Source organism: Cyprinodon tularosa, unplaced genomic scaffold (genome assembly GCF_016077235.1).
Source record: "Cyprinodon tularosa strain WSP-4 unplaced genomic scaffold, ASM1607723v1 ctg785, whole genome shotgun sequence".
NCBI lineage: Eukaryota > Metazoa > Chordata > Actinopteri > Cyprinodontiformes > Cyprinodontidae > Cyprinodon > Cyprinodon tularosa.
Window position 1 is genome coordinate 241907 of NW_024039546.1, and position 61777 is coordinate 303683.

Here is a 61777-nt window from a genome sequence, read left to right on the forward strand (position 1 = left end):
TTCAGGAAAAAGGGTCGGCAGCTCAGACACAAGCAGGGAAAATTAGGATTCTACAATTATAACAATAATTTTTAAAATGCATTTTTTTGCATTTTGTACACTAGTCATTTGTGTGTGTTAAATCTTGAATTAATTTAAATGTTAGATCATTTATTATAATTAAACTTTTTCACTTGACTTCTTCTAAAATGCACATTTGAAAAAGGGCGTTCATTATTGACTTACTACACATGAATAACAACAAATATGAGCCCTTCTGGCCTGGGGCTCATAGTTTGCTTATGATTTGGGCCATCTCTGCTGTGCACACAATTATTTCAACATTCCCTGAATGGGTAAGTGCAATCAGAGCATTTTTAACAAGTGTTCATCTTGAATATAGACCATTATCCTTATCCTTGTTTTAGAAATATAAGAATTGTAATATTGAAAGTCTTTTGACATATCTTTTGCTTTCTGTTCTTCCTTTTGTGACCAGGATAAGAGAGAGGACTCTCTTTCATGGCTAGTGTTCTGCCACTTTATGTATGTGTGTGCGACAGTCACTCTACTGTCGTGTACATTAAGCTAAGTGCCCCGCACTGCTCCTGCAGAACTAAATGGAGTCTTATGGCTTGAGGCGGGGTTTGTTTCACAACAGAAATGATCAGAATAATAAAAAAGCAGCTGACTATTAAAAAGCAGCTGATTATTAAAAAGCAGCTGACACCAAGTCCCTACTTCCTGGTTCCTAATTCATCAAAAATACTGCTGCTTTTCTTTGTGACAATGCTTTTATGTTTCCCTGTCTACAGTGCTTCTTTTTTATCCAGTCTTTGATGTGAAAATGGTGCACAAGCAACCTCTCTCCCCATCTCTATGTTTGGACAGGAAGTAGCCTAACTAGATATACTATCGTTTGCATGGGGCAGTGCAGTGGAGTCTCTAGCTATGTTTGTGTAGCTTCTAGCTTTTAATGAATATGAGTACTGTGGAGCTGGATGTCCTGTTTCTTGCATCAGTCGGCTATTCCCCTCCCTCTGCTCTCTCCCTCTGCGTTTAAAACTCTTTTGTTAAAAAAGAAAAAACAACCAAAGAGGCATTAGGATCCAATATACAGAGAGTCACCATTTTATGCTTCAGCTAAAGAGTCAGATCATAAATTTAGAGTGTTATGGCGTTGTTTATGCAATATTTAAAAACAAAGAAGATAAGAAATTGGAATGGCATTATAAAAGCAAGTTTCATAAAGGTAGAACTGTATAATTTTATTTCTTATAATTTTTTTGTTAAATCTAAAAAATGTCTTATTGAATATCTTATTGTTGAGAAATAGAAAAACAAAAAGAACAAAAAAATAAATAAAAATTAAATTATAATAATACACACACACACACACACACACACACACACACACACACACACACACACACACACACACACACACACACACACATATATACATATGTATATATCGCTGTCGCTGTCCGTGGTGCTGTCCATGGTCAGCACCATGGACAGCGACAGAGTGAGCTCTTCATGAAATGGGCTGCTCTAGTTGCAGTTTACACATTTTAAAAATTATTTCCAACCTATGTTTACTGTAAAGCTTTGGACTGCAGTCTTATAAACGATAGAGCTCACTCCATACTCTGTCAACTCTGACAAGCTTTTCTGTCACGACTTTACTGAAGGAAAATCCTCACTGCATGACGCTGCCGGGATGCTGTGTTCGTTATGACGTGCAGTTCATTTTATTTTTAGCACGAAGCACAATTAAAAAGTTTAGCTTTTGGCTACAGAGTAAGAGTTTCCTATCATAATCCCCCAAATATCAGACATTAATTCAATATATAGTAGAGTTTTCGCTTCCAAGCTCCTGAAATAAGACTCTTCCTCTTCTGTTTTATTCTCAGCTTTTCACATCAGTCACCTAACTGGATTGTTCCATCAGACGGAATTACCCGCATCACTCAATGAAATACAATTATTGATTACCAAGCCGCCCCCCTCCCCTCCCCTCTCCTCTGACTCTCTCCTACAACCACAATCTCTTCTTTCTCCTGAAGTGCTGCATGCAGCCAGAGAGGACTGCATCGGAGGGGTAACAAAAAAAAAAAAAAAAAAAAAAAAAAAAAAGAAAAGAAAGAAACCTTGTCGTGCGCTACCAGTTTCCTCCGATCCGGCTTGAAATAAAAAAGAAAGAACAAAAGAAAACAAGAAACAACAACAAAAACCCAACCCAGAAAGATATTCAACATTTTCCAGGAGGCGAAAACAAAGTGTGCTGCAATGGGTTACTTGGCTCAGTCCACTATTCACGCCTTATGGACGGTAAGGAAATACTTTTGCTTTTAGAGGCATCCGAAAGAACTGGGGCGGACTGGTTTTCTATGCGTCTATGCTCGCTCTCTTATCAGATTTGTTTTAAAATATCGCGGATTATTATGTAGGAAAGAATTATCAGCAAGTATCAAGTTTTTTTCTTTTGATTTTAATTTATTTAAGGTTATTTTCCTCTGCTTTTAAAAGTCTAGAGCGAGGAATTCTGATAATAGTCAGAAACATTAAACTATAACGCCTTTTACAATGAATGCATTTCGTATTTTAGCGCTCTTATAATCCTTGTTTTTTTTCTTTTCTTGGGCATTATGAGGCAAAAAATCTGAACCCCGTTTTTACGTTAAACTAATGTCCGGGTTGTTTAGCTTTGGACTACAGCACACTATACTGAAAGTCTTCTTGGTTTGAGCGGAGCTGGCTGCGGATCGTTGATGCCTTTTGTGCCGGACAGCCACCTGCCCTGAGGCGGTTAAAGCACTCTGCTCTGCCGCCGAAAAGAGAAGAGGAAGTGGGAGCAGGCGACTGACTCATCCCTGAATTGCACCTCAAGAGGCAGAGAGCGACTGACAGGCGTACAGCCGGTGAACTGGAAATCTGTGGCAAAGTGCTTTGTTTGCATTGCCGTGGCTGTTGCAGCCCTGCTGGGTTAGCACTGATGGGAGCATTCAAAGAACAGAAACTTTGACTAAAGTGGCTGTAAACTGTGGAACGGTTTATGAATTGTATTATTATATTTATCAGTAATTTAAACTTCTTCTTTCTGTCTGCAAATATAAGTTAAAAACCCCTCAAGGATCCACATGGGTTTCCACCCAGGGTGTAATCCCTTTGGGGGATGCCAAGAGGGAGCAAAAAAAAACCCAGCTGAAAATATATCTTTCATCTGTAATTTGCTTAAAAAATTGAGCTACTATAGTACTGCCTTTTTACGTTGTGAGCTTGGAAACAAAAGATAGCCATATTCCTCAGATATTAATGCAGTTCAAGTTAATACCTGATTCACATCTTCTTACTTTATCTTAACATTTGTAAAAGTTACATCCTTAATTAATTAATTAATAATTAATAACTAGATCTAAACAAATTACATAAAGCTATAAAGGACATACATCCAAGTTTGATAAAACTTAACCTGAAAATGTTTTGGACTATATACAGTTAAAACGGTGTGTTAATAATTCAGAGTTAATCTATTTTACTCTAAATAGATTATTGAGAACTACACTGATTGTAAATCTGGTCAAGTGTTGGAGTTTATAGTCAGTGAAAAATTTGACAGCCTTGTGAGAGTATTTGGTCCCATGGAACTTTTCAAGTTTTTGGTACATTTTGGGCTTCATAAAGATTAAATTGTGTTTTTTTTTCTGAAGAATCAACAAGTGAGACAGAATCATGAAGTGGAACAAAATTTATTGGATATTTTGAACTTGAAACAACTTTACTTTCAGTGCAGCAAACGCTCCAGAATATCAGTGAGGATTCCTGAGGCTGTATCCAAACCCCTTAACCCCTAAATCCCTCAGTCACTATATAGAGCGAGGACTTTATGGTGGACCTTATAGTGAAGTCAGTTAACTGATCGGTTGGACAGATGATCAATGCTTTTTGCTAACCATTGGTTATGTAACTTTGTCTTCCCACATGGTGCATGTGCCATCTGTGTAATTTTTTGCTGCTCACACAACCCAATAGTGGGCCGCTGTGACAACTAATCCATTAAATGTGGATATCCCAGATCAGAATTTGTTAACTATGTGGTGGAATGGCATAATACTAACATTTCTCAGAAAGATAAATATAACCCAATACTGGAGCTCCACGCATAGTATATGACGTAATAATAGCTTGCAATCATCTGATCTTCTGAAGTCTCTTTTTACCTGGGGGATGTGTAGTGACACAGTTCCTATGAAACATGCAGTGCTAACATTTCTTTAATTTCCACAACAGCTATCCTCTCTTCTTCCTCTCCCCAGTCAGTAGTGGCATCAGTCTTTGACTGAATCACCTGACTGAAGATTTCCCAAGCTGCAGCCGCCTTCCAGATGAGGTCACAGGCTTTCCGGGTCAATGGGATCATGTGCAGCTTTAGCCACTTAGGGAATAGACCCTGTTCTTCTGACACTACGATTCAAAGGGGCAGGGTGCTGTTAGGTCAGATCTAACTTAAGTTTCAGGAATGTCTGCTTAAACAGGAACATTACCAAAAACAATTTAATATCCTGGTGATGACATGTTACGAAAATGGAGGACATCTTTATCTTTGAATTGGAATTAGTGGCAAGTTTGAATTAATAGGGCTCTTTTAAATGAAGGACTTGGCTTATAGAAAACCCTCACTGACTGATATATACAATGCTGACTTATGATATTTCTTTCTTTTTCCAGAATTTTTCATATATTGATTTTCATTAGCAAATAAAACCTCTTTACATAAAATATGATTTAGATTTTATTATATCTGGCTAAACCTCTACAAACAAACTCTTTCCAGCCTTCTTCATTTTTTTATAAAGAGACAATTCAGGACAATGTGATACTTGACCTACAGTTTGCTATTATTTCTATATTTATATTCTAAAAAGGGCCAATACAGAGCACAATGCAGAATTTGGTTATAATCTTGGCTAATGCTTTTTAAAAATGCAGCAGTAAGCGTACAACAACAGATAATTACAGATTAAACAAAGCTTATAGCTGGGTGATTAATTGAAAATAATGTTTTAAAATGTGAAGATTTGCATGTATATTGTCACTGGAAATGAACAAAGAGAAAAAGTGTTAAAAATCGGGAGCATTGGAATATAGTTCAAGCGAAGAGAAAATTAAAATACGGTTGCTTTGCTTGGCAGTGTTTGGGGCCACAGAGGTTGATTGTGATTGCTCAGGCTGTCTGACACCTCGGGGTCCCGTCAGTTGCCATCAGGTGAGGGTGGGTGGCCTGCGGGGCGTCCTCAGAGCCTCATCACGGCTGACAGCACGCCTCACCGTACACTCGGTTGATTCGCTGAAAGGCAGGGTTCACCGGAATCTGCTGCATGCTGTGTTTTTTGAGCAAAAAATTGTCCATCTTGCCTTAACCCTGAAACAACAGATCATTTCAGTTCAGTGACACCAACAAAGTTGGACTTAAACCATAAAAACAGCTCTGATGTCAGAGGAATAAAACCTTAAGCTGATTGATTTTTTTTACAACAAGCAGCATTTTAAGGAGGAGAGAAGAGTTTTGACACCTAAATCCTCCGACTAACCTATAAGGTATCAATCTACAAGAAAAAAATACCAAAATAGTTGTCATTTAGTTTTTTTAGGTGGGATATTGCTTTTTGGAGAAAGAAATTAGAAAGCAAAAAAGTGCTGCAAAGGCTAATATGGAAGGCCGGTACCTATACAGACATCATCAGCCTGAGCAAAGGCATCCAGTTGTAACTACAAACTGCTTCTCCATGAGCCAAAAGAGATTAGTAAAGTCACCTTGAATAAGCAATGTCATTTTGCTCAGTAAAATTGCATTATGGAAGCTGGAGACGGCCCTGTGATTTGTGTCCCCCTGACAGGGCTTCAGTGTTCATTAGAGGCTGTGGCGAGGAGCTCTCAGAGACACTAGGACCAGAGACACAAGGCAGCTCAGAGCTCCCTCACCCATCCTATCAATATGCCCTTATTTAGCATTTGTTTGTAAGTAAACTCTTAGTATAACTCTGAATATATCCCAGCCTTTGAAAAACAGACATTAAAAAATTAGGTTCCTTCTCATCGTTGGTCAGTAACCATGGGACGAGGTTTCCTAAGTGTGATGTTTCCTTGCCTTCACTTATCTCTAGTTCCAACAGAGACCTGAATAGATTGAGGCCTGAACCCTAAAAAGGGGAGCTCTGGTATCTTCACCCATAATAAGGAGATTATCCTACAGATTGAAACAAGTTGTTTCTGTACTTTTTTACATTTTTTTCAACTTTTAATAAGAAAGTATATGTTATTGATTGATTTATTTAGATAAGTTTAATACACGCCTTTTAAGCAAAACAAATACTTTGTGTTGTACGTAACACTCATAATTGTCAGTGAATATGTAGCTCTGTCAAACTAAAAAGAAGTCCATCTCCATCAGCTGCTTGTTTCAGAATTATTCTTAAACTCCTTCGGCATATGTCGCTCAGGCTGATTTTGGATCATTCTTGCCCATTTTATCTACAAAATCAATGGCTGCTGAGGGACTGATTCTAAAGGTTTTAGCTAAGAAAGACTTTAAAGAGGCTAGATTAGTGTCAGCTGAACCATGGGAAGATTTAGCTTTACGTTAATTATCCCTTTAAAATATCCAATGTTGTTAACTTTCCTGGGAGAGGGTTTCAGATTTGAGTTTTCCAGCTATTTCAAAGATTATATGATGATATTTAATGGAAAAGAAACATTATCATCATGATAGATCCTTCATTGTTATCTTCTTAAATTGAACTGAGAGTTCTTAGTATTGGAGTCTTTGCTTGGTTTTCTGATTAAATGGTCCTAAATTATAGTAGATTTTTTTTTCAAGATTATTTAGAGTTTATGCTAAATATGCAATAAATATAAAATATCAATGCATACTCATCTTCTCTATGTAAAATATTGATATATATATGTGCCTTTAGCGGTTAGCCATGTTCCATATCCAAGCATTTCACATTAACATCATGCAATCTCAATGAAAAGCTTACTTATGTGTGTCTGTGTTCCATTAATTGAATTTCGTACATAACTTTGTTAATTAGATTCCTTTTCACAGACCTTATAGTAAGTCAGCAGATTCAGTATTTCTATTAATAATCACCTCTTCAGCTCCCATGCCAGCTCATGAAATATACAAAAAGGAGACAAACTGTGGAAATTGAAATTTTTTTTGAATCTAAAGGGAGCTATTAGTAAAAAAAATTAAAGTAACTCTCCCTCGCATCAATCCGAGTGATTAAAGGGTCTGGAAGAAGACTGTGTGGATGATTAAAGAGGTTTTGCTGCATTAGTGGGAGGTTATCTTTTAAAGAAGGGTGATTATGGATGTAGTAATGGTATCTATTAAACACCTTATAAAATTTAAATTTATTTCACTTTGATTTTAATCTCGTCCCCTTTTTTAAACTTATTTGTCTGGTGTTTTTCTTTCTGCTGTCTTTTAGCCTGTCTGGTGATTGCTGGAGACTTTAAGGGTTATCTCCTGCGGTGACTCAAGAGTGCATCATTTCTAGATCCTCTGATAGCACCAACTCTCCATCCGCCTGTATTGAACTTTCCTTTCCTTCTCCCATCCTGCTTCCATCTCTATCTAACCAATAAAGGTTAACTTCTCAGAGCAATAATGGAGGACACCTACAATAACAGGACTTCTCTGGTTAAGGGAGCCAAGGACATAGTCAAGGAGGCCAAGCGGCACGCAGCTAAGAAGGTCAACAAGGCGGTTGATCGCGCTACAGATGAGTATTCCTCTCATCGCAACTACACGCGATTCCAGGATGAGGAGGATGAAGATGAGGATTTCTACCACAATCAAAAAGTGAATGAAGGAGAGGGCTACCGTGAAAATGAGGAAGGCTCCAGCGATGCCACTGAGGGCCATGACGACGAGGATGAGATCTACGAAGGGGAGTATCAGGGGATCCCATCCGCCGGAGACAAGAAACATAAGGAGGGCCAGGTGGTGAAGGGAACACTGGTGTCAGACGCCACAAGGGACCGCAGTGAGCTGGAGCAGGAGAGGGAGGCAGATGAAGAGGAGCTGGCTCAGCAGTACGAACTGATCATACAGGAGTGTGGGCATGGGAGGTTCCAGTGGCAGCTGTTCTTTGTACTGGGACTGGCGCTGATGTCAGATGGTGTGGAAGTGTTTGTGGTGGGATTTGTCCTGCCCAGCGCAGAGACGGACATGTGTGTCCCAAACTCCAGCTCTGGATGGCTAGGTAAGTTTCCTGTCTGTGTTAAATAGTGTCTTGGTGAACATGGATGCACCTGTGCTGGCAGGTAGGCGTACTCTATATTCAGCTGATACCGTCTTGGATCCGGGAAATTATCATTATCATATATACATACATTCTGTTGCCAGAGCTTACAAAGGATCCACTGTGCTTTTCAAAAGTATTCATACCATTTAATATGTTTCACATTTTGTCACATTGCTATAACAGTCTCTATGTATTTAACTTAATTTAACTCATTATAGCTGACAAGCATGAGTCTAAGCATCTAAGCATGAGTCTTTCTATTTGTGCTAAGAAACAAACACTGCACCTTGGCCTGAGGGATGTTTTTTTCTTTCCAACACAGACAGGGAAGCTGCTCAGAGTTGATTTCAGGATCAATAGAGCTAAATAGAGAGCCATTTAAAGCTAAAAACCTGCTGGTCGAACAAGCTAAAGCATACAGCCAGAACAGCAAGGGGCTGGTTAGAATAACGTGTTTAATTGGCCCAGTCAAAGTCAGGGCCTACATGTTATTGAAAGTTTGTGCTAAAATCAAAAATTAATAAGGCAGTCTGACTGAGCCTTAGTAATTTGGCAAAAAAAAAAACTGGATGAAAGCCTCGAGCTGCAGATATGTAAAGCTCTTACAAAGATAGACCAAAAAGTTGGTTCCAGGAAACACTGACTTCCACAATGTAAAACACTATGAAAACATGGTGATTTCCTTCCAAGTTTACATAGTTCTGCATTTATAAATGAAACAATTAAAATGCAATGCCAGCAGTCTATGGGCATAAGACAGGGTACACAATGGTCAGGTCGCCAGTCTGTCGCAGGGCAACAGAGCGCACACTCACACCTAGTGACCATTTGGAGTTGCCAATTAACTTTACAGTAATATTTTTGGACTGTAGAACCCAGAGTACCAGTAAAGGACCCATGCATGAGAAGAACATGTAAACTAAAGACCGTGAACAATTAAGTTCGTAAAAAAAAAAAAAAAAGCAGTTGGTAAAACAAGAACTACACAGGTTAAAGGCCAACACAGCTAATAGCTTGAATCCTCAGCATCATATTTCCAGTTTTATATGTTACCTATGTGTTGTTTCAGTCCACTGGTCTGTGTGTGTGTGTGTTGAGAGATAAAATGTATTCCCTGTGTGCTCTTTGAGTTTCAACAGTCCCTGTAGCTGCAGGTGTATAATCCATCACTGCAGAGCTGTGTACAGAGGTTGACTCTCTGTGTCAGAACCAGAGTGGAGAGGACATTAAATCAGACGTAGTGCCTTACTAACCACCACAGCAAGGCATGGCAATTCTCCAAGTCCTTAGAAACACCTGAGAAAAAGCAGAAGAAACGCTCCATTTATGAAAGATTTGCATAGCTGAAATTTTTGCATTTTGCATTCAAATATTTATTGATGTTGCAGTGGTAAAAAAACAACAACATACAAACACCCATAGTTGCTCTCTTCCAAACCTTCTGGGTCTTTTAAAGAACCAATTTAAAACCTTTCTTCTTTTATAGCCAAGATGAACCTTTCATAGGTATTCATACTCTCTGCAGTGATCCCCTTTGTTTGTACCTCCCTCCTTTATTCCCTGTCCTTTTCCTCTCATCCTCCATTCAATGTGCTTCTCTTTTCATCTCCTATTCTCCCCCATTCTTCTCATCTTTCTCCCTCTGATTGGCCCCAAGGCCCCTCCTCTGGTGATGATTACAGTAGGCGTGTGTGTGTCTGTGTGTACTTTCATGATTGCTTTGACCTTGTTGCTATCTATTTAACAATTACATTATAGTGTAACTAAAGTATAGTATAAAACATACTTCATTTACACTTTGGATGAGTTTAAACATTGAAATGAGTGTCTAGTTACCACCTAAATGTGGATGAATATGCAACAGGGTGCCATTTAATGAGATGCAGGTTGGGTTGATGTGGAAACAAAATAACCTGTCAAGTTTACCACAGTGCAGATTCTGACTGTTACAGAGTATGGTGCAATAACTGATGATCTTTTAAAAAAAAAAAAGATTATTTGGGCTTTAGTGGCCTTTTTTTAAAAATTATAATTAAAAGTAGGAAGACAGGAAATGGGATTAGAGAGAGGGGGAAGACATGCAGCAAAGGTCAACAGGCCAGGACTTGAACCTATGACATCACATCAGAGACAAATGCGTCTGTAAATTGGTTGCACGCTCAACCCCTGCATCACCGCCATGCCCCAATTGATTTAATCTGATTCTATTTTAAAAGGGACAATCCAAATGCCTTTTTCCATCCATAGATCAAAAACAAACAGAACACAAACATTCATACCTTCAAACATACAGATTAATTTATTCAATTTCCTTTTAGATTTAATAAAGTATTTTGGAACTGAATATGTGATAACAATGTATTTAAGTGGATTTATAAATAATAATAAAAAAATAGCTAGGGAATAAACAGGGGACATCACAGGATGAGAACAACATGGATCACACCAGAGTAACAGGAGAACCCAGCAATTAACAATGATGGTTGGTCTTTAAACGATGACTGGTACATATAACCTTTTGTGTTTTGCCTATAATGGAAAATAGAAAAATATGGAAGCCATGTGCAAAGAAGGTTACAGAAAAAACTGTATTATTAACTATATTATTATACTATTTTTCTTTCTAAAATTTTCTTTACTCCATTAATACTTTCACTTCATGACTTTCCATCTTCAGCATGATTAAGTGTAACTAAGTTGGAAGCATTGACTGTAAACACAAAAAAATGCAGTTTTTGCTGATATGGAGTGTTGTTAGCATGCAAACTACAGCTGATAAGTCAAATAAGATATTAAGGAAAATACATAATTCTACTAATTTGGTTAATTTGAATATTTTCATTCTATTGATTAGCTGTAAAACTGCAAAATTGGGGCTATATCTGCATACCAAGGGATTTCAACCCAAATTCTTGGGTATGAGGACGTGCAAAGCTGGGAGAAACAAACCCCAAAAAGTCTGGCAGCTGCTTTTGAAGCAACTGTTCCTTCATTATTGAATCAGAACAGCAAATCCCCACCATGGTTCTTAAATTTCATTTGCAATTAAAATCGAAAGCCAGATTGAAATATACCCATGTATGTTTAGTATTTCTATTTTTGCAAGGTACCAGAGATGTGGGATCTGGAGTCAACAAGTCATCTCTATGTCATGTATTTGTTTTGCCCAGCCAGTGAACCAGGCGAGTCCAATCTGCACAGGTTAAACCAGACTGCACTTACCTGGTTCAGCAGATGGGCAGAACAAATACATGAGATAGAGGTGACTTGTTGACTCCAGATCACCATCTCTGCAAGGTACTGAACCCATTTATTTAAAGTAAGCCTTCTGTGGTAAAAAGGCACAATTTCTGATGCCATAATTCTTTTGTTTCCCCCACTAGATACAGTAAGAATGTTTAAGAACTACAACAGTACACTCATACCAAATACTTTCAAATGTAATTTATTTACCCTGTCGAGCCTAATAATAGATACATTTCTCTGATATTAACTCTGCATCCTGAGTTTCTTGAGTAACTAGGCCTCATGTGCATTTATAACAATCACTGTGGCAGATGATAACAAGGAGAAAGGGAAGCCATGTGTTGGAGAATAGGAGCATGTCTGTGTGTAGGGTTAGCTGTAAAGGTAACTGACCCATGCAAGTTAACCGCAGGCAAAAGAGATTTCCCTCTATGTATGACATTGGAAATGCATTTTAAAGTAAATTAGTCAGTAAAAGTCAGAGCATCCTTTAATCTTCCTGGATAAGAGAATTAAAATACTCAAATATTTGGAGTTTATGTTTTGAAATGCTTTGGTTGATTCTAGCTAGTTTTATGTAAATCTCCTCCGTAAACCATTAAGCATCAATGCACACATTGACTCTGTTAAATGATAAGGATAATTCACAGCTATTTCTAATGTTTAATAGGTACATAAACATGTTTTTGTTGAATAAACCTGAAAATATGAACAAAAAGTAGGGAGGACAGAAGCAAAGGGACAGCCATGGAGACGTTACAAGTCAGAGAGGAGTAATGGGGTGGGAGGTGTAGGCGGACTGAAGCGATGAGGTGGAGACTGGTAGGATTGCACACAAACCCAACCAGGGAGAAGCTTAGCTATTATCTTAGACACAACAGACAAAGGGGTTGCATCACCCTATCATTACTTATTTCTTGATGTGAGCCGCCTTTACCTCCTGAAACGCCCCTCATCTTTTTTGTTTGATTCTCTTATATAAACACTTCTCATATCTCCTAATTTTCTTGTATGTCTGCTGACCTTCTTTTTGTCGTCTAACTTCTTTCTTTAGATTTATTACAGCAACCCTCATACCTACTTTCCATTTTCCATTCCTTTTGTCTCCTGTCAATGTAAAGCCAGCTGGTTGACTGTGTGGGGCTGTGTGGCCCTGGTGCAACTGAGCGTGGCTAAACTGCAGTGAGATCCCAGCGTCACTGCAGAGATTACTCAGCTTGAATAGTGCAGCTAACTCTAGGTTGGGTGGGAGTGAGTGTGGAGAGGGGGGTGGAAATATCTCAAAGAATTAGATTTTTCTCTGTGTTTTTTTTGTTATATTTTTGGTCTTGGGGGGTTTGAAAGGCTTGGCATAAAGAGGATGTTTCTGACAGGATTATATTAGGTTTTTCTCTGCATTTGTAGAAAAAAAATAAAATAAAAATGACTTGAGCACATTCATGCACAAATTGGGTGGCACTTCTCGCAAAGCATTCCAGGATATATCTACTCATCTAGTGACCATGGATTATCACTATTTTGGGTGATCTGCCTATTTAGGTGCATTGTGGGAAATTTCGAGTCTAATATTTTTTCATCCACTAAATGAAACAATGCTCCTCTATTGTGATTAGGTTGGACATTCAAACACAGCCAGTCACTATTTTTTTATAAGATACAAAAAAACCAAACTGTACCTCTTTAAGAAATATTTGAAAAATGCTTATAGAAAGAAAAAACAAATTTTTTGTGACAACACAACCCTCAGAATATTAATGCAGATACATTAAATCATATTTTTTTACTTTTTAAGTTTGCTTATTAAGTTTTCAACTGAACATTTGATTACTGGTGCTATTCTATGAGGCAGTTACGCTCAGCTTTTAGACAAACATGGACCTTGCAGACCTAGCGGACAACATTTGACCTCACAGTTTTGCCTTCTTTGCTGCAAATTGTTGTTTATATCCTTGTTACAAAAAAAATTGTAACCTGAAAGATAAAGGGTTACAGAAGAGGGCACCAAAGAGGTAGCCTGACGTAGTCCTACTCAATTCCAGTCAGAACATGAGTCTGATACTGCTCCATAGAGCTGTGATTAGGGGGCGTGTTTCGAACGAACCAGGAAAAAAAATGCCTCTGCACTCAATTGGATAGACCTACAACCAATAAGAGCAACGGAGTGCGTGACGAATGTTAAACTTCCCGACCTCAAACGTACAACGTTACCTACTATGTTTACAACATGGGATTAATATCACAACATTGCGAGTTATTTACTAAATCAGACAGTCAGATCATCTGTTACCATTTGTAAGTTAGATGAACTTCGTCCACGACGATACCCATAACATTGGCTTGAAAACATCGGAGCCTAGCATGTCCCTCCATTTGTTGTTCAGCAGCCAGGATTCCGGGCTTCCGAAAAGGAGCTGGCAACGACCGCTGGCTATATCTACCTTGTCGTTCACGCCGAGTTGCATCGCAGTTTGGTGACGTGGTTGATTACGTTACTGTTGATCATCTGTCCATCATCATATAAAGCCCGCCCTGACAATTTGATTGGCCCACCAGATATTGGGCAAGCATACTCGCGCTACTATTGAGCAATGCCAGACCGAACTTCCCGACCTCAAACGTTGTGGGCGGGACTAAGTTCGGAATGGCACCCAGGCTACCAAAGAGGTAGTTTCAGACACAAAAGAAAGATTGCAGCAAATGTTGAGTACATTTTTTAAATTTTACCCAGAACATGTAGACAGCTCTATAAGACTTTGATTTATTATACTGTTTATTAGTAAAAAAACAAAGCTAATTTTGGGGTGAGTTGTCCTTTAGGTAGAATGCCACTTAAGCCCTTCTCTTTTTCTTGAACATGTTTCCCCTCTTTCTTTAAAAATGGGCATTTCTGTTCATTAGGAGAGAGAAGACAAACTGTCACCTCCTTGATGTTGTTTCATGGATTTCTTTTGTGATCCCATTTTCAGCATTTTATTGTTGTTTTTATTTTCAAAACGGTCCTGTATTTAGTACATTTCTTGTATTCAGTACATTTCTCAGTTTATTTTTAACACTTAGATTTCTTTATATTTCATGTGTTTGTATTTAGTTTATTGTGGTATTCTTTCCTTCTATAGTGTTGCATGCATTTCTTTCTAGTTCTCTGTAAGAATGATACCTCTTATTTTGATGGTCTGTTTGTGTCCCGTTGTGTTTCACTTCTGTTAATTAGCCTCCCTTTCTTAGTCTCCCTTCCTCTACCCCAGCTGCTACACATGACCTCTGCATTCAATGCAGTTCTCCACCTCTCCCTTTGTGTTTAAGCTGTCCGTTGTCATCCCTGGATTCTCTTGTCAAACTGTCCGTTACCATGCCCATACTCTCCCTGGTTGGCTGTCTGTTGTTCTGCCCTTGCTCCATTAATATCTCTTGTTGTTTCTAGCTGCACATTTCTATCCTTTGTTATCATTAAAATCTTTCATTTTTTTGTGCTGCTCCTTGTTACCTATAAGTGTTTTGGTCCAGTTTCTTACCTATCAAACATCATAAACATCTTCAAGGGAAGAAATATAGTTTCTGTCTTCTTGAACCCCTTTGGATAGAATAAATGTATTCATTCTTATAGATATTGCTAGATTTTCAGGTTGAAATTATTATTATTATTTTAATAATATTCAACAAAATTTAGGTTATTTTTTTACATATCCTTATTATGGGTGCAAACAAATGTCTCAATCTCTGAAGCTCTAGCTCCTTTTTTTCATATTTGGATTTATAATCGGACCCTCTGCTCTTACTGGATGAACACTTCAGTATTGTGTTTTTGCAGAGGTGGCAGGAGGCAGAGGGATGAATCCTATCAAACTGGCACGATGTAGTACAAATATGATTACATGCTGCTGAGCATACAGGAGCTGTCGATGATGGAGAGGAGTTAAAATTAAAGCAAATGTTGTAAAGCATAAGGGAGATCAGAGAAGTGTAAACAGAAGAAATGACAAGAAAAAGAGACACCAAGCTGGGTGAATAAAAAAGCTGAAAAAATAGAACATAAGGCAGAAAGAGTGACTGATACAGGTATGAAGGTGAAGCCACAGGGGGCTACAGGTGAGCTGTTTTATGCATAAAACAGGATGGCTGTTTTGTGCGATGGCCAAACCGTTTCCTATGGGCGAAGAGCATCAAAGCATGAAATCAGAGGAGGTTGTGATGCAGTTTGTTGGTCTTGGGGGAATCATTGGTGACAGGGCAGAAAACAACAGAGGGCCATCATTATTCCTCTGTCCTACTACACTTGTACACTTTTTCCAGCCTTTTGGTCTTTAACACTTCATTTGTTTTAGACTAACAATTTATAAAGGAAAGCTCTGTGTTTATACCTTTAAGCTTTCTTTTCCTGATTCTTTCCTGAGAAGAGATCACTCGGAAAAAACACTTTAAATAACACTTCATAATGTATATGTATTAAATGACTATTTGACATGGATGCAGAAACTTTAATTTTACTCAGATCAGAGAAATGCCTCGTGTAACAGTTGGTAGTAATTCCCATCTTCAGAAAGTTCTGCCTGTTCTGTTCTGGTTCAAGGAAACTGAACTGAAACTGAACTGTCTGTGCTCTCAGTTCATTTCCAGTTCTTGTTCTAATTAGATAAACTGCTTGGGAAGACATGAGCCTTACCACGCAACAGGCAGGTATTATTAGGGTTTAACAAGCACATACATGAACCATAAAAATAATCCTAACACATAGATTTTATAATGTTTTCCATACACCCATTCTTAAAGATCGTACTTCTAGATTAAATTTCACTATCTAAGATACATTTTTCGATATCAGTACTCCTGGTAGTTATTTTTGTTATTGGAAAGTTTGTTTATTTTTGTAAAAATACTCTCTGAATTCTAAAAGCATTTTATCAAATTTGGCAGTGGTTGGGGTAGATAGCATAAACAGCTTATTAAAACAAAGAAATAATCAACAGCCTAAGAAATCTTGAGATACTAACAGACTGTTTGATATCCACCTTTAAAGTCTGATAGATCAAGATCATAGAAGCAGCTGCATCCATGCAAATTAATTAAAACATATTGTATTCAATATTTCATGCATACTTTATAAATAATACAAACTTGTCTCCTTGGAAAAAACATCTAATCAAACATGCAAGCCTTGACTCCCGGTTTCAGGCTGTCATCATTTGATATATTAGTTCTGGTCTTTTGTTTATTCATTTAGAATTAAACGGTTAAAAACCCTACCATTATTTGATGAAATTACCCTTTAGAGCTGTTTGAATTGCTTAATTTCTGACTATGTGCCTTCTTTTAAAAAAACAGCTTTTCACACAGTTTAGCTTCAAGCTTTGCAAAGATATTCCTTATATTACTGTATGAACCATTTTAAACATTTGATCCAAACTGTCTTCCTTAAATGAAAAGACGCTTCTTGGTGGTGTTTAGGGACAATCCAGAAACCAACATGGCTCAATCTGATTATAGTCTGGAAATTCCTGGAGCACCAGTGTCAACACAATGTAGTATAACATTCCCAAGGACTGGGGTGTAAACTATGAAGTTCAGCTCAACTTCTAATCAACAGCTTGATAACTTAAAGTTTGAAATTGTTGGTTATATTGAAGGATAATAACCCCAAACAACACAGATAAAGCAGGGCATTATTGGCCTTCTGATAAGGCTCTTAAATGAGCATTCAAAATGAACTCTATCTTTCCACTAAGAATTGTGATCAACACATGTGAATTATGCTCTCATAATTGTGTTCTAAAAATGATTCAAGCTCTATTTCTCTATTCTCTGTTCACCTCAGAAAATTAACAGTTCAAATAAATCCCAAAAACCACAAAAGATGAATCTTACTAATGTACAGCTGTTTTACAAATATGAGAAAGAGAAAAGGTGTTTTCAAATTCAATTATTATCCTAATATCAAGACAACTATATTGCCTCCAAATCATATAAAGACATGAGAGAAGATTAAGGGAAAGTGATGCAGAATATCTTTTGAGCAATCTAATCCCATATAAACTGTATTGTGTTAGATTTGGATTATGTTACACTACCAGTGCAGTAGTCTCCTCTTTGTTGGTGCCAGCACTGCTGACATCATGCTGAAAGATACTGTGGAGCAAGACTGGGACAGAACATCAATAAATTCATTACGCAATTGAGTGTCTTGTGAGCAATGTACTTACAGCTTAACTGTTCGGGGCCCTCTCAAGAGTCTTAAAGCGACAGAAAATAGATTTTATTTTCTTGGCTACCCTGTACCTCTCAGAAAGCTTTACTCAATGTGATGCTGACACAGAAGTGATGTTTAGGGTGATATCCTTTAAATAGATCAAATAGATACCAAAAGTTTTTTTGTTTGTTTTTTGCTAAACCTTGTATAAATATATTCTCTGTAATAAGGCAAAAATGGCGCATAAACTGAAGTTGCCCTTGAATGTTGAAATGAATTCCTGGGATCTAAACAGATCTTGCAGGTAGATTAGCCAAGACCCTTCACTAAATCTGTAAAACAGATTTCTGCTACGAGTAGCAAATAAACCTGAATTAATATGAACTGAAGGGCAAAACCTATTTCTCTTAAACCTTATTTAGTAGCACAAACTCTTTGTATCTAACTCAAATTAATTAATGAACATTTTTATGTTGAGTAAAAAATGATCTAAACTAGACATCTCACCAGGAAAATTGTTAAGCAATTCTGAAACTATTTGTTAAAGAAACTGAATTTTGAGTTGAGAAAGAGTAAAAAAAAAAAAAAAAAAAACAGCAGGTATTTCTATTAACAGGCAACACCACACAAAAATCTCACGTAATAGAAACTGCAGCAGTGTTTCTCTCATCAGGGTAATTTGTAACGATCAGTGATAGAAATCAATGCTGTTTTGTAAGAGCATTGATCTCATCGGTGATGATTAGGCTTAAAGGAGAGCAGAGGGCTTGTTTGTTAAATCAAACTGGATTACTGTTAACATTTGTCTCCTTATTGTTCAATGCCTGTTTTTTTTGTGCTCTCCACACTGTAGTTACTCATCGGTGTTACATAAGGAGGTGCTCACTGATACAAATACTGTTTTCCATTGGTTTCTGAAAAACGTGGCATTTCCTAAATGTTAATGAGCAGTGCATAGATGGGCTTGTGGTGGAAACAATCATGTAAATCAAACTACAGTGCCTTGCAAAACTTTTACCCATTAGACTCTGTTTCAGTCACGCACTGCTGTAGGGCTGAAACAATTAATCAGGTTAATCAGCGACCTACTAAGAGCAGTAATTATACCAAAACAAAAAAATATATCTATAAATACTTTACATTTAAAATAAAAATAAAAATTTTCGTCTGCCTACTTGATCTATCCAGAACTTACAATTGAAAAGTGTTAGTTTCACCTGGTTAAATTCTGTAAAAAAAATCTTCCCTAAGGAATCTTTTGCTATCTGATTATTTATCGACTCATTGAAAAAAATCATCTACAGATTAATCTTTTAGCAAAATAATCATTAGTTACAGCCCTACACTACTATTTGTAACGTTTTATAGGCCAGCCATATTTATAAATTAAGGTAAAATAAGAGTAACCAGAGAAGCACTCTGAGAGTACAGACCTATACCAAGCAGTGAATTTTGCCCCATATTGTGACTCACACATGATCTGGATCATTACCAAATTTTTATGAATTCCTCCGTGGCATGAGGTGCACTTTCATTAACAAATTCCTTAAAATCCTATTTTAGAGGTTTATAAATAAGTCCCAGTGTGTGTCTGCAGCCTCTAGAGTTTTATCTGCTCTTACCTTCTTCATTCACTCTGCTTTCTTGTTAGAACAGCAGATCAAAACTTCGAGCGAGGCATGGCTCACCTTTCCTGTTTTTTTGTCTTCAGTATAATATTTCTGGATTTTTTGAGTCCAATGCTAAATAATAAGATGGAATTGTCCACTCAAACATAGGAGAAAAGATAAGTCTTCCTTACCTTAATAAGGTGGTGAAGAAAAATCTATTGTTGAAAGAAAATAATTAGAAGGCATTTTTATCATTATCCTGCAGACATTTAATTTATCTTACATGTGGAACATCATGCTGTGGTCAGTTGGGACAAAACCTTTGCTTCATGCTCTGTTTGGTATAACTACACCACATGGTGGTGGCAGCATCATGCTGAGGGGATGCTTCTCTTTAGCAGAGGGAAATTAAAAGTTGTGGTTCACAGATGCTCTCAATCCAGTCTTACTAAACTGCAGCTATTTAGAAATACTCGTCTACAGATTTACTGCTGTAATTACTGCAAAACAACATTTGACAATGAATCTATTCAGGAAGGCTGAAAACAAATTCACAAAATGCTATTATGTAGGAAAAAAAAAGAAATATTAATACCTTTGCAAAATACTATATATATTTAATCTATTATCAGCTATAATATTTATTATAACATACCTCTCTAGCTGCATACATCTTAATATGTACAGGGAAACATAAAACCTATTTTATTTGTTCTTTTTTTCAGGCAGTGTCGTTTATCTGGGAATGATGGTTGGAGCTTTCTTCTGGGGAGGGATGTCTGACAAAGTTGGCCGCAGACAGTGCCTCCTCATTTGCATGTCCACCAATGGCTTCTTTGCCTTCTTGTCATCTTTTGTCCAGGGATACGGAGTGTTCCTTCTCTGCCGTATAGTTGCCGGCTTTGGGTAAGTCTTTTAAGGTAGAGGTCAAAATCTTAAAAAAAAAAATACTGGCAGCACGCTGTTCTTAGTCAGAGATTAGGATTCCTAATTTCTGTTTATTTTTAAATTCAGATTAAAATAACCAAAAAAAACAAAACCCTTGGAACTCTGCTTCCGTAATCATTTGTGTACGGTATAAAGTATTGTATTTTTTTATACTTTAAGAAATGCTTTCTTGTTTGAACCCTTTTGAACCGTTCAGAAAACAGCGTGTCCTCTACTTGCATCAGACACTTGACACAGACTGTGATTTATTATGTCGGCAATATTGCTGTTTGTGTAAGAGCTAATCCAGTAATTGCCCCTACGTTCTCCCCAGAGACACTCGGCAGTAATTGAAATGTTGACCAGAATTTGATGTGTTCCTCAATTCTGAAAAATCCTCTTTGTTTTTCTGTAATGTTTAATAAAAAATGTTGACTTGACGTATTTTAGAGATATGATAAAAAAAATAAATAACAAAAAAAGGAAAATGTTGTCCAACAAAAAGTCCTTGGTCTGGAATAAAATCTTCTCCTAAATGCATTGTGTGTAAAATAACCATTAGAAGGCAAATTTACCTCAAGTGTCTTCTGTAAAGGTCATTTAGTGGCAGCTTGAACTTTAACTGCTGAACTCTTAACTCTGACCTTAAGTCTCTGCTTAGATGGAGCCATTTCACCTTTTGTATTTCCATGTCATATCCCTTTCTTCTTTGATTCAGTTTACAGTGCTGATCAACACGTAAATTCACATGTTAGCTACCAAACCACAACAAGCAAGTGGAAATGCCTCACTTTTAGTCCCAGAATGTCTGTCTTTTGAATTTGGGAGTAATATATTTTTTGGGGTCATTTAAGCCTATTTTACTCATCCCCACAATACTTTACTCAGAAACTTTCACAGTTGATTCCAAGATTAGCAATTCAAGCATTTTATTATGCATCATTTTTAAAATAGAGCCTAGTGTCAGGGTTAGTGTATGTTGTTGAGGACCCAAATACAGAGTCAAGGACGCAGAGATAGTTCTTGCAGTTTTAATAGTGAAGTAAATGGTACAAAAACATAAATCCAAAAATAGAACTCAGGGACCAAAAACTAGAGAAGCTTGGGAGAAACTTACAAGAAGAAATGAAAAGAATCCAGCAGAGGTAGAGTATATATGGGAGACAGAACAAGGAGTGGATTAATCAGTTCAGTGGGAGCAGGATTGGAAAGGAGGAGCTAGAAAGGAGCTAATGGGAAAGAAAATGGGCACTAGGGGGCAACAGAGAGTAACCAAAGGAAACAGTGTTTAACTGTAACTAGAAAAGAACTTAAATAAGGCTAAAGGGGAATCAAACTAATGACTAGAAAATAAGGAATGACCAAGGGAAAAACTGGAGAATATGAGAAGGGAGTGGAGATAACTGAAGCTAGGAATACATAACCTGAGGATAAGAGAATTGCTAACTAACTAAAACCAAACTAAGGAATAAATAATAGCAAAAATGCTGAAACGAGATAACGAGGAAGACTAAAACTAAGAATTCAAAAATTATATAAATCTTGACAATACAGAATAACATAAGGTAAAGCTTTACCGAGAACCCAAAATGAAAACTTACACAGAACCAGAAATTCCAGAATGGCAGCTCATAATACCCAGTGCTTCAGAAAGTTAAGGAATGTGCTTTTTTCTTCACACAACTTTAGTATTTAGTCAAATTTAGTTTAATACAAGAACACAAAATCTACATTGCCATGTTTTGTCCTTTATTTGGTTATGCTTATCTTATATGTGGCAAAGACCAGATAGTCATTTTCTCATACTTAAGGGATGTAAAGCTTATCAACTTTCACTAATTGTGGTAATGTCAGCTTCTGTCATTGTAAATGTTCTTTTCTCTGGTTATTGCAGGATAGGAGGCGCTGTTCCCATAGTTTTTTCTTTTTTTGCTGAGGTTTTGTCCAGAGAGAAAAGAGGAGAACACCTCAGCTGGTTGTGTATGTTCTGGATGATTGGAGAGATCTATGCATCTGCCATGGCCTGGGCCATCATACCACATTATGGTGAGTTCACATCTTCACCCAGTGAAGCAGGTACTTTATTGTGTGGTACCTTAATAGCAGAAGGTATAGAGCCTTCATCAATTCGAATAAAGGCTAAATATGAAGTTGAAATTGGCTGCAAGTTATTTGGTGGAAAACAAGCAACGCTTCACAGAGCAAGTTAAGCAGCACCCAATTGAAATTTTTGAAAAATGTTTGACTACAGTTGCAAATCTTGTGCTGCTCTTTCCATAATCACAGCTTGCTTTCTCTGCCAATCGACACAATCCCTTAAAGCTCTAGGTGTCATCCCACTAGGAAAGGAGTGGCAACTGTTAAAACCTTAGCAGTATTTATCATATCTTATGACATGAATTAATAACAAAAAAAAAAAAATCAGGATATAAAGCTTAGAGATGTACAGATCCAATATCAATATGATATCAGTCTGATATTAGCCAAAAAAACTATCAGTCAACTTATAACTTCTCCAATATTGTAATAGTGATAGAAACATTCTTCTACTGTTGAAAGTTTCTGTAACCCATTGGTTAATATTTCATCGGCCAATTGTTCTCATAGCTTTTGTTGTTGACTGTTTCTCTCTGTTTTACTGTAGTAATATCACTTGATCAAGCCTATTCTAACATTCTACATTACAAAGGACGTAATAAAAGCCTGTATGATTCATGCTGATATCTTACATGGTCGATATCGATATGGGTCGATTCTTTAAGCTGCAGTATCGTTACTGCATCGTAAATGAAAAAAGTTGTATCAGAACACCCTACAGTAATAAAGATATAACCCAAACTTTATTGATTCATAACACCTTTCAGTTTGGGACTTTCTGTTTATTTATCTTTCAGTTCTGAAAAATAATGTTGTGTGTTCTGTTCGTCAGATAGACAATGAGTTTCTATGAACTGTGTTCAGTCTACAATCCTGAAAAATAAAACGACTTGTTGTTGAGTACTGCAGTAAAACCAGTCTATGCATTTTGTACATAAACGCCTGACTTTTGAAATGACTGGACATGTAGTTTACATGGTTGAGGTGTGAGGAGGAATGAACATGGATCCTTTTTATACAACTTCTAACTTATTGATGCTACTTGCAAAGGGGTAGAAGATAACCACACTGATAAAATTCCTGATGATATTAAAGGTTTGATAGATCCTAATTTTATTTTCAGATGATTTAGCCTTTAGAATCTATTCTGTCTTTTAGTTTATAAATTTTGGGACATACCATGTTGCTCAAGTGTAATCCTTGTTTAGGTTCTATATCACCTTGTCAGTGTTAGCAAAGAAAATTATTTTCAATCCCCTTCCCACCAGGATTGTGTTTATCTATTTCCAGGTTTTAAACCTGCTCTCCCTTCCTTTTACTGGATGCTATCTCCTTTTACTTTGTTCTCTCCACAGCCTCCCCGTCTAGCTCCGTCCTCCCCTTTATTACCTCCCCTCTTCGTCTCTGCAGAGTGTTCTTCTTGATCAAGCATAATTAGATTTTTCTCCTTGCTCTAATAGGACAAAGCTACATCTAGAAGTGATTTATGACCAGCCTATGGTTTAGCCAACCTGTGACGTCAGTAAGACAGAAGCGCAGTCTGTGAGTCTGTGTCTGCCTGTGTGCCTTTGTGAGTGCATGCACTGCTCTGTATTGCATGAATGAGATTTTATGAGTGTAGCAGACACACAGGTCTTCCTCTAGGAAAATTGAAAGAAATAAAATCTGACACTGGAAGAGGTCAGTCAAGTTAAACTACACACACACACACACACACACATATACACACACACCCTAACCCACAAAAAGGACCTCTAATGGAGTAGCTGAGAGTGAGTTATAATATGCGCCATTGCTTGAGCTTTGCTACAGATTCTTCCATAAGGACTAACAGAAGCCCACTGTTAGAGTTAGCATTAAAACCCTCTAAACCAGGAGTTCACAAGTCTTTTAGAAGTCCATATGCTTTCAGATCTGTTGTTGTCATGCCAAAGAGGCAGTGGATGCCTTACTGTGCTCTTAATCTTAAAGCTACAGTGTGTAATTTTCAGCGACATCTAACGTCCAGACTGCAGACTGCAGCAACATGAACGTCTCCCCCCCACCGCTTCTCCCCCCCCAACAGTACAGCGAGCGTTAGGGGACAAAATGTCTTCCACGACGTCGGAATCACCTACCTTCTCAAGTGATGAGGTTTGTTTACATAGATCATTTTACAGATAGTATTTCATTAGTCTGTGTAGGGTATAGATTTCATGTAGACTTTAGATAATAAATATACCCGTTATTTTTTCTACGTCGTTGTGACGTTTTGGTGAGCTGCTTTGCATGGTGATATAAACAGACGAAGTAATTGTAGTCATTAGTTTAACAGCGAGATTGTGTTCGCTGGAAGAATATATATTCCCCGTTTACAGAGTCCAAGTCTTGTTTGTTGCACGGGGGTTACAAGGCGAAGAAGAGGGAGAGAAAGAGGGCGAGGGCAGAGAGGCCGGGGTGGGCGTGCAGCTAGGGCCAGGCGAGGGAGGGGTGCCAGCGGGGTGAGAGCAGAGGAAGAAAGGCTTGAAGATCTCCAAAGGAGCCGGAGAGAAGTAACCGAGGTATATATCCAGAAAATAATTTTACAGAAAATTACTGAATCATTACCTGTGAAACGTCAGGGACATTGCTGAATAAGAATACTGGAGAGTAACAGCATCATCACGCAGCATGTTATTGTTTTAGACAGGTCTGAGCATCCTGTACTCCAAAAACTGCAGTGATATTAGACAATTGTGTGTGTAGGATTAATTACCTGTCCAAGAGAAAACTGGCAACTTGAGCGTCACTTTGAAAACCTTTTTCCTCCATCAGTGACTTCCATCGTGTAAATGCCGTGCCAATGTTGATCCGTGTTTTTTGTCGTTTCTTGTCACGCTTGCGTTTATTCTCGTCGTGTTTCCGCTTCTTAGATGACGGGGGTTCGGTGTCCGCCGCTTTTCGTTGTGATACAGAGTAGGCATGATCCTCCATTCGTCTGATGTTTGGCCACACAGTGCCAAACAGTTTGCAAAGTCACTCACGCCTGCCGCCTTGTTTACCTTTCTTGTTACTGAGGCGCAGTATACCTGCTTCTTCTTCTTCTTTGGTTTCAGGCAGACTAAACGCTTCTCAGGCATAGTACTGCCATCTACTGTTCAGTACCGTCTCAGTTAATCTCTCTCAACTTGCCGTAGTTATTTTCGAGCGTAATGGGAGATCTCGCAATCGCTAGTTTGTTGCCTCTGCGCTTGCCGTAGCGCAAAGATGTCAGCCTCCATAGCTGCGAGACCCGCTCCTATGTAATTATAAATAACGAATTCTAAGGCAACGCAAATATTATGGTTAAAAGGCTGAGCTCATAGGTGATGATAAATAACATAGTTATGTATAATATATTAAATTTCTGACTTTATATCCCTGTAATTATTACACACTGTAGCTTTAACTCCGTTACTGTGTTTTCCTGTTTTCTCAGAAGAAAACGGCATGTTTTGCAAACATACTTAAAATCTCATCTTGTTGTCACATCTCTGTTCATCTGTAGGCCATTTCGTGCAATTTTAGATCATTCGGTTCGTTGTTATTTAGAAGTATTCTTAGGGCTTTTTTTAAATGTTTAGCATTACGCCACAATGAGCTGCTGATCTTTGGTTCCATTTCACTGCACCTAATACAGATGATGAAAAATATTTGAATCGAGTATAAAAACGAATGCTACAAATAGTTTGAAACAGAGAATTAGTGCATATCAACGGAATCTCAAAAACTTGTTGTTTCTGTGCTGGAAGTAAAAGAGCTGCAGTCAATGCCACAAACTGAAGTAGGCGTCATCTAGTTTGTCTTTGTCAAAGTAGAAAAGCTTCTAAGATTAAAAAAGGGAAAGGAGATATGTTTTAAAACAATAGCATACAAAGAACTGTACAAAGCACTCAAAGCAATCTTAGGGATCCACCATGCTCACTTTATCATTATCGTTCTGCTCACTTTATTGTTATTTATATCATATATATAAGGCTGAAACAATTAATTGGATTAATCATGATTAATCAATTATTAAAATAATCATCAGCTAATTTAGTAATAGATTAATCATTAGCTAGAGTGTAGAGACTGTAAAATATGTCTTAGCCGACAGAGCGACCCACTTGTAGCAGTAATTACATCTATATATATATATTTATAATAATAATAAAAAAACTATATAAAAAAGTTTTAGTTTCACCTGGTCTAATTTTGTAAAAAAATCAACTTTAAGGAACCTTTTGCTATCCGATTATTAATCAAGTATAATCGACAGGTTAATCAACTTGCAAAATAATCGTTAGTTGCAGCCCTACATATATATTATATAGACAGCTTGTTGCAGATAAAATCAGCAACAAGCTGTCTAAGTGCCACTATCATGAAATCCAATTCGCCAGCTTAATTTATCTCTGTTTCCTTTTGCTATTTAATAAGCTATTTTGGGAAATGTGTTTAGACAAATTTGTTCTTAAAGTTTACAATGTTGGAATGTATTTAGCGGTAAATGCAACATCCATGGTGAAAAGCATCATTAAGTCTTAAAAACTACAATGTTGCAGTGATACTGAAAGGCTAGTAACATACACACAATATATATGATGCTTAGCAATAAATGATTTATCTTGCACAGGTTACAAAGGTAAACGAGTCATGCTTCATATTGAATCTCCTCTATCACAGTGGTTTTATTTGTTACTTAGTATCTTATAATCTTATGCAGGAGGGAAACTTTCTTCATGGATGGCTCTACTTGAAAAGATATGTTAGTTAATGCCATGAATTATTTAAATAGATTAGGATGAAACAGATACACACAGCAGGTTATGTACTAATTATTGTGTAAAATCTTCACCATTCTTAATGGGTTTTAAGTTGAATATTTATCTCATCTGTAATATTTGATCAATTTATCCATTTGTGGATAAAGAGAGATGCTTAACTTTGGAGTAAATTCAGTTTCAAAATTGTTCAGAGATCATCCATCACTAATATTATGGGAAAAAATTGCCTTCCCACTCACTTTTTTAGCCTGCATTATTTCATTATGGGATTTAATAACTGTTCATTTTGAAAAAAAAAAAAAAAATGTCTTCCCTGAGAACAAAACTCTAGAGAGTTTTGCAGCTTTTAGAGCAATGTTATATTCTCCTCTATCGATATTACATAGCCAACACAGCGCTGCTCAAGCTGCAAGTTCACATCACCTGCAGGGTAAGTTATCTAATGTGACTGCTATTGGCTCTACAAACATTTGGAGTTCATAGGTTTGCCTGATGCCTGCGCTTAGCCTCAGAGCACACAGGGTGGGTTTCTTGTTGTTTAAAATGGTTTGTGCAGCATACCCAACAGTTTGGTCTCAAACGCGAGACCAGAGAAAAACAACAAACTACGAAAAAGCCAAAGAGATGTGAGTGTGTGGGTCTCTCATTCTGTGTGATTCCACAAATACATCAAAAGAATGAAAAAGTCATAAAGTAATTCTGTAGAAAATGGAGGAACTATTATGCTTTTCTATACGATTATTGATTAATTGAAACTTCTGCAATGTTTACAAATATGGGAATCAAAATTCTGAAGAGCTCTGGAGGTGTCAGTCATAAGCATTGATTATAATGGCTCTATTATATGTAGAGTGGAAATAGAGCAAGTCTCTCCCAGAAAATGCCAACATCAGAATGAGACTACAATGAATAAATAGGTACAAAATCTTACATACCTTAGTCCACTATTAAAGTCAAAACCAGATTGAGATATTTACATTCTTAGGATGGTACACATAATGTTCAAAGCACTGAATGCATTTGGAGGATGTGCATGAAAATCTGCAGGAATTCTCCACTAGTAAAAGCTTTCAATCAGGCTTCCTGAAATTCAAGCCCTCGAGGTCCGTAGTCCTTCACCAGTTAAATGTCTCTGCTTACATACACCTGAATCAAATAGCTTAAATGCCTCCCTGGTATGCACACAGGTTATCTGAAATCCTGCTAGTTATTATTACTAATTACTACTGTTACTAATGATTATTACCTCAGCTGACAATGAGAGACAAATCTAAAAGGTGCAGGAATCGGACCTCAATGGCTAGAATTGAAGATTCCTGCTGTAAACTAAAAAATGCTCCTTCGATCCTGCAGTCACAGCAATATTAGATGAATACTTACACTGCAGGTGATCCTCAAGGGGATGCAAATATATAGTGAAAAGGGAGAATGATTCAGCAACTATGATGAAAAATAATAGGCACAATACTATAGGAAGGAAGGAAGGAAGGAAGGAAGGAAGGAAGGAAAGAAAGAAAGAAAGAAAGAAAGAAAGAAAGAAAGAAAGAAAGAAAGAAAGAAAGAAAGAAAGAAAACAAAACGAGACAAACGAACACAGCAGTAGTTGCCATTTCTCCAGACATGTAGCCTGACTTCCTGCCACTGAGGTTTAGTTCTTCACTCATACTTATGGAAATCTCATTATAGGAATTAAGCAGATGATTATCTAAGGATGCCTGAGTCAGCCATCTTAGGGTGACATGGAGAGATGAATTAAAGGTGAATGTTTGGATTGATGGATGCATCCATGTTTGATCCACAATTTAGGCTGCAAGCTGGCTAGGGGGTTTGTTATAAAATGATTTATCAATAGCAATGTATTTATTCCGTCTATCAACCTTTGCTTTCTGGACCTTTTACTAAAGGAAATCATTTTAATGTGTTAAGTGGGATGTTGAAACCTCACATTTGTATTCTTAGGGGCTGATCCTTAGAGATTCCAAATCAACAGTCAACACTTGTTTGTACGTGCAGAAAGTGCTGCAGGTGATCTACAGGCATTGCCCACGCAAATTTGAAGATGTTCACATTTCTTAAAAGTTGTAGTCTTACTGTTTTATTTATTTTTTTCTACGTGCTTTTATCATGCTGTTGTTGCATCATTCTAACCCTTGCACTGTTGTTTTTGTTATAAGATTTTTGGACAAGAAAGACTCTAAAAGTAATTTCATTTATCCAAAGGTTTACATAAATATTATCCAGACACAAGATTTAATGTGTTTTAAAAGGGAATCTTAAGAGCAAGGTAATAAGAAAAGTTTAGCATTCACTTCTTTCTGAGTCAATGTAGGATCACATTTCACTGGGAACATATAACGGTGTCTATCAGTTTAGCAAATGGTTTATACATTCCTAATCTGTTATCACCAATTTTCATGAATTGCAGCATAAATTAAATTGAAGTTGTTAGACTCTTAGGCTTTGCTTTGCTCTGCTTTGGGTGAACATAGAGTCTTCCTGCCATGATGGAAGCTGAACCTCTGGCTCAATTTCTAGTCTTCTTCAGCCTCTAACAGATTTTTTTCCAGGAGATTCCTGTATTTTGCTCTAATCCTCTTCATATAAAGTATAATTATATTTCCTCTAAAATCTGAAGAAAAGAAAAACTAAGAAAAACGGCATCCTCCATCTTGTACCATGGGGTTTGTGTATTCAGAGAACTATTCCCTGTTAATGGACTAATCCAAATCAAGCACCCTCTTGCATTATTGTTCTCTGCATAGCTTGCAGGAAACTGCAGATAACGTTTTTTAGTGTCCTTACTCAACGGTGACTTTCTCTTAGCTTCTCTTCTTTATATTTGTGATTATTGGACTGTACAATTAATGGTTTTTGTTGTCAACAGAGTCTTCCACCTGAGCTACAGCGCAGTAGTACAGTGTTTTTTTCTTAGCAGTTTCTCTGATTAATACTTACCTTGCCCAGCTTGTCAGGTTACAAACATTATGACTTGGTAGATTTGCTGTTGTTTCATAGTCAGTCAATGTGGATTTCTAATTTAACAAGAAGAACTAATACACTGAGATTTACCCACATAAGGTGGGCAAAGAGGTGTCAACACTTCTTGATTTCTCTTGTCTCTTTCAGACTGCCCCCCCCATCCCCTCTCTTTTATTTCACGTTGTGAGGGCTCAGATCAACCAGAGAAGTTCCTGCTGTGATGTATATTTAAAAAAAGAAACTGTGAAGAAAGAATTCAAATATGAATTTTTCAGCATATTTCTCCATAAAACTCTTTCCATGGACGACAATGGAAAGGAACTCAATGATGTTTGATGTGGGTCTTTTGGGATGAAGCAATATGAACACTAATGATTAAAATACCATGAATATAAGAACATTCTTTTGTCTTTCAAATGCTATATATATCAGAGCATTACACTACATGTAATATGTTAACATCTTCCTTTTTTTGATAACCATTTTGTCTTTACAATTTAAACAAAGTCTGTATGAGGATCTAGCATGGAACTTATTCCTGACACAGCTTTTGATAACAGTTGTTTTTAGCTGCTATCAGAGCTGGATTTTAACACGCTGTAGGATTAATCCTAACCAGCCGTTTTCTGGCAGAACCATTAGCATTAAACCACCCCCTCCCTACCCTGTGGCTCCCCTCCTACGCCTGTTGATGGATAATGGTGTCGTTTTCCCTTTGGAGCAGTATCTCCATGTGCCACGGTCTGTGGAGAGACGTGGGAGGTCACGATGAGCATGAGGGGCCCCCCAACTTTTCTGCATCCTGTTGAATTTTTTTTTTCTTTTTTCAAAAAAATTGAAGTCACGAAGAACACTTGCATAAGTTAGCGTATCACAGACTTCACATTGTCCATTCTGGGTGTTTTTAAACCTACCTTATATTTCTACGGTGGCCGGGAAGTGCAAACCAACAATACAAAATCTGAAACACTTTTACAAATGTTTTTAATGTTTGAAAAGTTCAACCAAAATGGTTTGACAAAACAGCAAATCTGCAGACGAAAAAAGGAATTCAATGATTGAATCTATTTGTTGAATTTTTAAAGCAACACATCGAGATAAAAATTGATAAAATGTAAATGTAAAATGTTCTGTAATTTTCTACTCTTTGTGGAATGGTTTTTACATTTAGAAATAAAAATAGGTGTCTTAAGCTCCAATAAAATGGAGAGAATGCAATGGATGACTTGCATAATTAATTATTTGTGTTTTTTGTAGGTGGGGAATTGACATGATGTTATGTTGTGTCAGTATAATTTGTCTGTGCTTTTATTCTGTCAGTGTGTATACCCACACATTTTTAATCGTGCCGTTGTGTGTATTTTTTCCCATTGCTTTTTGCAATGATTAATGACTCTCAAAGACTGCCTGTGGGATGAGATCAGGTGCAACAAGATTTAACTCAGCAGAAAACACTCAATTCTATTCCTACAAATTCAATTAAACAGTCCCTGTGGGGTTTTTTCTCCTTTTACTCTGCTTACCCTGCTGACTCATTCCTCTCTGAGTGTTCCCATCACTCGGCTCAGTCAGAGAGCTACCATACAAATGAATTTTTTTTCAAGCCTTTTGTTTTGCAGTTACTCTTAACTCCAAATCTATAGATTAATGCTTGGTATCAGCATACAGTATGTTTTCAGATTTGTTATGTACGTTTGTGCATTTAAATATTCAAACCCTTGGGAAAAGATATATGTTGAAGAATGGCCTGGAAAAAAATTATTTTATTGCAGTAGAACCAATTTACACTTAAAATTATGAATAATTCAATATTTTAAGGTTTATAAGTTGGTAAATAATACCATGTTCTTTTTTTTTGCCTGGATTAGTTAATTTCAGTTTAAATAGATACATAAAAAGTTGATCAGATTATCTAGATGTCTTCTTTTGATAAAATAATACCTTATATTCTGCTTTTCAAAATGGGAAACACAAGAAAAGGCAGAGGCACTCCAGGTAGTGACCAGAGTCATAAGTCAATGAGATTCCAGTTGGGGTAGGATAAGAACAGGACCAGGAATGGCAGGCGATGCAAACTGGCACTGGAACAAACCTTTTGCATGCAAGTAGTGGCGCCTCCAGAAATATTTTATAGGGGTGGCCAGATGGGGCCACTAAAACTAAAAGCCATAATTTCAGGATCTGAATCTACAATTGTATTAAACCTGCCTGTAGAAATCATAAAGACTTAAGTAAACACCTACTCATATCTTGGATTATTGTGTGATCTTAAATGTTATGTTGCTGACTGTGCATAATGGAATGAAATGCTAAACTGATGCTAATCCAATTTACACTGGCGAGTGGGGTGGCCACGGCCATCCTGTGCAATGCCCTGGCCACCTCCTGGTGGCACCACTGCATACATGGAGACAATCTGGTGAAGAATGACTTAGGGATTCAGGTGTAAATAGGCAGAACAACAGCTGGGATGGATGAGGACGATAAGGAGAGAGCGAGGTGGATCCTCTCAAAGTAGGGCCCAATAACAACCAAACATTTTATTTATTGAAGTAGATCCAAATACAAATTCCCTGGTTTATTTTGAACGTTTTTCATGGTCTTGCCCCATCCTATGTTAGACATTTATACAGTACACCCTCCTAATCTCAGATCAGTTGTTTAGCACCTCCTCAGTAACAAAGCAGAATCCATGAGGGGCTATACTTTGCCTGTAGCATACAACCTCTCTTTTAAATCTTGATTTTGACACCGTTGATGCTAAGATGATAATTTGAGCTTATTTCATATTCTGTTGATTGTCTTCCAGTTTATTTATGTACCACAAATACTTCTCAGTATTCTGCCTTTTTTTTTACTCTATTTTTTTCTTTTGTTACGTTTTCTTTTAATCTTCTGTTGAGCACTGTTGTCCTGTGCTGTACTTAAGGTGCACGGCCAATAAGAGTTCATCATACTTGATATAAATAAAACAAAATAATTTGTAATGTAACGGTTTTCTCCGAATTGCAGGTTGGAGCTTCAGCATGGGGTCAGCCTACCAATTTCACAGCTGGAGGGTTTTTGTCGTTGTTTGTGCCCTGCCATGTGTGTGTGCTGTGGTGGCTCTCACCTTTATGCCAGAAAGCCCCAGATACTACCTTGAGGTAATGAGTCATTTCTGAGTTTCTAACTAGCATTTAACCTAATATTGCTCTGCTATACATACTGTGTCAGTTATTTCTATAACTATGTTGTCCAAAGGTCATTAAGACGATAAAACAGTAACATAACAACAATTTAATTATGTATAGCGGTAGATATTTAGCCAGACTAAAACTGTGAGTCATGCAAAACTGTTAAAAAGGCTTTTCTGCTTGTTTGGGAAACACAACTATAAAGATGTGTGACAGTAGGTTGGCTGCAGGAGGATCAATATCCTTTGAAGAGAAGTGAGTCACCGCTGTCGTGACTCTCATCACTGAGATATCAAAGGACCGTATTCATGTACAGTAATTGCTGATGTCAAGTTGTTGCTGCGAGATGTGTTTCATCCTCCATGTCACCAGTTTTTGTTTTTTTCTTCTCTCCTGCCTGACAGGTTGGGAAGCACGACGAGGGCTGGATGATCCTCAAGCAGATCCACGACGCCAACATGAGGGCACGTGGGCTGCCAGAGAAAGTCTTTACTGTGAGTGTTTGTTACAGATGTTTCACAGACTCGGTTGGGCTTTCCTATACTTAAGGAAGCAAAGAGGCTTATTTTCTGCCACCACAGGGACAGGTTTGAATTCTTTCACCATACAGGATCATGTCTGAATTACGACAGGGTCTGAAAGCTGTTTCTTGTCATTCAGACTTATTTGGTGCCTGAGCTGCATTTAGGGAAAGCTGCTTAGTCAAGACAAGTTTCTTGAATTTATTCTGCACTACATATGCATGTTTTAGACTCTTCACTGATAATGAAAATGAATCCAAAACCCAAATGATCATAACAAAGAGAGGCCCAGCTAACTAGAGAAAAAATAAAGCTACCGTACTAAAAGGTCTTGGTTACAGATTTCCACAAGCAATATACTGAACCATATGTATATAGCCAACATGTGGAAAATGGTGTTCTGGTCAGATTGAACCAAGATGAAACATTTTGGTCGATGTGGAAAATAAACTATCTGTGAATATCACTCGGAGACACAACATTGTGTGTTTAGTGTTGTGTGTTTAGTTTAAGCAGCAGGGAAGCTGGTCAAAGTTCATGGGACCAGCACTAAAAACCAGAAGGGAAAGCTTTTAATTTGGTGACCTCTAAGCTCTGGAACAGCCTTCTTCTGAGAATCAATTAATCTAACTGCTGATCAATTCAAATCTCTGCTGAAAGCAAATTTCTTTTCAGTGGTTCCCAGGTCCTTTATAAAAGTACACATGTGTGGTTGTGATACTTTCATGCATTATTTGTGATTCGTTTATGTTGTTTTGCTTTTTATTTTATATTATGCAAATCTCTTTGGTCAGCTCTATCATCATAGCCGCACCTACTGGACACATTTTTATACATCCTTAGTCTTTATATTGAAGCTACTAAATGTATTTTTGCTGTTTACCAACTATTTCAGATATTCTAAGATATGGATGCATGTCACAAGAATAATTAATCAAACCTGAATTTCACAATGTTTCCATTCAATATTTATGATACTTTACCATGCTAAATTATCAGGTGAACAGGATAAAAATCCCAAGACAGTTGGATGAATTGGTTGAAATGGAAACAGGATCAGGGAACCCAGTTTCCAAAGGTTTCTTCAGGATAAAAGCTGAAATTCATGGGGTAAATATATCTGCTTTTCATCATCCCCTCTGTCATAATATCAATGAAAAACCCCATTATAGCGTTGCTTTTCATTTTCATTTTAGATATATCTAAACCTCATGAAGTGCTTCAACTACCCTATGAAGGAAAACATGATGCGCCTGGCAGTGGTTTGGTTCACGCTGTCCTTTGGGTGAGACGTCTTTCTGTTTAAAAAACAAGGGCTGCATCACAGCTCTGTCCTCTTTTCTCTCAGCCCTGCAAATGTTGAATGTAGAGATCAATTACAGATTATGGATCAATAAGGATTCACGGAGAGTCATAAAGAATGAAAAAAAGGAAATAGCTTTTTTCAAAATTTATGTCTGTTGGTCTTGTCTGTCTTTTTCTATGTTTTAAAAAGCAGTGTCTCTTTAATTACAGGTATTATGGTCTGTCTGTTTGGTTCCCTGACGTCATCAAACACCTTCAGGCAGATGAATATGCCTCTAAAGTGCAGATCCACAATAATGAACGCATTGAAGATTTCACCTTTAACTTCACCCTAGAGAACCAGATCCACAAAAACAGCATTTTTATTCAAGACCAGTAAGATATCACCTCAAAAACATTAGCAATCGTTGCCAAAATATTTCGATTGTAGTTACTTTTGAGTATGAATGCTGTATATTCATTATAAAGCATAAGTAATTAAGTTACTGCACCAATGCTTATTAACCTTTGGACATTTAAATGGTTCTTCTTTAGTTTCGTCAATATGAAGCTTAAGTCCGTCACCTTCATTGACTCCACGTTCAGAAACTGTTACTTCGAAGATGTGACGTCGGTGGGATCCTTGTTCAAGAACTGCACATTTATTGACACTTTCTTCTACAACACAGGTGGGAACCTGCCTTTACTTTTAAAATGAAGAGGATAGGTGAACATTGAATACTGGCAGAACATTGATGTGTTAGTTTTTTATACGGTGGCCCTGAAGTGCAAACCATATCAACAAATCTTTAAAATATGACTGCAAAGTAAAGAACCCAACAGAATTTTCAAACACGCAGCGACATATTGAGAAGCACAACATTTTCAAAAACACAACAGTATATTCAGAAACAAAATGACTTTTTCAAAAACTGTACATTTTCAAACACACATAAAAAAAAAAAAAAAAAAAAATGTCAGAATGGCTTCTGCTAGGTTAAGGTCACTGTCATTCTGAAAATGTGTTTCCGAAAAGGTGTTTTTAAAAAACATTGCTGGTGAAAAGATAACAGCCTCATTCTGAGCGTGGAGAAGATGAAGGAGATCATTGTCGTCTTCAGGAAGAACTGGCCTAACCACGCTCCACTGCTCATCAACAGCTCACGCAGCACCACATTCCTATAGTCCTCACCTGGACTATAAACACCTCCTCACTGGTCAAAAGGGCACAAAAGCACTTGTACTTCCTGTGGAGGATGAGGAGAGCCGACCTGCCCCCACCCATCCTCACCACCTTTTACAGAAGCACCATAGAGAGCATTCTGACCAGCTGTCTAACTGTGTGGTGTGGAGGTTGCAGCACCTCAGACTGGAAGAAAGTGAGGAGAGTGTTGAGAACAGCAGGGAGGATCATCAGGGCTCCCCTTCCCTCCTTTAAAGACATTTCATCCCAGTGCTGCGTGTCCTGAGCCCGTAACATCATCAATGACCCCTCACACCCCCAACATGGACTGTTCTCCCTGCTGCCCCCTGGGAAGAGGCTTTGCAGCATTAGATGCAGGTCCAGCAATTACTGCAACAGTTTCTTCCCCGCTGCCATCAGTCAGCTTAACTGTTGAAAAAAACTCTAAATCATGTCACAGACTGCATCACACTGATAACACCAAACCAAAAATACAGCATATTTGCACCATATATAATAATGACTTCCATATCAATGTGTTTTTTGCACCATGTTTTTCTCCCATACTGTTTACATTTGATCACTGCAGCACTTTATGAAACGGAAATGTTATTTTACTGTCTGAAAAGCTGTACTAAACAAAATTTCGTTTTGTATACACTCTGTTTATACAATATGACAATTTAAGTTGTCTTAGTCTAGGTCATTCTGAAAATGTTGTGTTTCCAAAAAAAGTGTTTTTAAATAATGCTGCTGCTTTTTTGAAAATGTTGCTTTTTTAAATTTCTCGTTGTGTTTTAAGATTTGTTGATGTGGTTTACACTTCAGAGCCACACTACCACACCCAACGAGATCAATTTTACAGAACTGTGACCAAAGCCGATTTTTCAACCGAAAGAAAATCAACGCTCATCCTGCACCTTTCTTCTCTCTACACTTAAATCTGAGAGTAAACTAATGGGTTATGCTGAAGGAAAGATTTGGAGACAGTACATTCTAGAGAGGCATATGCAGAATGAACAAAGATCCTTCTTTCTCTGAGTCCCATGTTTCTAAAATGTTACGGTTCATGATCTCTTTTCCCGACCCCAGGAGTGGACTTTGTTGCAAATATACATTCAGGACTTTTTTTGCAATTCCCTCTGTGTGTTTGGATTAGAAGAAACCACAATATGTAATTTGCCCATAACAATATTAAATATTAGGGGAAAATCTTTAAGTATTAAAATATCGAATCCACTTCACGAAATGTCTCAGCAAAATAAATCCAAAATGCTTTTTTCTTATTCATGACAAAACATGGAACCTTCTACATTTTCAATAACATGTCACTGGAATCAGTTTCTATAATCAACATACAAATTCTTACTCTAGCACAGAAACATGTTTGCCCTGTTGGAGCTGCAGTCTTCCAATTAATGATAAGATGACTGAACATTTTTGAATTAATATTTACACAAGGAAGGCCTTATGTTTTGTCATTACTGCTTTTCAGGTCACCAGATAACCATACGTTCTGCTTTGCTTTGTTCTCTCTGCAGATATTGATGATTCCAAGCTGGTAGAGGGTACAGAATTGATCAACAGCACTTTTACCCACAACAAGACTGGCTGCCAGATGACCTTTGATGATGACTACAGCGCCTACTGGGTTTACTTTATCAACTTTCTGGGAACACTGGCTGTTCTTCCTGGCAACATTGTGTCTGCACTTTTGATGGACAAAATTGGCCGTTTGTCCATGTTAGGTAGGATATATGGTTGAATAATAAAACATGCGTTCTTCTTTCACTCTCTGTTGTTTAATCAGCACAAGTTTTTATAGATGTCCTCAATAGTTAGAACAAAAACTATATGACTTGGATCGTTTGTCTTTGGTATCCTTCCACATTCTTCTCAAAGTAATTTCCTGGATATTTGCCCCATTTTTTCTGATGTCTATCAACACGTTTCCTGCCCTGCCTATAATATTTGACTGAGATCAGAGATTAATGATGTCCTGATGTAAGCTACATACTCTGTTGTCCGTTAATCACTTTATAACTAATTCAGCAGTATAAATGGGGTCCTTTTCCCTTTAGAAGACTGTAGCCCTCAGCTCCTAAGTCCTTTTAATTTGACGGGCCACGCCCTGTGCGACATCACCCCAACTCTATTTACCTGCGGAGTCAGAGTGCCACTCCCTCCTCCATTCCCCACCTGTGGCTGTCGCATGCTCTGTTGGCGTCTCGTTTCAAAAAAAGTTACTGGATCTTCCTAAAGATCTAATATTATAAGCTGTCTTTTGGACTCGCTTCTCTCTCACAACTTGGGCCAAACCGCTCATGTTGTCTTTCATTAATACCACTACACAGACGGAGATCAACTTGTCATCCCTGCAACGGTCAGGTTTTTTTTTTATGCCAGAAAAAGGACATCACCCTCACTACAATCTGGTTCACAACAACTTTTTCTTTTTCTAATTCAACTGAAGATGGCGAGCTAAGACCTCTACCTGTGCGGTAGGATACAGACTCTTCTTTCCTATAAGGATAAAAACTATTCTCTTCTCAACCCTGGATTACCATAGCGTATGGACTAATAATCTAACCTAACTGAACCTTGGGGACAATTAATCAAAAACTGTTTTGTTATTAATGTTTGTGTGTTTGTTGTTTTTTTTGTGTGTGTGTCTTGGCCACTTTAATACAAAACTAGTTAAACCTTATTTTTGTCTCTGTGATTATTCACACCTCGGGCTCCTCAACGAACCCTCTTCTGGTAACATCTTTCTACATCTATATAGTCAGTTCCTTTTCATTAGCCTTTAACAAGCGTTACATTTGGCGAGCTAGCCAGGAGTCTGATGTGTGAATATTCATTGTGAATTACTGAGATTGTTTTTTGTTTTTTGACTAAACTTGCATCAGAAGTGTCTGAAATGGATTTCATTGAAAAAACGGGGGTTGAGGTTTCCCATTGTGTTTATGCTAGCGGTGTGACTAACACTCAAGCAGATGATGAGTTGATTGATTATTTGCGTACTTATGGGGATTTAAAAATGGCATTTACTGTTACAGATTCTGACAGTTCTTTTTACAAAAACCTGATTGTTGAATATGATACATATGCAGCTTTGAATAAATTGAAGCCTCTTCTGCCATATAAATTTCAATCACAGAGCAAGTCTGGTTTACTCTGTGAAATAAAACTACTTGCGGATGAACTTTATGCCACAGCCACAGGGGGGAGTACTGCCATCATTCCTGCCCCCACTGTACCTTCCACTGATTACCTCCATGAGCTCAAACACATTGCTTACCGATGTGGAAAACCCTTTGAAGAAGTTATTAAAGAGGTAATGGATCAAATAAGTGGACATCTGGCAGAAGTCGGAGGAAATGATGATGATGATGAAGATGAGGAGAGACAAGAGACTACAATTGATGTACTGGAGACGGGGCAGACCATGTCAGGTTCAACCCTTGTGTCTCAGATGCAATCAACTTCTCAGTCGGTGGGTCGTTCTTCCACTGGCCAATCAGCAGACCCTCCTCTAGTCAATACAGCTGCCAATCCAGGACAGCGGATTTCTCTTTCTGGACACGACTTGAATCCCCCAGAAGTACAGAGGGTTGTCGTGGAGCACATTGTGAGAAAGGACGACATGAGCCTCCAATCCTTGTCCCCACTGCGCCTACGAACATTTTCTGGAAGGATTCCTAAACCAAGTAATGAGGCAGATTACGACTCATGGCGTTCCCATATTGAACTCTTGCGAGCTGACCCTACCTTGTCGCCACTGCACGTTACAAGGCGCATTCTAGAAAGCCTGCTCCCTCCAGCTGCCGACCTTGTTAAAAGCTTGGGGCCCAACTCTTTACCAATCATGTTCACCCAAGTGCTCGACTCAGCCTTTGCCACTGTCCAGGATGGAGAAGAGCTCTTCGCTCAGTTCCTAAACACTCTTCAGGACCACGGAGAGCGACCGTCTTCCTTCCTGCAAAGACTGCAACTGACACTGAGCACAGTTGTGAAGCGGGGCGGAATCCCAGCAAGAGACACTGACAAGCATCTATTGAAACAGTTCTGCAGAGGATGCTGGGACAATGTTGTCATTACAAAATTACAGCTTGAGCAAAAAAAAGACAATCCACCTACCTTCTCCGAGCTTTTGTTCCTGCTCCGGACCGAAGAGGACAGGCAGTTGGCCAAAGAGTCCTTAATGAAGAAACACATTACATCCTCGAAACATCGTGCCAACCTGCAGTCTCAGAGTGCATCCTCCTGTGTCTGTGGCCGCACGGACACCAGCGCCATTGATGAACTGAAACAACAAATGGTAAAACTGCAAAATCAGATGTCTGCTTTGCTGGTGAAGAAAATTCCCGCCTCTGCACCAGATTACCGGCAGAGTAAGTCAAAGCCAAAAGTCAATGTCTCCACCAGGCCCAAGCCTTGGTTTTGCTTCAAGTGCGGCGAAGATGGACATATTGTTCCTGCCTGCACAAATTTAGCCAACTCCAGCCTTGTTGAACAAAAGCGCCGACAGCTGAAACAGAAGCAGCAAGCATGGGACGCTAAGAACTCCAAACAGTTAAACTAAATGCAGATTCTTCGGAAGGACAGGTGGAAGCTGCTACTGAATTGTGTCCCCAAAATCAACGTTTTACACCACGAAACTCCTTTCCCAAAGGATTAATTGGAACAAAAAGTATAGGACAGGTCAAGATAAAAGGCTCAAACTTTCATTGCTTGTTTGACACAGGATCCCAGGTTACCACTGTCACTCACTCCTTCTATAACACATATTTGTCCGACCACGAGATCAAGCCCCTAAATAACCTGCTGGAGGTGGAAGGTGCAAACGGACAAGCTGTGCCCTACTTAGGATTTGTGGAGTTGGACATTACCTTTCCTGCTGAGTTCCTGGGACAGTCAGTGAATGTGAACACTCTGGCATTGGTGGTACCTGACTTCAGATCATCACAGCCCTCAGTCCTCATTGGTACCAGCACACTGGATGTGGTGTATGAGAAACACTCTGAGATCAAAGACTCCGAATTCCAACCAGTACCATATGGGTATGGAGCTGTGCTGAAGATCCTAGAGCTAAGACACAAGCTTGCCACTGATGATCACCATGGCATTTTAAAGCTACAGACCAACAGTCCACAGACCTTCGCAGCTGGAAAAACCATTGTCATGGATGCTATATCCATCGCTCCAGTGTTACAAGGTGAGAAGTCTGTCGTTATCCAGCATCCAACATCTTTCTCCCTGCCCGGCGGCCTGATGGTCCAGTCATGCCTGGTGGATCTTCCTTCAGTCCAACCGTGCCATCTCCCAGTTGTCATCACAAATGAGTCTGACCACGATGTCATCATTCCAGCCCGTGCTGCTATCGCAGAGCTGTGTGCCTTCCAGTCAGTCCTCCACAAGCAACAGAGTGTGTGCCAGCAAGAGAGCCTAAAGTCATCAGAGTCAAAGCTGAACTACAATTTTGCTGATTCACCCATCTCCCCAGAGTGGAAGCAATGTATTATTTCCAAGCTCAATAGCATTCCTGAAGTCTTTGCTCACCATGACCTTGATTTTGGTTGCACTGACAAAGTAAAGCACCAGATCAAACTTGCAGACCCAACACCTTTTAAGCAAAGACCCAGGCCCATCCACCCACAAGACCTGGATGCTGTCAAACAACATTTGCAAGAGCTGTTGGAGTCTGGCGTAATACGTGAATCGGACTCGCCATTTGCTTCCCCCATCGTTGTGGTGCGCAAAAAGAATGGCAGCGTAAGACTCTGCATAGACTACAGAAAGTTAAACACTCAAACCATCAAAGATGCATATCCTCTGCCAAAGCTAGAAGACACCTTTACGGCCCTGTCCGGATCAAAATGGTTTTCCGTCCTAGATTTGAAGTCCGGCTACTATCAAATCGAGATGGAGGAATCTGATAAATGCAAAACCGCCTTCGTCTGTCCTCTAGGCTTCTGGGAGTTTAACCGCATGCCGCAAGGAGTTACAAATGCGCCCTCCACTTTTCAGCGGTTGATGGAGAAGTGCATGAGCGATTTGAACCTCAAAGAAGCACTCGTCTTCATCGATGATTTAATCGTGTTCGCTCCGACGCTGGAAGAGCACGAAGAGCGGCTGATGAGGGTTTTGCTGCGGTTAAAGGAGTTTGGCCTGAAGTTGTCTTTGGAGAAGTGTGTCTTTTTCCAGCCATCTGTGCGGTATCTCGGACATGTGGTGTCGAGGAATGGAGTTGAGACAGACCCAGAGAAAATTGCCACCCTAACATCTTGGCCAGTCCCACAGAACCTCAAGGAACTTGGCTCATTCCTCGGATTTGCCGGTTATTACCGACGCTTTGTGAAAGACTACTCATCCATCGTCAAACCACTGAATGAGCTGACCTCAGGCTATCCACCAAACCAGAAAAAACGAAAACCGTTGATAAAATCCCAGACCTACCTGAACCCAAAAGAGCCTTTCGGTGGCCGCTGGTCCCCTGCATGTCAGACTGCCTTTGAGACCATCATTCAAAAGCTCACTTCAGCGCCTGTTCTCGCCTTTGCCGATCCTAGCAAGCCGTACACCCTGCATACAGATGCCAGCTGCACAGGACTTGGTGCTGTTTTATACCAAGAACACGACGGCAAGAACAGAGTGGTTGCTTATGCCAGCAGGGGCCTGTCTCGGAGTGAAGCCAGATACTCTGCACACAAGCTGGAATTTCTAGCATTGAAGTGGGCGGTGACCGAAAAGTTTAATGACTATTTGTACGGCACACCTTTTACAGTGGTCACAGACAGTAACCCTTTGACCTACCTCCTTACCTCTGCAAAGCTGGATGCAACGAGCTACAGGTGGCTCTCTGCCCTTTCCACCTACTCATTCAAGATTATTTACAGAGCAGGAAAGCAAAATGCTGACGCAGATGGTCTCTCTCGTCGACCGCATGAGGTGTTGCCAGATGACCACCTGACACAAAAAGAGCGTGAGAGAATTTTAAGGTTCACCCAACATCACCTACAAGATTCCTCACCTGTCTCCATAGACCAGCACACAGTCCATGCCATTTGTGACCGACAGCTTGTGTATGGTTCCACTGCTGAAGACCAAGTTCTTGCTCTGGTCCAGACACTCACCACTGATCCAGGAAGTCTGCCAGACAGTTTTGTTGATGACATACAGTTTGCCTCACCCGTCATACCTGCATTCTCTCCTGATGAAATTGCAGCCAAACAGCACACCGATCCCGTCATACAGCATGTTGTTGCACAGTTGGAAAGAGGAGAAAGTCCACCTACTTCTCTGAGGGACGAACTTCCAGACTTACCTTTACTCCTGCGAGAACTAACAAAATTGGAGCTCCACAACAATGTTCTTGTACGGAGAAGGCAGATTTGGAGTGAAACCACATACCAGCTTGTGCTACCTGAAGAATGTCGCTCTGAAGCATTATACCAGCTGCATGATCAGATGGGACACTTGGGCATTGAGAGAACGCTTGACCTTGCAAGATCCCGGTTTTACTGGCCTCGTATGTCTGCAGATGTCCACAACAAAATAAAGAACTGTGAAAGATGTGTCCGACGGAAAACACTGCCAGACAAAGCAGCTCCGCTGGTTAACATCAAAACGTCAAGACCTTTGGAACTGGTATGCATGGATTTCTTGTCATTGGAACCTGATCGGAGCAATACCAAAGACATACTCGTGATAACTGACCACTTCACAAAGTATGCAGTCGCTGTTCCCACGCCAAACCAAAAAGCGAAGACCGTAGCAAAGTGCTTATGGGACAACTTCCTGGTACATTACGGCATCCCTGAGAAGCTCCATAGTGACCAAGGACCTGATTTTGAGAGCCGTATTATCAAAGAACTCTGTGCAATGGCCGTACCACCCCATACCATCCTCGGGGTAATCCAGTAGAACGGTTTAATCGCACCCTTCTGGACATGCTGGGAACTTTGAATGATCACGACAAGACACACTGGAGAGATTTTGTAAAACCACTGGTGCATGCGTACAACTGTACCCGGAGCGATGTCACAGGATTCTCCCCTTATGAGCTTATGTTTGGACGTCAGCCACGCCTCCCAATAGATCTCGCTTTCGGACTGCCATTGGGAGAGAAAACGCACTCCTCTCACTCTCAGTACATTGAAAAGCTGAAAGCCCACCTCGAAGAAAGCTACCAAATTGCCATTGAGAACTCTGAGAAGCTGATGCTGAAAAACAAAACCCGTTTTGACAAGAACATCACTCCTTCAGAGTTGTCGGTGGGAGATCGTGTGCTGGTGAGAAATGTGAGAATAAGGGGAAAACACAAAATTGCTGATCGGTGGGAGCCAGATGTGTACACAGTCATCAAAAGAGCCAGTCCACTTCCAGTCTACACCGTGAAGCCAGAAAACAAGGACCGTCCTGTACGTACACTCCATCGAGACCTGCTATTACCCTGTGGTTTCCTCTCAGCCCCTGCCAAACAAATCAAACAGAAAGTGACACATTCCCTACCGTCAGAAAGCACACCTCTCAATCCTCCTGATGATGGTGGTGAAGATATCCTGTCGGAAGAAGAACTGATTCCTGTTAAACCTCTCTCCATCTCAGAACCAGTCAGATTCACATCCATAATCGAATTGCCCACTTCTGCTCATCCGGCTGAGTCAGCTGTGGTCCCGCCTGGCCAGCAACCACAGTCTGCCCGGACTGAAGAACCTCTGATGGAAGTGGGGCCTCGTGTGATTGAGAGTGAACCGGAATCTGAATCGTCACAAGAAACCATTGACCACTTAGCTGAACCTGTAAATACTTACTTAGACTTAAGACCTGCTGCTAACCTGGAGCCTGAAGAAAGCACTTCCTCTGATCCGGAAACTCCAGACCCCGTCAGCATTGTCTCTGAATCTGACTCACCCTCTGAGCTTGAATTGTCCAGTCCCGAGTCCGAATCACCAGGCCATCGACCTATCCGAACACGTCGTCCTCCTGAGCGGTTCCAATACTCCAGGCTGGGCCATCCACTGCTCCAAAGTATCCAATCTTTGTTCCATGGACTAAGCACCGCCTTTAATTATGTTGTTGAAATTGATGAGGTCCAACCTTCCCTTACCAGTAAACAAGCCGTCTGCCGTCAGCCCGCTGCATGTACAGGGCCGTACATGAGTTCAGGGGGGGAACGTGTAGCCCTCAGCTCCTAAGTCCTTTTAATTTGACGGGCCATGCCCTGTGCGACATCACCCCAACTCTATTTACCTGCGGAGTCAGAGTGCCACTCCCTCCTCCATTCCCCACCTGTGGCTGTCGCATGCTCTGTTGGCGTCTCGTTTCAAAAAAAGTTACTGGATCTTCCTAAAGATCTAATATTATAAGCTGTCTTTTGGACTCGCTTCTCTCTCACAACTTGGGCCAAACCGCTCATGTTGTCTTTCATTAATACCACTACACAGACGGAGATCAACTTGTCATCCCTTCAACGGTCAGGTTTTTTTTTTATGCCAGAAAAAGGACATCACCCTCACTACAATCTGGTTCACAACAACTTTTTCTTTTTCTAATTCAACTGAAGATGGCGAGCTAAGACCTCTACCTGTGCGGTAGGATACAGACTCTTCTTTCCTATAAGGATAAAAACTATTCTCTTCTCAACCCTGGATTACCATAGCGTATGGACTAATAATCTAACCTAACTGAACCTTGGGGACAATTAATCAAAAACTGTTTTGTTATTAATGTTTGTGTGTTTGTTGTTTTTTTTTTGTGTGTGTCTTGGCCACTTTAATACAAAACTAGTTAAACCTTATTTTTGTCTCTGTGATTATTCACACCTCGGGCTCCTCAACGAACCCTCTTCTGGTAACATCTTTCTACATCTATATAGTCAGTTCCTTTTCATTAGCCTTTAACAAGCGTTACAAGACTCTAACTTAATATATGATGTCTTGAGATATTGCTGTTTTTTCTCTCCACATAATGTACTTTTGATGATGCTGCCACTAACTTTATGTACAGTTATCCCAAAGTAGCTATTTTCAAACTTTGTTGTCCAAATGTACCATAAGTTATTATTTTTCAAACATTTATTTCGCTCAATCAGACCACAGGACATGTTTATAAAGACTAAGGTCTGTTTGCAAACTAAAATCTGGCTTTTCATGATGTTTACAGCGTGATATCTTTTTAAACTTTAAAACCTTTAAAACTTTCAGTCCTAAACAGGAGCAACATTATTTTTCTACCCTGTTAATTTTAACTACTACTAGCTTAGGCCAGTTTTCGTGATATTGTTAGTTGTTGTTTTGTGTTTAATAATCACCTTTTTCTTTCTGAAATTAGGACATCCCCATATGGTTTCTATTTAGGTCCATAAGTATTTAGACAGGTGAATGTGACACCTGTACATTTCACATAGGGATGAACCAGATTTGTGGAGATTCAATTTTCTCCTCTTGATATTTTGGCAAACCTTTTTCTTGATTATAAATAGGTGCTTTAATTCAAGCTAAGCGTTGTAAATAATTTTTTTCCAGAGCATCTCAATTTAAACTTTTCCAAATTGTTCTTAATGTTATAATATAAAAGAAACAGTCTAATAATCATAAGAGATAAAAATAAGGAAAAGTTTAGTTTGATAAAATTGCTGCAAATACTGGAAATTATCTTGACCTTAGATGTAGAAATTAACTGTTAACTATTAAATTATTCACTGTTTTTAATAATTTGATCACTGGTTTTATCTCTGCACGTCTGTCAGGTGGCTCCATGATCCTGTCAGGCATCAGCTGTTTCTTCTTGTGGTTTGGCACCAGTGAGTCTATGATGATTTTCATGTTGTGCCTTTACAACGGTCTGAGCATTTCTGCCTGGAACTCCCTGGATGTAGTCACTACAGAGTCTTTCCCCACTGTCAGGAGGTGGGTAGTAAGATTTATTTATTGATGCACAGAAAAAGAAACCCAGACATTTTTAACTTATTGAACGGCTGTTTTATTTATTCTCTGTTTGTCTCTGCAGAGGAACAGGCTTTGGTTTCTGTAACGCCCTGTGTAAGCTCGCTGCTGTTCTGGGGAACCTGATCTTTGGATCACTTGTTGGCATCACCAAGGCTGTCCCTATCCTCATGGCATCTTCGGTGCTTGTTGGAGGAGGGCTGGTTGGACTGCGACTGCCTGATACTCGGGCAAATGTCCTTATGTAATGCTGTCTTGAAGCCAACTTTGATAAATCCTGTGAGTTCTAAAGAAGGCCAATGTAGTTTTCCATAGGGAGTGCAAGTGGCTTGGTTAGTCCTCAGTGTGTTAGTATTACTAATATTTGATGAATAATGCCTTGAAAATGTATTTACAATATTTTTTTTTCACATTAAGACAAATCATGACAACTTTTAATTAATCTATTACACCAACGATACAGCGATACACCAACACAAGTGGAATATGTTAGTGAATTGGAGGAAAAGGGATGCATGAAATTATATTTACTCCAAAAATCTAAAATCATGAAATAGCTTTACAGTTCTAGAGACTACAGTTGTTGCTAGTTATCATTTCCAAAACAGCTCCCACTCAGTCAGATTAGATGAGGAATCTACAGGTGCTGGTCATAAAATTAGAATATCATGAAAAAGTAGATTGATTTCAGTAATTCCATTTAAAAAGTGAAACTTGTATATTATATTCATACATTACATACAAACTCATATATTTCAGATGTTTATTTTGTTTAATTTTGATGATTACAAATGACAACAAATGAAAATCTCAAATTCATCATATCAGAAAATTAGAATATTACTGAAGACCAATAAAAACAAAGGATTTATAGAAATGTTGGCCAACTGAAAAGTATGAACATGAAAAGTATGAGCATGTACAGCACTCAGTATTTAGTTGGGCCTCCTTTGGCCTGTATTACTGCAGCAATGCGGCGTGGCATGGAGTCGATCAGTCTGTGGCACTGCTCAGGTGTTATGATAGCCCAGGTTGCTCTAATAGTGGCTTTTAGCTCTTCTGAATTGTTGGGTCTGGTGTATTGCATCTTCTTCTTCACAATACCCCATAGATTTTCTATGGGGTTAAGGTCAGGAGAGTTTGCTGGCCAATTAAGAACAGGTATACCATGGTCCTTCAACCAGGTACTGGTAGCTTTGGCACTGTGTGCAGGTGCCAAGTCCTGTTGGAAAATGAAATCTGCATCTCCAAAAAGTTGGTCAGCTGCAGGAAGCATGAAGTGCTCTAAAACTTCCTGGTATGTGGCTGCGTTGACCCTGGACCTCAGAAAACACAATGGACCAACACCAGCAGATGACATGGCACCCCAAACCATCACTGACTGTGGAAACTTTACACTGGACTTCAAGCAACGTGGATGAAGTGCCTCTCTTCTTTTCCTCCAGACTCTGGGACCTTGATTTCCAAAGGAAATGCAAAATTTACTTTCATCAGAGAACATGACTTTGGACCACTCACCAGCAGTCCAGTCCTGTTTCTCTTTAGCCCAGGCAAGACGCTTCTGACGCTGTCTGTGGTTCAAGAGTGGCTTGACACAAGGAATGCGACAGCCGAAACCCATGTCTTTCATACGTCTGTGTGTGGTGGTTCTTGAAGCACTCACTCCAGCTGCAGTCCACTCTTTGTGAATCTCCCCCACATTTTTGAATGGGTTTTGTTTCACAATCCTCTCCAGGGTGCGGTTATCTCTCTTGCTTGTACACTTTTTTCGACCACATCTTTTCCTTCCCTTCGCCTCTCTATTAATGTGCTTGGACACTGAGCTCTGTGAACAGCCAGCCTCTTTAGCGATGACCTTTTGTGTCTTGCCCTCCTTGTGCAAGGTGTCGATGGTCGTCTTTTGGACAACTGTCAAGTCAGCAGTCTTCCCCATGATTGTGTAGCCTATAGAACTAGACTGAAAGACCATTTAAAGGCTTTTGCAGGTGGTTTGAGTTAATTAGCTGATTAGAGTGTGGCACCAGGGGCCATCAATTTTGAACCTTTTCACAATATTCTAATTTTCTGATATGATGAATTTGAGATTTTCATTTGTTGTCATTTGTAATCATCAAAATTAAACAAAATAAACATCTGAAATATATGAGTTTGTATGTAATGTATGAATATAATATACAAGTTTCACTTTTTAAATGGAATTACTGAAATCAATCTACTTTTTCATGATATTCTAATTTTATGACCAGCACCTGTATAATAAATAAACGTTTTGTTGTAGTCTTTACTTTATGTTAATGTCACTGGAAGTCTTTGGCAGCTTCGAAACTTATCTAACCTGATTCTCTTCTTTTTTGTATTCCCTGCATGTCCACTCGCAAAGTGCTAAAAATACTTTTGTCTTTCCTTCACTAATAGCTTTCTGCTTCTTTAATCTTAGGATTTTGATTTGGAAGTTTGCTTTAAACTTGCTGATGAAGATTCTCAGTCATCCAGGTCATAGTCATTCCGTAAAAGTAAAAAACAAAACAAAAATCCACTGGACTTGGTTTCCAAGATTTGAAGACGTTTCGCTACCTCTCCAGGAAGCTTTCTCAATTCAAATATCTGGATCCGCAGTACGTTTCAGTCTTTATATAGTCAAGGCCTTGTATTGCTTGGAAACATGCAAATGGAAACCGAAGAGTGGGTCGTTTGATACCATTGTTAGCCTGTAAAATCTGAAACCTGTCTATGATTCTGAACTTTTACGGAATGCTTTAAACTTCTACCAAACTTTCCACCTGAAATATCTGCCATGTTCTTTGGTCTCCATGATGCTGTTTGTTCACTAATGTGCTCTAAAAAAAAGCTTATAGTCCACAACAGAACAGTTGCATTTATGCAGGGATTAAATTACATTTGGATGCACTTTCCTTACCAGTAGCTGTGTTTTAATGAAGGGGCAACAGATCAAACGCTGTCAGAACTAATGCTATTCTATACCTTTAAAAGTTCAACATGTTTTTGTTTTTTTTTAACTAGCAATTTATTATTTTATATTTTATTTCCATATATCACACAAAACCCGCCAAAATGTCTTGAAGCACCATTCATAAATATAGCGCTCCAAATTGGTTTGCCATGTGAAGGCAGACACAAAGTAAACACAGTCATAAAAACAGAGCTGATCTTTTCATATCTTAATAGTACTAAATAAAAGAAAAAACATTTTGAAAGAGAGTTGATGAGAAGATATAAATCCAAATTTAAATTCAGGTTTATTTTTGACTTTTGGAATGAACATTTCAGCAATAAAGGTGTTTTCAGTTCTGATTTAAAAGAGCCAACAGTTTCTGTGCATTTCTGGTTTTAATTGAGCTCATTCCTGATCCATGGAGAACAAAAACTATTAAGTTCTGTTCATAGAATGTTGTAATATGACAACATTTGAAACATCACTTGAACATCAAGAGGTTAGGACACTTTTGCAGTGTTCTATAAGAGCCATTCCATATTATCTTTTGGAGGGTTCACAAGAAGATAATTTTTTAAGGTTGGTATTTGCTGAGATTTTTATTTTTGACTGATTGCAACCTGCATCTCCAGTCAACACCTTGCAAAGAAACACCTTATGATCGAAGCTTGAGGCTTTTAATATTGATGGAGTCCTATTAAGACAGGCCAGATGGGGAGAAAAGTGAAAAACAAGCTGTAATGAGCACAGCCAAGCTGCTGTGTGACAACAGTGGGAGTTCATGATCAGAAAGAGTGGACTCATTGACAGGTGGCTTACTCACAGGACTTCCATACCGAGTTCAGTGTTATATAAACAAGCATCTCACATATTCACACTTTCTCATTAATTACACAACCTGCATAACTTAATATCAAATTATATTGTATTTGCTCAGACTTTTGAGAGTGGATAATTTATCTTGGGAACCAAGCCATTTGTAACACCGCAGCCTTGAACTGAAAAGGCAATAGCATAGGATATATTTTCTTGTCCCATTAAATGTATTTAATGTTAAATATGAGGATGACACTTTTATTTCCTGTTGGATGACTGTGAAAGTTGTAAAGATAAATAGCTGTTTTGCTCCAGATATTGAAGATATTTGCATTTCTTATTCAGTCGCCTGTGTAGCTGTAGAAAAATGATTTTGGTTTTGTGTTGAATCCTGTTGTCCTTGTGACCTTTCCTGCCATATCCTTTTTAAAAAACACTGACTGGCCTTTTTAAGATGTGCCTCTCCTTGACAGGAGCAGTCTTCCCTTAGTCCTGCACTGTCCAAAGGTCAGACGAGAGAGGAGGAAGAAAGAAACTGGGAGTAAATGGTCCACTAATTCTCAAGCGGTTTTCCATACTTATACTTACATATTTCTGGACCACAGTTTAAAATTAGTTTATAATTTAAATCTTGTTGTTTTTATATTAATAGTTACATTCATTTATTTATTTATTCATTCAATTTGGCTGTTGTCAATCTCAGACAGTCTTAAATTACTCTAATTACAATGAATTGCAAAATATATTATGCATGACTGTGAAATGGAAAGAACGTTCCTTACCTTCTTTTTCATTCTAAGAAATGTTAAAAAGTGTGGTATTCATATGTGTTTGAGCAATTCCTTGCAGCTGCAAATCATTCAGAGTATATCTGTTCCACCTTTACACATCTAGTCTTTCACAGGATCGCCCTCCTGTCAGCTCTATCCATCTTCCTATCTACTCTGACTGGCTTTCATAGTCCTGTTGAAGGAGAGCAGATTGTTTATTTAATCAGTTTTTTTGTTTTCTGCCACAGTTTTTCTCATATATTTCAAGAGGTTATGTCATAAATATGATCTGACCAGCAAAACCTTTTTTATATATTTTTTGTGTCCCCATCATGGCTATGAGAAAAAGGTATTTACACTCTCGCTTCAGTGGCCCTATTCTTATCTGTAGAAAAAATTTGGAATTCTGACTTCAATCTCTTAATCTGAGAAAAAGTCAGTATTCCAAGATTAAAGTCAGAATTTTTCAGAAAAAAGTCAGAATTTTGAATATTTAACCATGTTAAACACAAAGAAAAAAAAAAAAATCTGTTGTTTTTGTTTTGTTTTTCCAGTGGCCCCAATCCTCTTATGTATACAGTAAGTACATTAATTTAACTGTGTGTAATTAAAGTAAAAGCTTTAAAAATACACACGCATACCCCCCTTTTTTAGTATTTTATTTCCTAAAAGGTTTGGAAAACCATTTGCTATTTTTTCCCCCACTTTGTTTTACTTTATCACTTAAGATCTTGACAAAATTTGTTGAGGTTTGTGGTTGTATGGATGTAACAAAATGTAAAAAAACAAACAAAAAACTGAAAAGATTAATATTTTTGAAAGGCACTGTATGTTTGATGTGTATGTTTGCAATTTTAAAAGCGGAGCTGTTGGTTTATTTCATGTAGGTTGTTGTTGTAACAGTTTTTGATTGTGTCATTTAAAAAAAAGTAACAAACCTGTAAGAACGATGTTACATTATCTTGTCCTGTTTTTTATTTATTTATTTATTTTTCCAATCCTGAGACCTACAAAGATAGATTTTAAGAAGGGGGAAATAGTGGAAATAAATAAAACAACATTAAGGTCATGTTGCTGTTTTTGTATTTTCCTCTTGTTTTTATTTTTTTGCAGGATGTGTGTGTGTGGGTGTGGGTGTGTACATTTTGGTGGGTAGTAAATTTCCCCCTTCCCTCTCAATGTTGTTAATTTGAACTATTTTTTTTCCCCCCAGCATCCATTTGTCTGAGTGGCATCTGTGCTTAAGATGTCAGCATTCTTTCACTGAAAACATGCTCTTTTAGTGTGAAAGTGAAACTTTAACATTTTCTGTTTTGTAAGATGGATTAAACATACATAATGAAGTGCAGTGCTGCTGCTAAGCCAATATGACCCCTTGTTTTAAGTGTTATTGATCCGAGCATAAAGCAGATGATAAAAATCTAGATAAAATGCAATCATTACTGCCCAGCACTGCTGACTGCAATATGTAGCATAAAAATTACACAGAGTTTTGCTTTGCCTGGGTGTGGCAGAACAAAATGACTTATTAAGAAGAACAATATATAAGCTGTCAAAACTGAGGTAATTGCTATAAAAACTATATGTACTGTATCTGTGTGTATGTACATGAATGAGACTATTATAAGAAAGAAACTGTGTGTGTTTTTCTCCACATGGATGAATGAATTTAAATATTCTGTACATATGGAAGCTAATATATGTGAACTTCTGAGTTAAATGTTTGCAAGCTTCCTGTTTCATCCGTCTCCTGGTGATAGTCCCTTTGTTGTCCCGTATCTCTGTTGTACATCTGTCTGGGTGTGCAAACTTGCATGTTTATATGACCGCCTCCAAGGTTCATCGGTTTTTACTTTTGTGGCATTGCTGTAAAATTTCCCGGCAGAAAGGGATGGCAGCATTTAAAGTTTGAGGATAAATGTGAATGTATCTCTCTTGTAGGTTTTGTTGATTCACTTCATGCAGGCAGTCCAAAGTATTTGGAGAATATAGTTGTTCTTATTGCAAAAGTGTTCAGATGATAGAGCTGTGTGTTCAGAGGTTCAAACGTGTGAATAATATATATAAAAAAAATGTGAATAAGTACTTGCCAAAAGAATTTCTGTGTAAGACATGAGAAACTGGAAATACAGGGACCGCAGTCTGTGCTGCTTTTCAATATATGCAGTATAATAAAAGCTCTCTTCCAAATAACCCCGTGCTTTCATTTCACCACCTCAATTCTCTGAATTTTATGGGAATTATTAATCTCTTACTGTCTTACTGAACTTGGACACATACTGTAGAGTTTAGCCAATATTAAGGATTCAGTGTAAGTTATAAAAACCTCCTAAACAATTTAGAAAAATTAGGTAGTTCCTTCTATACGTGCATAGACAGTACAAAAATTACATTGAGTATGTGGGCTAAAATGACTCAAATGTATAAAAAAAATAGAGATGCGTTTACTCCAGAGCTTCCTCATATATACCTTGATTTTTATATAAACAAGGTCAAAGGTCCAACATAATTGTTTTTTTTTTTAATTCTACATTAGTTTTAAGAAATAATAAAAACTGCTTGATGTGAGAAGAAAAAATGCAAGTCCAATATTTTCTTTGGCGTGTTAATAATGTTGAATTTGCTGCCACCTACTGGACAACGATCGAGAACTAACAGATGCCTATTGCTACACTAGACAGAAATGTACACCTTCAGAAGCCTGGAAAGGGGCCACAGGAAAATTGCCAAGCAGCTTGGTGAAAAAAGGTCCACTATTGGAGCAATCATTAGAAAATGGAAGAAGCTAAACATGACGGTCAATCTCCCTCAGAGTGGGGCTCTATGCAAGGTCTCACCTCGTAGCATTGCAGCCTTCTGTTCCAACAAAAAGAAAATACAATGTTAAGAAAATACTTAACAATAACAAAGGCCATGGGTGGTAACAGGTTTTTGTTTTCGCACGCACTTCCAGCTTGAATTATTGTAAAAGCAAAGAAAAAAAAAATTGTAAAAATGTCTTGGAACTTAGTAAAAACGACATTTAATGTTTTAAGCTCCCCAAAAAAGTGGTAAAAAAAAATAAATATTCTTTTGAAAACCTCGCGTCCACACCAGACATTTACCACACTATCCTCCAACACCTGGTTTGCTCTTAATCATTCAAATTAATGGGAGGGTCTAACAATTAACAACTTACTCCAAACACTTCCAAATATAAAAAAGAAATAACACATTTTGGTTCTAAATTAACTTAAATATATTTAACATACCAAAACACAAAAACTAAATTGGTACAAATAAGAAATTACAAAAATTTAGCATAAATGGCCACAACAGGGGCCACAGGGAATTTGCCAAGCAGCTTGGTGAAAAAGGGTCCACTGTTGCAGCAATCATTAGAAAATGGAAGAAGCTAAACATGACTGTCAATCTCCCTCAGAATGGGGCTCCATGCAAGGTCTCACCTTGTGGGGTCCCAATGGTCCTAAGAAAGTTGAGAAATCAGCCCAGAACTACATGTGAGGAGCTGGTCAATAACCTGAGAAGAGCTGCAATCACAGTCTCCAAGTTTGCTGATGGTAATAAACTAAGACGTCATGGTTTGAAATCATGCATGGCACGGCTTAAACCAGCACATGTTAAGGCCCGTCTTAAGTTTACCAATGACCATTTGGAGGATCCAGAGGAGTCATAGGAGAAAGTCATGTGGTCAGATAAGACCAAAATAGGAAGTTTTGGTCATAAATCCACTATCCCTGTTTGGATGAAGGAGAATGATGAGTACCATACCAAGAACATCATCCCTAATGTGAAGCATGGGGGTGGTAGCGTCATGCTTTGGAGTTTTTTTTCCTGCACTTTGGAAAGGGTGACTGCACTGTATTAAGGATAGGATGACAAGGGCCATGTTTTGAGCATTGAAAATGGGTTGAGGCTGGGTCTTCCAAAATGACACACAGCCAGGAAAACCAAGGAGTGGCTCTGGAAGAAGCATATCAAAGTTCTGGTGTGGCCTAGCCAGTCTCCCGACCTAAACTTAATAGAAAATCTTTGGAGGGAGGGAGCTCAAACTCAATTTTTCTCAGTGACAGTCCAGAAACCTGACTGATCTAGAGAAGATCTGTGTGGAGGAGTGGGCCAAAATCCCTCCTGCAGTGTGTGCAAACCTGGTGAAAAACTGCTGTAAACATTTGACCTCTGATAATGCAATAAAAGCCACTGTACCAAAAATAAACATTGGTTTTCTCAGGTGTTCAAATCTTCATTTGCAGCTGTATCATACAAATAATTTTATAATTTAAGCACTTTCAGGTTTGATAAATTGCTGAGTCTGCTGTATTATTAGGTTTGTTAACAGTACAGAATGGATGTAAAGTAATTTAAGTTATTATTACATTCTGTAACTAGATTTTGTAAGATTTATAATGCAAAACATTTTTTTGAATAAGTTTTTCATTCTGCAATTACTTTCTTATGTTGATATTATTCTTTGAAACACTAGAATTTCATATCAATTAATATTTTGTACAACCTGACATCATTTTGTAAAGTATTAAATTAGTTGTTATCATCATGGTTAGTGAGCAGATCAAATACTCAGTGCTTTAGTAGCCTTTTACCAAATACTGTTTTACTCCCTTGAGTCATTTGTTTAAAGGCTATGTTTTACATTTACTTGAGTAACAATATGACTCAATATGAGTAAAAGTATGAGTAGTGCCTCTCTTACTTAATTTCAGTTTTTATGTACTCTAAATATGACTCAGAATAAGATTATTGTAACATTTAATGCATGCAGTTTCCGGCACATCTTTATATTTGCTTTACATATTTTTTGCACTTTAAAAAACGAAAAAGTACGGAAGAGGATTAGGGCCACTAAAAAAAAAAGTTAACTGATTTTAAAATTTTATTTCAGTTTAATATGGGAAAAAAGTCGAAATTCTGAGATTAAAGTCAGAATTCTGAGAAAAAAATTCAGAATTATGAGATTAAAGTCAGAATTCTGAGGAAAAGTCAGAATTCTGAGATTAAAGTCAGAATTCTGAGAAAAAAGTCAGAATTCTGACTTTTTCACATATAAAACTGAAATAAAATAAAATTTATTAACTTTTTTTTTCTCCCCCCAGTGGCCCTTATCCTCGAAATTTCTTTTTGTATAAACTTGTGTGTTCAAACTGAAAAAAAAAAATAAAAAAAAAAAATCTAGGTCTGTAGTGAAACGTTATCCCGCCTTTGGCCACCAGGTGGTGCACATTTGCCAAATCTTCATCTACCGTCCCGTCAATCATTTGATGTCAGAACGTAGCAGGAGGCAGCGCGCATAACCAGGAGTACTTTGGTCAGAAGGCTCGCTAAAGTAGTGCAAACCATGGGGGCTTAACCACAGCAGGTCCTAGCGGTCAGAAACTTTTTTTGGGGGGCCTTGTTTTCTGTGTCTCCCTCAACATATTTTCCGCCAAAGCCGTTTTTTTTTATTCATCTTATCGTTACATCCTGAGAGGCGCGGCTACTTCAACCGTTCGCTTCTTGTCTGAAGTTAGTTCCAGTTTGAAGCGACCTTACTTGTGGAGGAAGCGAGGCAGGATGTACCATGAAGAAACCACAATGTTGCAGAGGCCACGCTATGGAAGTAAGTAACCTGTTTTTAGCGACTTTTGGTGTTAAATAAAACTCTGACTGTGCTATGAGGAATAAAAGGCAGGCTGGAGATGTGGCTGTCTGATGAGCAGCAGGTGGTTCACCTGTGCACACAGCTGGATGTCTTTAGTCAACTTCTCTCAATGTTATACAAAGTAAGACGTGGAAAACAGCAACTATAATGAACAAATAATTCATATGTGATATATAATGTGTTTTGGTGGCAGTTTTTTCTCTAAATACACCTGAAACCTTCATACCTGTGCATTTGACAGCAGTTAGAATAGCAGCATTTCCACACATAAGGCTTTTTTCTCATAAGTTATTCATTAACTTCTAAATTTCTGCTTCTATGTTAAAGCCTGCAGCTGACTTTGTCCAGCATGCAAGTTAACTGATAAGATTTTTTTTAAAGGCACAAAGTGGAGCTTTGTTAGACTGATCAATGCTCATCAATACTTTTTTTTTTTTTTTTTTTTTTCCCATTTTGTTTTCCAGACTAGGATCTCTTGCACAAAGATAGTTTGTGTGATTTAGTGCAGCCCAAAGCTTGGCCTGTCATGTGCTTAAACTTTACAGCATCATTGTGGGACAAGACACTCCCAGGCGATGATGTCATTAAATATTACACTAAGTGGAGTTTATGCATTTCCTTACATAACAGTCTTTGGAGCATCCTGATCCACCTCAACCAGAAAATAAACCATTGAATTAGAGCTGTTGCTGCTAAACAAAAGTAATTGTCAGAATGGCACCACCCTGGGGAGTCAACGGCACACACAAAAGCAACAAACACATCCTGATGGTTAAATATAATGCTGAGTACAAAGAGCCTCTTCCAGGAAGTGTATGACTGAGTCAGTATAGGTTGTTAATAAAGGCAGCTGCTGCAGCCTCAGATTCACATGTTTTCATCTATGTCATCTGCACAGCTGGGTTGGCTTGCAGAGCCCTCAAAATATGCTGATTTCTGTGTAAAACCTTTCAGCCAAGTGGCCCTGTACTCGTGTGGCTTGTGTCTTTCCAAACAGGTGAGGATTATACGTCAGGCCTCTGCAGAGATCTGGTAAATTGATGTCTCTGCTGCTAGAGGTTTACAAAGTGAACCTGGACAGGAGTATTTTACTTTGTCCATCATGACATCAGCATCATTGTTGCGGATTAAAAACAAACTGACAGTAAATAGAAGGTAAAACAGGCATGCGGTGTGCAGGTTTAACCTCGGCTGCACTTGATTTAAACTGATCTGTTTTTAGGTTTTTAGGTTAAGGTAAACCAATGAGGGTCTCTCTGTTGACTTTTAGAAATGACAGCTGCTGATTTTGTCCCTTATTTTAATTTTTGGCCATTTTACCAGAACTTTTCACATTTTCTTTAAGTCTCAAACATCTCACCTTGGACTCTTTTCACATTTTGGCATAGAGTAATGTGTAATTGACACATTTACAAATACAAATTTGGAAGATAGAGATTGGCATTTATTCAATGTCAATATAGTGTTCAAAATTATTAATCAAAAATTAGCCCAACCTATTTAGATTTGATGCAGTAGAGTGGTGTGAACAGTGTATTTTAAGTTCTTTTTACATATCTCATGTGGACGAAGGTCTGAGCTTTGACTAGGCCATCCTAGCAGGCAATAAAAAATCATGACTAGATGTTGTCTTTTTAAGACATATTCCATCTTTTAAAGGGATAGTTTATCAAGTTGTAGAAAAAAAAGCTACTTGTGACTAGTTTAGTCCTTTTCATATACAGTTCAGGACTGGTTTAAAATAAGGCACTTCATGTTTGGTTTAGGGTGATTTGAAGTGCTGCTCTCAATTTACACTGTGTACAGGTCTACTGTGCTGAGCTGCGGACTCTACAGAAAGTAAGCAGGCATTACAATCAATGACTGTGGACTAACTGTGTTTACATGGCGTTAGTGCAGGGTGGGCAGCTCGCTGCAAAAAATCAACTTGTTTCTAATTTGGAGGGGCGCCAGAACCAGACCTCAGTTACAACAGATAAACCCCATCATACCAACAATTACTACGATTTAGTTTATAGCTATGATATGAAACATTTCTCATACTTTAATATGCAGTCTGTAATTACATTTGTCACTGAGGGACATTCAGGTTTTTATATAGTTTTGTGTTTGTATATATTTCTAAAATATTAAATTGGAGGATTTTCATAAACATGGCAAAATAATTGGCATATGCCTGTACAGGTTTCTGTTGTGAATATTATGGGTATTGTTTGAGGCTTTTTTATTTTGAATATCGACATTAAGAAATATATTGTAATACAGGATTTTGCCTTACCTTCCAGCCCAAATAAAGGAGTTAATGAAGCTTTTCTGCACTAAATGTAGTCACTTATTGTAGAATATAACTAGTGGAAATATCTGGATGCCAAAAAACGCAAAGTGAAGCAGTTTTAACTATTTTAAAATCAATAGTAGACGATGTTTTGGTCAGATTTTTCAGTTTATCACTGGCTTTATTGCACGATCAGCAAATGCTTCTTGGAGCTCCTCTGGGCTTTGCATCACAGTGGAGCAGGCGGAGTAGGAGGGTAGATAGGCTAAAATTGTCACGTCAGCTGATTATTCTACCTGAACTGTTGCTCTGCAGCTCCTGCATGGTTACCATGGACCTTTTTCCTATTGACAGGCCCATCAGTGAGCTATACAGCCATGTCATTATAGGTTTTCAGCTTTAACTATTACAACCCTGACTGTAGATTAAGGATGTAAAATAGACCAAAATGGCGAAAGAAGGGGAATGCTTGTCCAGACAAGAATTATCTGGAGCAGCTGATCAGTCCTCCTTTGATTGGCCGAGACACTGACATAAATTTATTTTTCTACGATTATAAGGAGAGAGAGAAAATTTATGCATATATTTATTATTTTTCTATTTACGTTTGCTTATTAAAAGCCTCAGATCAGGACTTCATGTAATCCTCAAGACTGGTGTTTATACCAGACTGAGAAAACTCTCTTTGTCCTCTTGGAACCAGGATGTAAGCTTGTGCATCCACTCAGAAGTAAAAGGATTAATTGGATTAGAGTTGAGGTAAGGTGGGATGAGGGGGAGGAGGGGATCTCATTAAGCTGCAGGTGTCGGTCAACTCCCAGCAGAAGTCACTCATCATCCTGGTCCCCTCCTAGGTAACTGTTTGTCACTTAGTTTTTAATTACAGCATATATCTACCTAAGGTACAGTAAACCCAGTTTTACAGGGAAAGACTTTCCTAGTTTGATCTGCTTATTTGCATACATTTCTCCATGGGAACTAAAGCAGAAAGAAATTGAGCATCAGTGTCCCCCTGATTGAAGCTGACACTCAAAGGGAGGCTTTGCTAACATCACTGTTTCAGCTTTAAGTTGCTGCACTTTGTGTTTTTTTTTTTTTTTTTTTTTTTTTTTTTTTTTACAGTGTCCTGTCTGGCAATGTGGCAATAAGAATAATTGTCTTGATGCCAAAAGGAGCTCAACAGATTTTACTTTCACAAGTGTAGCGGTATGGCAATTGCCATAATACTCCACTTGTTTCATGCATATAAATTGCTTTATTATATTTAGGCAGGGAGTTTTACGGTTTATATGGACACTGCAATGTATGTACAGCAGAAAAACAGAAGAAGAAAAAGGAAAAAAAAGGAGAAAAGATGAAAGAAAGAGGAGATAGAAAGGAGACAATGACAAAACATTTTCAGTCTGCTTCATCACCTGTAACGAGATGAAAAGAACAGCACAACCAAAAGACATGGTACGAGATATACAATAAAGCAACACCTTGAAACTATCGCTAAAGTCTGACATGTACTCTGTGTTACCTGAAGATATGGATGGATTTAGTTTTCTAAACAAGAATTCAATTCAATTCAGTTTATTTATATAGCGCCAAATTCACAACACATGTCATCTCAAGGCACTTTACAGTTCAACCAGATCATACAGTCAAATTGATACAAAGTTTTCTATCTAAGGAAAACCAGTTGATTGCATCGACTCAAATACAATCCCTCACACTAAGCATGCTTGTAGCGACAGTGGAGAGGAAAAACTCCCTTTTAACAGGAAGAAACCTCCAGCAGAACCAGGCTCAGTGTGAGCGGCCATCTGCCGAGGCCGACTGGGGTTCAAGGAGACAGAAGCAGAGATACAAAAAGCAGCTGTAAAAGGCGGCCCCGTCCGGGAAACACACAGCCAGGCAGACGAGCTCCAAGGCAGCTCCCATGCCAGAGGACGAAGAGAGCACATCCAGCCAGTCACGGTCAGAGAAACAGGACCACTCTGGAAAACAGGCCGATCTCCAACATCTATAAACAAGGGTGTTGATGGAAGCAGCACAGCTGATGTTTCTTTCCAGGATGACGTCACAGCCAAACAGGAACAGACGAGG

At 38.4% G+C, this 61777-nt stretch overlaps 1 protein-coding gene across 2 annotated transcripts; it reads left to right on the forward strand.

Annotated features, from left to right (window-relative positions):
* Positions 1 to 2094: 2094 nt before the first annotated feature.
* On the forward strand, positions 2095 to 47850 carry sv2ca (synaptic vesicle glycoprotein 2Ca). Of its 2 annotated transcripts, none has more exons than XM_038270973.1 (13): positions 2095 to 2313; positions 7479 to 8255; positions 20060 to 20240; positions 22156 to 22307; positions 33116 to 33249; positions 33684 to 33773; positions 34800 to 34910; positions 34997 to 35085; positions 35316 to 35480; positions 35640 to 35773; positions 37809 to 38015; positions 47021 to 47180; positions 47281 to 47850. In XM_038270973.1, the coding sequence occupies exons 2-13, from the start codon at positions 7658 to 7660 to the stop codon at positions 47462 to 47464; spliced, it is 2205 nt and encodes a 734-aa protein (XP_038126901.1). In that variant the 5' UTR covers positions 2095 to 2313; positions 7479 to 7657; the 3' UTR covers positions 47465 to 47850. The 2 variants fall into 2 exon arrangements, with proteins under 2 accessions (XP_038126901.1, XP_038126903.1); XM_038270975.1 differs by having other exon boundaries at positions 7638 to 8255.
* The last annotated feature ends 13927 nt before the right edge of the window (positions 47851 to 61777 follow it).

Bases quoted from the DNA above. Each gene is read 5' to 3' on its own strand.
- sv2ca (XM_038270973.1), top strand. From the start codon at position 7,658: ATGGAGGACACCTACAATAACAGGACTTCTCTGGTTAAGGGAGCCAAG. The intron at 8,256-20,059 runs GTAAGTTTCCTG...TCTTTTTTTCAG, and splicing joins CTCCAGCTCTGGATGGCTAG to GCAGTGTCGTTTATCTGGGA. The intron at 35,481-35,639 runs GTAAGATATCAC...GTTCTTCTTTAG, and splicing joins AGCATTTTTATTCAAGACCA to TTTCGTCAATATGAAGCTTA.